General features: G+C 33.8%; 6 pseudogenes; 4 read left to right on the top strand and 2 right to left on the bottom strand.

Moving 5' to 3' along the window:
* LOC120179764 overlaps positions 1-776 on the top strand; it is an 18,202-nt pseudogene extending 17,426 nt beyond the window's left edge.
* A 16,543-nt stretch (positions 777-17,319) lies between these two features.
* On the top strand, positions 17,320-18,589 carry LOC120179757 (annotated as a pseudogene).
* Positions 18,590-20,238: 1,649 nt separating this feature from the next.
* On the bottom strand, positions 20,239-27,288 carry LOC120179771 (annotated as a pseudogene).
* A 4,478-nt stretch (positions 27,289-31,766) lies between these two features.
* Positions 31,767-33,173, bottom strand: LOC120179765 (annotated as a pseudogene).
* Positions 33,174-40,617: 7,444 nt separating this feature from the next.
* On the top strand, positions 40,618-42,160 carry LOC120179753 (annotated as a pseudogene).
* A 26,846-nt stretch (positions 42,161-69,006) lies between these two features.
* Positions 69,007-70,477, top strand: LOC120179755 (annotated as a pseudogene).
* The last annotated feature ends 1,612 nt before the right edge of the window (positions 70,478-72,089 follow it).

The raw sequence follows: 72,089 nt of genomic DNA, 5'->3' as shown, positions 1-72,089 counted from the left end.
ATCAGATCCAAATTACAAACTTAGTTTAAAAGGGATATGGATTGCATAGGGGGATCATAAGGGCTTTATGAAAGTTCTTTATCATGGCTTAGTGTTGGTTATGCGTGTGAGGTGGAAGATAGAGTTGCATAATGCACTGAATTTCTGTTTTATTGTGATACTTTGTATTGTTTGAAAACAAACAATAAAATCCTGAAGTTCTTCCATGTTCAGGTATCATTGCTTTTAAAAGAGAGTTTCATTGATTCATTCCCTAGTCGTGATCGACCATTTATGAAGGTGAGTCCCTCAATTCCCTTAACTAAATATCTAGGTATTTGCCTCAACTCATTTCAGAATAATTTTGGTATACTGGACATTGTTTTCCATCTACTTTTGTTTCTGTCAGGATGATTTTTTCCATATTCGTTATGAATGGTGCTAATGTTAAATAGCAGATTTTGAAACATATATACCGACAGTTTTGCCCTTTTCATCCCAGCTGTTTGTGGACACACAACTCTTCACTGTACATACAGATCTTGTTCTCTCGTTTATCCAGAAGGATAGGAGAGACCACAATCATCCAAAGATGGCCTGTTACAGTGTTGTAACTTGGACATAATTTCAGCAATGACTGTATAATGTCAATTTATGTTATAAATATCCGCCCCCCAAAAAAGAATGTTTTAGGTTTCTGGAAGCAAATATTTATTTTTCCTTCAACCCAATTCTCCCCATGTCATTTTCTACCTGGCACCGTGAAATTGAAATGTGATAACAATTTAATGAGATTTTGATCCAATTGTAGCAACGGACATAGTTCATCAAACAGGAGTAGAAGTTTAACTTATGCAGGTCAAATCATTTACTTTTTATTCCTTTTTCTTCACTATTTGGGTCATCGAATTCAAGGATATAGTTCTTGGCTATGTCCCGTGAAACAAAGGTGGTGCATGGCTCTGATTTTGGATAGAGGGACTGGTTGACAACCCACCATTGCCCTCCCAAATCAAATATAAGCGTACTTGAACATAATTATTTTAGTAGAGTAACTGCAATCCAAATTCCTTGTCAGTTCGAGAGATTAAGACAAGTGAATCAGCCTGCGTACAAGAAGAAAACACAGGGAATAGGTAAAGCTCAAGGCTTTTCCTTTCGCTGACCAAACGTTTGTTCAGCAGAAAGGAACAGTGTCTATAAAGCAAGCAGCAGAGTCGGTTTTAATGGTGCACAATCTAATATCGGTCCAATATTCTATAGAAACCTTCTGGTCCCGTCATTGATTAACAATTCTGATGGAAGTGAAACCAAGTTTTGTTAGTCTTGAAATGGCATCACTGAGTCAAGCAGTCGAGTCTAAATAGAGGTTGACGTGTTACCCTTAACCTATTGACACACACCTTGTGCTACTACCCTTGCCTGGTCTGATGGTAGGGTCATGGAAATTAATGGAGTAAACGGGGGAAGGATTAATGGAGTTTGAACATTGAAATTAATTAGGAATAGTGATCTTTGATTGATTGTTGAGTAATTAATAATGGGAATAGTCTTTTATTCAAGCGGTGGATCAGACTTTTCAAGCTTTTGTAATTATGGTGGCAGAGAGTAATGAATGAGAAAACAAGCAAAATCTTGGTATTTTGCCAGGACCAGTAAAAAAAAACTTTGCTGGGGTTTTGAAAACATGAATGGCGGGATTGTCTCAGGAAAGACGGTTAATATACGGTTAATATACGGTATTATCGAATATATTAAAAGATATTTAATAAATTTGGTTTAGCGCTACTGAAAATATTGACTAATAATAATGTAGTAGGTCTAAGTCATGAAGAAATATTAAAAAATTGTGCAACTGGCAAACTTAACTTGTCGGTTCGTGTCGATCCAAATTAAAAATGTGTCGATCCAAAACGATATAACAGTAAAACTATGACAAAACCGGTATTGAAATGATAAAACCTGTAAAGCGCTACCGGATACATTTAAAGTGTCGGTACTTTAATATAAGGATCGACACTTCATGAATTTAAAAGAGAAACAGTTTTAAATCTATAAAGTGTCGATACTTTTAAAAAAATGTATCGATCCAAAACGATATACCAGGTAAAAATATGATAAAACCGGTATCAAAATGATAAAACCGGTAAAACGTTGCCGGATATATTGAAAGTGTCGATACTTTATATAAGGATCGACACTTTGTGAATTTAAAAGAGAAGCAGTTTTAGCGCCTATAATGTGTCGATACTTTAAAAAAATATATCGATCCACAACGATATAACAGGTAAAAATATGATAAAACCGGTATCAAAATGATAAAACCGGTAAAACGATACCGGATATATTGAAAGTGTCGATACTTTCGTAAGTACGTGTAATAAATTATCGACACTTTCAAAGAAATAGATAATTATCCTTTCGAAAGTATCGACACCTGACATAAAAGTATCGACACTTTTGTATTTGTATCGATTAAATATAAATAACATATCCGATGAAAATATAAAGGCCATATCTAAATATCTCTGAAAATCGATAGAACGGACGAGTTTTTGAAATCGAAGCGTAATTGTTGCTGTATTTCGGAAGGCGTTTCTAAAGCGATGTTTGTTTGTTTGTTGATGCAGTCGAATCGAAAAGTATGTTGTCAAAACCCTAGTTTTTATTATTACAATAATCGCGAATAGGGTTTTTATGTGTTGTTTGGGGTTTTGAAGTAAAGAAGCATTTGGGACTGATTGTAGGTAGAAAGTGATATTGAAGGTAAAATATAAATGTCGATACTTTTATTAAATAGTATAGGTAGAAAATGATATTATAGGTTGTATAAATGTGCCGACACATTTTGTAGTGGCCATTCAAATTCTTTTGAAGAAAACCGTTTTACCACAAGAGTAGTTATCTATATTTGTATATTGAATAAAGTGTATGTAACAAAATAATTTGATTTGCGTAAACTATATATGAAGGAAAAATTGAGTCAATGGGTTGGAAAATAGTTGGTGGCGCAGATGACTTTGAAATTGAGGCTGAGACTCGAAAGCAACCAAAGAGTGGATATATGTACTTCTAGTAAGTATCAATGTCTTTTTGTTATTATTGTTGAAATTGTAATTGGATTAAAGTATCGATAAACTTTAAATTGATTACAAATTTTAAATGTTGACAGTATGGCCGAATGCAAAAGGGTGAAGGAATATGGCACACAGAGCGGTTCGGTATGTAAAATGAAATTGACATTGAGTAGTATTTAGTGTTAATGTATTGATTAAGAAACGTTTATGTTTAATATTAGGTGACAAAAGATGTGAGGTCCAAATGGAATTCAATGAGTGATGCTGAAAAGGAACCTTACATCACACAGTCAATGAATGATAGTAAAGAATACAAAGAACGTAGGAAAGCACATGAAAATAAGGTATTCATTAAACTTGTAAATACGTTGATACAAAATATATAAGAACTATAACATTATATATTGTTAAAAAATGTAGGAAGTGTCGACAAGATGCAGTATTAAAAGGGTGAATTCATTAATTAAACACCTTAAGGAGAAGGGTCAGTTGAATGTGCTGGGAGAAATAGGTTTTGGATCGTTGGTAGGAGTAAGGAATCGACCTATTCGGAGGGAATTGTGTCGATCCTTGATGGCGCAATTTGATGTCAGACAATGTATTGCTAAGTATGGTGATTTTTCATTTCCTCTCGGGATCCCATGTGCTGCAGCCGTATTGGGGGTAGAAAATGAAGGCAAAAGTGTTGTAGAAGTCTGTAAGAGTAAGGACTGGAAAGCACTTGCCTCCAAATATGGTTTGAAGCAAAGGTGACATATGCTGAAATTGAAGAGGAAATAAAAAGTGGATCTTACGTTGGGGATGAGCTGAAGGCCAGAGTTCTATTATACCTTGTCGGTATCTTTCTTTGTCCAACGGGTCATACGTCAACGAACAAGGAACATATGAAGCTCATTTGCGATGAAGGCTTGAAGGGTGAATTCAATTGGGCTGAATATATCCATTCGAGATTGATTGAATCAATAATCACCTTTAAAAAGGGCAGCCAGAGATACCTCAAAGGGTGCATAGCAATCTTAGAGGTAAATGAGTTGAAGAATTTTTTTGTGTTTTTATATAAAAATATAAATTTTATTATAAATGCAGGTTGCACTGTTCGATTTTTGGTCGGGCTGTGAGGCAGTGCCGGCTTATGAAAGAACCGGAGTGGCACGCATCCGTGTATGGGGGAAGGAAGAGGTGGTTAGAGTGATGGTGAAGTTGAAGTTGGATAGAGCGAAGAAGCAAGAAAGGGTAATAAATGTAATTAAATAATATTAAGAATATAATCAATGTCTTAATATTGTAATTTAATTTTGAAGGTTATTGGCAAGGATGTAGAGGAGGCAGAGGAGAAGAAAGGAGAGATGGTTGTATTGGGGGATGACGGTGAGTGGGACGACGGTGAGGGAAAACATAGTAACTTCGACATTTTGATGTCTGAATTGGCTGATATCAAAAAATCCAATTTGATATCATGCAAAGACAATCAAGAGTCGAAGAGAAACTTGATAGAGTCGAAGAGAAACTTGAGAGAGTCGAAGATACACTTGAGAGGCATAAGGGGGTAGTGGAAGGAAAAATAGATGGAGTGGTGAAAGAAGTGGAGGTGTTGAGGGGTGAAGTGGTGAAAGAAGTTGGGGTGTTAAGGGGTGATATTAAGATGGTGACGGGTGAAAAATTTGAGGGAGTAGTGAAGGAGGTTGTGGAATTGAGAGTGAACTTACGGGGTGAAGGGGGTGGTTGATAAATACTTGGATGAAGGAGATCAATTGAAGGGTGGAATAAAAGAGATGAAGAGCTATGTAGAAAAAAAATACGATGAACTGAAAAAATATGAAGAAGAAAAGAGGGAGGATGAAGAAGAAGAGATGGAAGAAATGATGAGGAAGGAAGTCGATGTCATTTATACACCGGAGAGTGTTATAGCAGCAGATTTGGATTCGGAATGTCCTGCACCCCAGAAGAAGAAGCAGAAGGTAAGTTGAATAAAAGAAAACTTAATTTGATTTTTATTATGTTGTTGTGACAAAAATTTGTATGCAAAATTGTAGGTTGAAAAAGCGGATATTTCAAGTGGAATTGATGACATCGAAGCTGCAATTTGTGATTATTTATGGAATAGTGAGTTAGAATCGGAGTAAGTGAAATATATTGCTTTGTGAGTTATATTTAAATATTTCATGACAACATATTAATCCTAATGATTCATACAGACATTCTGTAATCTCAATGGGAAATCAATTCGCTAGTGTATACGACGTTGCAACGTTGAAGCCTACGGAATGGGTTGGACGTGTGGTAAGTAGAAAGTAGAAAATGTTAAAACCTATTGAATATGTTCTGATTGTGTAATTAATTTTGTTAGGTTATTGATTTGCTCACCTGGACAGTATGCTACGATTCTCAGAAGTCACTCCGAAGGATTGGCTACCTTCCATACCACTTAGCGGTGAGTTAAATTAATAAATAGAGATAAGTAGTGTTATAGACGGTAAATTAATAATGTTTGTTGCATAATTGCAGCAGCAGGCGTTGGATGCCAACAGGAAAGAAAGTGTTGAGAGTATTGCTACCTTCTGGGGTCCCATATTGAATAACTATGTGAAATTCACCGACTGTGAGAAGGTAAGACACCATACCAATTGCAAATGATGTTTTCGGATATAGAATGTTGAATTTTGTCAAATTGGGTGTGAAATTTGTTGCAGATCATGATCACAATAAACTACCATAATTCACATTGGTATTTGTTGGTGTTGGATATGGTAGATCGTGTTGCAACAATATATGATAGTATGTTTACAACTGAAGCAGCTAAACAGAGAGTGAAGGATGCTAAGAGATTGGTATGTATGTATGTATGAAAGGACATTATGTAAATTATAATGCATAATTTTTTTGGATCATAACTTCTTCTATTTTAATGCAGATTAAAATATTAGATTTTTATAATAAGAAACGCATTTGGGTTGAATCCTGTGGATCTCTAGGAAAGTATCCCTTGAAAAATTTCAAATTTGTGGAGCATAAGAAGAATAAGCAATTAAATGGGTATGAGATGTTATCACAAATAGAAAGCTTAATTTATACAGTATTCATCATAATTGACATGTGTGGTTTTCAAATTTTGTAACATACATGATTGCGGCATGTATGTGATGATGTGGATGGAATCGATCGGTTCTACAGAGGCAACTGGTGATTTTGTAAGTGGAAAGAAAAAATTCGTTTGTGGTAAAATTGTTAAAAGTTGTAGATTGAATACTGTAGTTTACAATACTTAACGTTCTGACAATTTGAATATAGGTTGTTGGAGAGTGGGATCGATCGCGAATATTAAACGATCTCGTAAGCCACAACCAAAATCAACGAAGATAGGAGATAACAAAAGCTGTCATGATACATAAGAATAACAAAAGGATGCAATGATGTAAATGTAGGGTTAATTTTGTATAAGATTTATAATTTTGTATACGATTTATAATTTTGTATGTGAATATAATTATGAATGAGATGAGAAAAGTTAGCAGTATGTTGTTGTACATGTTTCTTATACACATTAAGGGTCATGTTGATACTTACGATATATGGAGATTGTTGTCTGTATTATACCAAATGTCATCATAATTGTCATCATGTGCGAGAATGAATGGCAATTCCATATATATTGAGAGTATGTACAATAACTACAAAATTCACTTTAAAGTAAAAGGCAAATTTACAATATGGCAAACAGGGTGCAACCATAAAGTGTCGATCCATATATAAAAAGTGTCGATCCCATAAATATCGAAACCCAAAAGTATAATGTAATACGTAATTTTTCAATCTAATCGGTACAAGTATATCGGTTTTATGAGAGAATAGGTCTAAATAATGTATCGACACTTTTGTAGTTTGTGTCGATATTTTTGGTCCAGAATGAATGGCAAACAGGGTGCAACAATAAAGTGTCGATCCATATATAAAAAGTTTCGATCCGATAAACATCGAAACCCATAAGTATAATGTAATAGGTAATTTTTCAATCTAACCGGTACAAGTATACCGGTTTTATGAGAGAATAGGTCTAAATAATGTATCGACACTTTTGTAGTTTGTGTCGATATTTTTGGTCCAGAATGAATGGCAAACATGGTGCAACAATAAAGTGTCGATCCATATATAAAAAGTGTCAATCCCATAAACATCGAAACCCATAAGTACAATGTAATAGGTAATTTTTCAATCTAACCGGTACAAGTATACCGATTTTATGAGAGAATAGGTCTAAATAATGTGTCGACACTTTTGTAGTTTGTGTCGATATTTTTGGTCCAGAATGAATGGCAAACAGGGTGCAACCATAAAGTGTCGATCCATATATAAAAAATATCGATCCCATAAACATCGAAACCCAAAAGTATAATGTATTAGGTAATTTTTCAATCTAATCGGTATAAGTATACCGGTTTTATGGGAGAATTGGTATATAATATGTATCGACATTGTTTAATGTTTTGTCGATACTAATTTAAATATCAAGTGTTTTTCCACCGTTCATTATATATAGTACTCTAAATCAAATAAAGGGGATTCAGATGAAAATGGTGTAGATTGGTCTACAATTAAACGAGTTGCTAGAAATAGCCCAATTCACCTCGATGTAGAGTCGAGAGTGTTTCACAAAATGCTCACATGGTATATCCGACCTAGTGGGGGAAAACATTCAACGCTTCGAGACAGCGATTATTGGTGGATAGCAAAGTATAAATTAAATCCCACACAGCTCCAAACATTGCAAAACTCATATTTAATACAATTGTATATATGGTTACAAAGGGAGCAACAATTTCAACTACACTACCATATGGATGTGTCATCACCCATCTGTTGAAGAAGAAGGAAGTTGATTTTTCGTATGACGCCCCTGTTCGATTAACCCGCAAGATTGACATGGTATTTATTAAAAAAGCGGGATATGATTTTGTTGAAAAACTCGGTTGGAAGCGTGTCAAGGAGGTCGGATTAGATCAAGCGAGGGAGAAATGGGCCCCGTTGGCCATGAAGAAGAGCAACCAAGTGGAGACGCAATGATGGAAGAAGCTCCAGTTGCAGAGGATGTCACAATTAAGACCGTGATGGAATACATGGTCAATTTTCAGGAGCATATTGATTCCCTTGTGAGTGGAATGCGATTCGATATTTCATCATTGCAACATGAAGTCTCCATGTTGCGTGACGAATTACGTCAATGACATCAAACGAGTTAGGTAATTCATTATTTATGTTTCTAAACATTTACACATTCTGAACTGTATTTTATTTTCTTTTAACAGATGTGGACAACCAAGCGGTCAATGAAGATGAAGCTGACGATGAAGATGACGATGAAGATGACGATGATGATGATGATGATGATGATGATGATGATCCAAACAAGTATATCGTGTCTGCAATGCCGCCTTCAAGAAAACTTTTAATTTTTGATCTCAATGGTGTCCTTGCCTACATCCCAAGACTGCCTGCAGGTTTTAATTCTATTCTTTTGTATCCATTATTTTAACATATAAGCGTAGAACTTTAATCTCATTTTCTTCATGTTGTAGATGTTGTCCTCAGAACAGGATTATTTGAATTTATGCAATTTTGTGTCGACAATTTTGTTGTTACCCTTTGGTCTTCAAAGATGAGGTTAGAACATGTTTGGAGCAATTGAATTACTGTAGTCAAAATCGTTAATATACATTTGAATGTTAACATTCAAACTTGATTAGAATCTCAGGCATAACGTCGACCGTGTACTTGAGAAACTACCTTTATTTTCTGAGCATTTTCTATTCGTATGGGTAAGATGAATGTCATTACTGTTTGCTGACTTTTCGTTATCTATGATTCCTATATATTTATGTTCGACTGTTTGTGAAAAGGATCAAGCAAAATGCAAAACATACGATACTGTTACCTACTGTAAAGATCTCAATTATGTTTGGAACGCGTGTCCAGATTTTAACGAGCTAAATACACTTTTGGTCGATGATTCAGCGGAAAAAATGGTTTATAATCCGGTAAGTTGCATTTATGCAATATGTTTTTCCAGTTGAACAGGTGTTCAGACATTGATTATTTTAACAACTTATGTGTTTATATAGAAATACAATTACATATGTCCACATACCTTTGACGCTGCTTCCCATTCGAACGACAATGCTCTAGGTATGACACAAATTTATTCATGTTTATGCGAATTTAGTTTATTGTTAGTAAAATTGCACCTCATTAGTTTGATAATTGAAATTATTTATGTATGTCCTCAGAAAAAGGCGGAAACATACGAGAGTATTTGGAAAATTTGTTGAAGGTCTCTAATATTCCGGACTTCGTTAGAAATAACCCTTTTTCATCAGATTAATTTCGTTTGTCGGTACATTATTTGAACATTCTTGTGTATGTATATTTTGGTGTGATTATATTGTGTGTATATTTTCATTAATTATTTCATATTTGCTTCTCTGTATACATATACATTTGAGGATTGTTGAAATATCAATACTAGTTATTAATGTATTTTACATCTGCTTGCAAATGTATCAAAACACATTACTATATCATTGTTTTCCATGATATCCACAACAAAGTTTTCACACTTTTTAATATTGTGTCGGTACTTTATGTCTAGAATGGAAGAAAAATATGTCGATACCTTTTCAATAAGTGTCGATTGAAAAAACATCAGAACCCATAATTATAATGTAATAGATAATTTTGTAATATAATCGGTATAAATATACCGATTTTATGAGCGAATAGGTCTACAACCTATATCGACACTTTTTAATATTGTGTTGGTACTTTATGTGCAGAATGGAAGAAAAATATGTCGATACCTTGTCAAAAAGTGTCGACATTTACACATCGGAACCCATAATTATAATGTAATAGATAATTTTATAATATAACCGGCATAAATATACCGGTTTTATGAGCGAATAAGTCTACAACCTATATCGACACTTTTTAATATTGTGTCGGTACTTTATGTCCAGAATGGAAGAAAAATGTGTCGATACCTTGTCAAAAAGTGTCGACATTTACACATCGGAACCCAGAATTATAATGTAATAGATAATTTTGTAATATAACCAGTATAAATATACCGGTTTTATGAGTGAATAGGTCTACAACCTATATCGACACTTTTTAATTTTGTGTCGGTACTTTATGTCCAGAATTATAATGTACTAGATAATTTTGTAATATAACCGGTATAAGTATACCGGTTTTATTAGCGAATAGGTCTACAACCTATGTCGACACTTTTTAATATTGTGTCGGTACTTTATGTCCAGAATGGAAGAAAAATGTGTTGATACATTGTCAAAAAGTGTCGACATTTACACATCGGAACCCAGAATTATAATGTAATAGATAATTTTGTAATATAACCGGTATAAATATACCGGTTTTATGAGCGAATAGGTCTACAACCTATATCGACACTTTTTAATATTGTGTCGGTACTTTATGTCCAGAATGGAAGAAAAATGTGTCTATACCTTGTCAAAAAGTGTCGACATTTACACATCGGAACCCAGAATTATAATGTAATAGATAATTTTGTAATATAACTGGTATAAATATACCGGTTTTATGAGCGAATAGGTCTACAACCTATATCAACACTTTTTAATTTTGTGTCGGTACTTTATGTCCATAATTATAATGTACTAGACAATTTTGTAATATAACCTGTATAAGTATACCGGTTTTATTAGCGAATAGGTCTACAACCTATGTCGACACTTTTTAATATTGTGTCGGTACTTTATGTCCAGAATGGAAGAAAAATGTGTCGATACCTTGTCAAAAAGTGTCGACATTTACACATCGGAACCCAAAATTATAATGTAATAGATAATTTTGTAATATAACGGTATAAATATACCGGTTTTATGAGCGAATAGGTCTACAACCTATATCGACACTTTTTAATATTGTGTCGCTAATTTTAAGTAACGCGGTTTTTCTTCCTTCATTCAAAATATTTATATGTACATGTTTCTTATACACAATAGGAGTCATGTTGATACTTACGATATATGGAGATCGTTGTCATTCCATTCCGTCTTCGAAAAATCAGTTGATGTAGGCTGTGTGCTTGTACTCAAACTGAGCTTGACTTGAGGACATGTTAGTTTGTTATGTCCCTCACCGTTGCAGTACCCACATCGCCTAATTTTCTTCTCGACCTTGTTCTTCGGCACTTCTTTTCGCTTGCGTTGTTTTCGTTGAGGGTCACGAACGTTGTTTACTACAATGATCTGGTTGACTGAATCATTCAAACCAAACGAGTTTTCTAATTCTTCTATTAGTTTTTTCATCTCATCTCTTGCGGTTTTGAAAGACTCGTCTGTCTTTGATGCAATGTAGCATAACCTACTTGACGTTGAACGTAGAGCAGTGAACCTTGTCATTTGCATCACTTCTGGAGACACATTAAAATCAACATAATTGGGTGTAGAAGCCTTCGCATCATTAGTCCACCTACTTTGAATCAAAGTCCCGGGCAAATATGTGTAGTCCAAGTGCTTCAAAATGTGAAGTTGATGGCGACACGGAAGTCCAACGGTCTCAAATTTTTTGCAGGAGCAAATTAGAGTTTTCGTACGAGAATCAAAACTAATTTCAAACTTCCTATTTTTTTCTGCGTACTTTGAAAAAATATAATGTTGACATTCATCTGATAAGGACTTATTCTCTGCCTCAATCCGGTACAATGTCTCCCGTATAAGTTCATCTTGGAACACACGAAAAGATTCGCGGGTAAAAATCGCAGCGGCATGGCTTTCAAGGTCGACCAGTTTTGTGATCTGGAAGGGCTTCGTATGGGAACTTAAGTAATCCGCTTTCAACTCGTTCATACGCATTCTACTAATTCCATCTTCAATTGCACGAACAACATCTAAATATGTCTTCTTGTGTTTCAGTGCAATAGCTAGTGAAGCATTCATAGACTCGCACCTTTGTGTTGAGCGAATATTGGCAAAGAAATGACCGGTTAGATATGCTTGTGCCCATAAGTGTCGTGTATTTCCCTTCTCAATCACCCATGGATGCTTTTGGACGTTGAATTGTGAAACAACCGAACGCCATTGAATATCAAATTCCTTGGTTGTCCACCAGGAAGCCATGCATTTTGAGAATGCTGCTGTAAACTTTGGGTCACCAATGTTAGCTTGTGCATTGCGAGAAAGATGACAAGAACATAATCTGTGCTTAGCATAAGGGATAACAGATTTGATAGCCCTCTGCATTGCCCTATCCCCATCGGTGACAACTAAATAGGTGATTTATTCATCATGGCTTCTAAAAATTTTGTAGCACCCACTCGAAAGATTGAGACGTCTCGTCAGCGATTATGGCAGTGGCAAACACAATTGTGTTATGGTGATGATTGACACCAACAATAGGCATAATTGGTCGACCATACAAATTATCTTTGTACGTTGTGTCGAACGCAATTACATCACCGAAGCATGTGTAATCCGATCTCGATGTAGAATCCGACCAAATAAGATTATACAATGCCCCCGATTCGTCTACCGAGTATGTCATAAAAAACCCGGGATCATCATGTTTCTTATAATCAAAGTAGGCAGGCAATAAGCGCATTCACATCCCCATCGACGATTTCCTTTGCTTTACCTCTTTGAAGTGCATTGTAGAGGTCTTTATGTGTAAATCCAACATTATGATAGCCCCCTGCCTGCTGCGTTAAATAGTTCATTACTTGTGACGTGCCAACACCGACCTCTTTCAATGTTGTTGCCTCATCGATATCAGCCTTACTTAAAGCTCTATTAGAACACATAAATGGTGTCATAGCAGGTGTGCACAATGCATAATTATGTTTCTGATCAGACTTACTTATAACCCACTGATCGTTTGTATTTGTTGCTGTAACTACGACTCTAGCCTTACATCTTGTTCTTGTGACTGGCGTATGAGCACGTTGACGATCAACAGTATTAACTTTTGATACTCGAAACCCTTATTTGGAACAACAAAATTCTTGTGTCTTCACATTCCCTTCCACGTCAAGCCGTGTTGTTCCCTTACGTGCACTAAACCCATGTTCCCGTGCGAATCCCTTGTAAAAGTACCAAGCTTGATCACGTGAACAGAAGAGCTGACCAACCAATCTGTCAGATTCATCAACATTATGTACTTCATGGCATTCCTCGGTTGGCTTAACATTGTCTACATCAGTATTATCCATGGCAAAAATTTTGTTGTGCAAGTTCAGTGGTCCAGGAGTTGATGGAGATGTAAGCAAAGGTTCATTTTGAACATGTTTCAGTCGAGCTGCTTTCAATAGGATGTGGTATTGGTAGTGGTAGTTAAAGGGTGTGTACAACATTAAATTCGCAGTACATATTTAGGTATGTACAATAACTACAAGTATCGACCCAAAAAACATCAAAACTAATAATTATAATGTAATAGGTAAATTAACAATGTAACAAGTATCGACCCAAACGAGGTGCACACATAATATATTAGGTCAACATAAAGTATCGACACTTATTAAAAGTATCGATCCCGAAAACATCGAAACCAATAATTATAATGTATTAGGTAAATTTACAATGTAACCGATATAAATATACTTGTTTTATGCTAAAATAGGTCAGCATATAGTATCGACACTTGTTAAAGTTGTGTCGATACTTATGGTCTAGAATGAATGCCAAAAAAGGTGTACCCTTAAAGTGTCGATACATTTATTAAAAAAGTATCGATCCCTAAAACATCGAAACCCATAAATATAATGTTCAATGAAACCGGTATAATTATACCGGTTTTATGAGAGAATAGGTCTAAATCAGGTATCGACATTTTTTTAGTTTGTGTCGATATTTTTGTCCAGAATGAAATATTAAAACCAACGAGATGCAAGCATAAAGTGTCGATACTTACGGTCTAGAATGAATGCCAAAAAAGGTGTACCCTTAAAAAGTGTCGATACATTTATTAAAAAAATATCGATCCCTAAAACATCGAAACCCATAAGTATAGTGTAATAGGTAAATGGTCAATGAAACCGGTATAATTATACCGGTTTTATGAGAAAATATGTCTAAATCATGTATCGACACTTTTTTAGTTTGTGTCGAAATTTTTGTCCAGAATGAAATATTAATGCCCAACGAGGTGCAAGCATAAAGTGTCGATACTTTTATAAAAAGTTTCGACACTTTATGAAATATCAAAACCGATAATTATAATGTAATAGGTAAATTTGCAATGTTACCGGTATAAATATACTGATTACTTATAAAATAGGTCAATATAAGCGCTACCTATTACATTATATAAGCGCTACCTAATATGTTATTGTACTTGAAAATATTTCCCGTTAAATACCTATTTTATTATATAAGCGCTATCTATTACATTATATAAGCGTTACCTAATATGTTATTGTACTTGATAATATTTCCCGTTAAATACCTATTTTATTATATAAGCGCTATCTATTACATTAAATAAGCGTTACCTAATATGTTATTGTACTTGATAATATTTCCGGTTAAATAATATAACATAACCGGTCTAAATTTTAACCGGTCACTTGTTTAACCGGTCACGCCGTATATTAGCCGTTTTTAGGTGTCGCACCGCAGAACTACCCATGAATGGCTATAAATATGTTGTTGTCAACTCTGGAAACGGTTACAGGTGGAGCTTCTTGTTGACCCACATTTGACATTTGAGCGGGGGAGTAGTAGCCTTTAAAGTATGTTTTATTCACGGAATATAAGATTATTAGTAGTAATAATATTATTGACGAGAATAAGATTACTGATAATATTATATTTTGTGTTTAGTTTATTTAGTAGTAATGTAAGATTATCAATTTTGGTTAAATGAATAAAAGATTATTAGAATATATATTTTACTAAATTATCCTTATTATATATTTCTAACAAGTTGAATTCTACTATAATTTTATTATAATTAATTTATATATTTTCTTTAAAAAATTTAAATTCATAAATTTTATATAATTTTTTTTACAAAATTGAAAAGATAAATAGGTTTAATGAAAGGGTAAAATTTTATTTTAACTCTTTAACTTCATATAAAATTCTAATTATGGATTTTTTTTGTAAATCTAAAATAGTATAAAGATAAATTTGTAATTTAACATTCGTAGATTTTTTTTATTCAACGACAAAAGAATGATATTTAAAAAAATTAAGGGCATTTTAGTTCAAAACGTCGGTAATCCAACAATACCTAAGAAAATAGAGGTAATCATATTCCTAATAATATACCCAAAAATATCACCGTTGTAATAAAAGATTACTGGAGGCTGGGAATGTTGGCCAACCAAATGAGAATAACATTCTATTCCCCGATAATAAGATATAACCTGAATCAAACAACCTTAAAGATAAAACAGTGGGTGGTGGTGGCTCCAGGACCATCAATGAAGGCCACTATTTCCCACTACCTCACTGGATCATATGATCCTAATATTTCAAAAGAAAAAAAATACATTTCTTATATTTTCATTAGTCACAACTTTGGGGAGCAAAGTGAAGCGATGCAAGTGGGTTCTACCAAACTATGTTGAGGAAAAAGTTTAAGACACAGTTTGTAAATATATATATATATATTGTCGTATAATTTTGAATAATATATTTTTCTATAGTTTCTAAAAGAGTACTAGATATATATATATTTTTCTTTACTTCACACAAAAATTGAATCCTTATACTTGGGGGAAAATATCTTTTGTATGTTGATAAAAAATATCAGAAAATAATCTTCTCTTATATCCAAGGAATAAATGGGGAGGTGCCGTACATCAGGTCAAGTGGGTAATCTTACGTTTTTTTAAAGGTAGTTTGCATGCTGGCAGGGAGACAGCTCTATACAGCGCCAAAGAGTCCTCTACTTACTTTGTACCAACACCTGCCAAACTTATAATACAACAGTGCCTGGGAATTAAATGCAAGTCCCCAGGGTTTCATTTAACTCCGCTAATCACAATCTCTAAATCTGTGATTTTCTAGGACCAACTATGATCCCCTCACATGATCTTTCCATGTAATACAAATCTACAGCCTGAGAAACAATAACATCATTTGAAGACTGTTCAAAATAGTTGTGTCCATTCTAACCCTCCATTGGACTCTCCATTAGCTAGCTGCTGCTTATAACTATATTGGGACATAGGAGTCATAATGAACAATATATATATATATATATATATATATATCTTATCACCAGTTCTCATTAAAGAATATTAATCCTTGGGTTTAGTAATGCAATGAGTTGATTCTGTCTTCACCCCTCACTAATCAAATAGGGAAGACGGTGCCTAACTGAGGCGGTTTGGTTTATGCAGATTGCAGACTTGGCTACTTTACAAGAGACACACAAACCAAGCCCATGTTCATTTCATCTGAGAATTAGGGAAAACAACAGACAAAACATGAATATATTATATATAAAAACATTGAGAAAAACAAAAGGTAGGATGATGGGGAAAGGGAGGAGAATTAGGGTGATTAAGCCCCAAAAGAACCCCTAGAATTAACCTTCCATTTTCCCAAAGTTGAAAAAAGATTTATACAGTAAGTGGGGGGAAACTGAAAAAGTAAAGGAGCTCTAAAAGCCCAAAACCGTACAAACTTCTGATGAGGCAGGCACCCCCAACACCAAATGTTTTAGGTTAAAATAATAATCTTTTGTGTCTAGTCTTTTTTTTTTTAACCCACTAAAGTTTAGTTTATGGGTTTAAGAAGTATTGTCAGAATGACAAGAGCTGCCACTGAGAGACAGGTTAGGCTGCAGGACCAGAAAAATACCAGAGACGTTCGGTCATAATATGAGTCACTGCTCTCTTCTCAGTTCTCCCCCTCAGGCGTCAGGTGTCAGACGGGAAGAAGAGAGAGAGAGAGAGAGAAGGTTGATGGCATTGGCAGCATTTTAATCAGAAGCATTAGTTTTATCTATGAACAGAAGATTCTGCATTGAAATGGTCCCTGAAATAAACATACCTACTCTATATACACAGTCTTCACCAGCATTCAACAGCTCAGGTTTCTTAAGTAAAAAGTAAGGCACTACCAAACCACCAAACTTACAAAAAAACCAAAGCTGTTTCAATCTTTCTCCGTCATGTTTGTTTCTCTTTCATTCGTCTGTTTGGTCTGAACAACTGCCTTTTTCTCTTATTAATTATCTCTGCTTACTTTCAACAAATTTGTCCATTGTTTCCCTCTTTGAATGATGAGCGGAAGAAACAGGTTTCCTTTTACTGCATCTCAGTATCAAGAGCTTGAACACCAAGCTCTAATCTTCAAGTATATGGTCTCAGGCATCCCCATACCACCTGATCTCCTCTTCACCATCAAGAGAAGCTGCTTGGATTCCTCACTTCCTTCAAGGCTTTTCTCTTACCAGCCTCAACATAGTAAAACTAAAACCCCAAACTCATCTCACTTTTTAAACTTTTTTCCATTTTGGGGTTTTAACAATGAGTCTCCTGTTGGGTTTTTTTTTTCAGTTGGATGGAACTGTTTCCAGATGGGATTAGGGAGAAAAGTGGACCCAGAGCCCGGAAGGTGTAGGAGAACCGATGGAAAGAAATGGAGATGCTCGAAAGAAGCCTACGCAGATTCGAAGTACTGCGAAGACACATGCATAGAGGCAAAAACCGTTCAAGAAAGCCTGTGGAAGTTAATAGTAGTGCTACGACAATGGCAAACTCTTCAACAGCAACCCAGAACATCTCATCAATCACCAAGACTCACCCTTCTTTTTCATTGTCCCAAGTCAATCATCCTTTTATGTATCCCCATGCATCGAGACCTCCTGGGGCTGGCCTGTCACCTCAAGAAAACACAACCCATTCTTTCTTGGATTCTGGCTCCTCCTCCCAGACAATCACGGATTACAGGTTCCCCATCGGAAGAACCTTGGGTTTTTTCTTTTTATTGTACTTTCTCTCTTTTTCTTTGCTTAGTTTTGTGTTTTCATGAAGAAGAAACAGTTATGTGTATGGGCTAAAAGAAGAGGAGGATGAGCATGCTTTTTTCTCTGAGGCTTCCGGGACAATGAGGAGCTTCTCTGGTTCATCTGTGGATGATTCATGGCAACTTGCACCACTAACGATGAGCACTTTTTCCTCGAAGCAGAGGAGCTTCTCTGGCTTACCGAGTGAATACTCTTACTTGCAGCTTCAAAGCCTCACCGATCACAGCACAAAACAAAGCAAACAGGACGATGATGAACATTGCTACATCAAATTCCGAATGCCCGATGAATTGGACAAAGGAGAACCCCCAAAGACAGTCCATCGTTTCTTTGATGAATGGCCACCGAAACATAGAGATTCATGGCTCGATTTGGACGATAAATCATCAAACAACTCAACAACCAGGCTCTCCATATCCATCCCTTCACATGATTTTCCCATCTTCAATTCAAGGGCTCATAATGGTATCTTTCATTTTTTTGGCTGGTTTTTGTGCTCTTAGTCGCACGTTTATCTAATTTAAGACATTTAATATTATGGTCTGAAAAACACGAAATTTTTTGTTTTTGCAGATGGCTGAATATCAAGTAGCAGGTTTATGCGTTAGAGGCCAAGGATGTTCTTGGTGGGGATCACTTCTTTCTGTGAATTCTGACTGTTTAGTAGTCTTCCCTTTGTTTCTTTCTTCCCCGTCGGCTTTTTTGTTTTTCCTTTTTTTCTTCTTCAAAATTTGGTTGAACCGGGTTGTGTTTTCTCCTTCGTTTGTTAATGAAGGATCCAATGACTTCAATGTTACCGGTTTGCTGTTATTTTCCTACTGCAAATTTGTAGTGTTCATAAATATTAAGACTGAATGAGTCCTCCAAGCATATGGTGGTGGGTAGTGCTGTTCTGAGGGTTTAACTTCAAGGCACTTAACCTGCTGCTGCTGTATTGCAATAATAACAGTCGGGGCCTATGTTCCCAGGATTTGCTATCTGTCGCTTCTGAGTACGCCCATGTATTGAAGTTTGGCAAAGCCTCTTTCCCCTCATTATTGGCTAAAACAGCTATGATATTATATCATCAAAGTTGAGAGGTGCGGTTTAAAATCAAGTGCCGTGTTTCAGCTTTTGGGAAAACATTCCACTATTAAAAAGTAGTAAGAAGCATCTTCCATTCCATACAAATGTGGGTTCAGGGATGCAGGGCCAGCCACTTTTACTATGGTTCCATCTTCATCTTTAGTGTTCCACCAAGCTTGTTTTCGTTTCCATCTCTTTCTTTTATGTACTCTGCCCTGCCTGCCTGCCTGCCTGCTTTAGTACAACAGTACGCAACGTATTGTTCCTGTAATCACCGAAAGTTTCCCACGGAATCTATCTTTTTAATTCGTATTTAAACCAAAACCGAATAAAGAAAACAAAGGTTTCACCATTTTAATTGAAAGCAGACTGAGACCACTTCGACTGGTCCACAAACTATATGTTTCATCACAAGAGACAAGGGTATTCAGGTCATGGTCACCAATTTTATAACCCTTCTGTTCCTCAGCTCCATAAATTATAGCAACACAAAATACAATATTCTTGTATGAAAAAACATAATTTTGAACCAACATTCGATTGATTTGATGAGACAAAATATTAAATTCCTTAAATAAGATTAGATGTTAAACTGCAGATCGGTGTGGAGAGTGGGTTGGTGAGATAAGTGGGATGCTTTGGTTACATAAAGACTTTGCTTTGCTCCATTAACGGCAGTAGTCGGTAACTGATGGGGTATACTTTTTATCCTCCACGCACGTACTCCCCCGTCTCACTCTCTGACTTTTTCATGTTTCTTTTTCTTTTGTCACTCGTCATCTTAAAATGGAAATGCTCCCTCAGAAACGTTGTCGCTCCACATGTAATACATAATAAATTAAATAAATAAACATATCAATTGTTTTAACAAATTAATATTTTATATAATCCCTCGTATTTTGTCACCTTTAAGTTTGTATTATTTCTACCGATCTTACAGATTCTGGATCTTTTTGCCACCATGGTCATTAGATTTTGCAATGTTTTTGCTGCTTAGCGTTCAATTAAAAAGGTCAGTTATCTAGATAAGAGAAATAATTGCATAATAGTATAATGTGCAAATCATGTCCTGGTATCCATTATTACATCCTACATAAAATGCAACTCATAGCGGTAGGTGATTCTTTCTTCCATTCAAACTCAACTTTATTTCCGAAATGTAAATCCACCTTAGTCTACATAAAGCCAAGCTTGCCATCTAGATTTGGTGTATGATTATTTGTTCTCCATGCTGTGGTTGAAGAGTCATAACTGTGTATGGGGCATGGGAGTAGGAAGGTGAGAGCTTGAATGAGAAATGTTTTAGAACCATAGTTAAAGCTACCTTGACTTCAATCATGGTAAAATTTTGCCCGATGCAGGTCCTCAGGGCCCACCCAAATGCAAAAAACGCCAATTTATCTCTCGATGCCTTTGAAACTCCTTCAGAAAATCGCTCTGGTTTGTATTCTTCAGCATCGTCACCCCAAAGTCCAGGATCATGATTCATGAGCAGGATGGGAAGTGTTATATCAACACCAGCCGGAAGAGAGATGTCTTTAATCTTGGTGTCTTTGTTAGTATACTGATATAGAGCTATGACAGGTGGATACAATCTCAGCACTTCATAAACTATCATTGTGACCTGCAGGAAAATTTACATCATTGGATATGTGATCAAAATGAAAAGGAAAAAAACAATTTAATTCTTTTGTTAACAATAACCGTTTTCTCTCCAGGGAATAACCGTTTTCTCTCTCGATAGCAGGTCTATTGATTTTGGGTTTTAGGGTTTCTTTCCCTGGTTTTGGTCATTCGAGTCTGCTGAATTTTCTGAGATGGGGTATGTTTGACTGCTCTTCGGCCATGGATTGGAGGAGTTTGTTTTCTGGTGTTGAGGAGCAATCGCTGGACTTCTTCCCTTCGGAGTGCTGTGAGGGTACTACGACGGTGGTTCCTCCGGTTGATGTTTTTGAGGAGGGGATTTCGGAGTGGCGATTCTCTCTGGTGGGGCAATTTATTGGGTTAGCTCCCAATTTTGGTTCCTTGTAGAAACTGGTGGAGATTATGTAGGGGAAATCGATGGTCAAGTTTAGTATGGATGGTTCTAACCTTTATGTTTTCTCTTTTGTTAATGGGGCTAGTCATGACTGGGTGTTTGAGAACGGCCCCTGGCATATTCAGCACAAGCCGTTGGTGCTGAGAAAGTGGGAGCCTAATCTAAAGAGGCTTGATTTTAATCTGGAAAGGATGTCAGTTTGGGTTCAACTCTTCAATGTTCCTCTTGAGTTGTTCTTCAAGAAAGGGCTGAGTTATATAGCTAGTGCCCTGGGGGTTCCATTGTACATGGACTCAATCACGGTTGCTAAGGAACGTCTAGAATTCGCTAAGGTTTGTGTTGACGTTGAGGCTGGTGCTAGGTTGCCTCGTTCGGTTGCAATCAGGTTACGAGATGGGTCTATTTGTACTGTGAAGGTGATCATTCCTTGGTTCCCTTCGTGCTGCTCTAAATGTAGAATATTTGGTCACTCGGATAAGATGTGCACTGCTGGTGGAGTTGAAGGAAGGAAGGAGTGGAGAGTTAAGGATAAGGTTCCTAAAAGTAGTGTGGGACTACCTTTGGTTGAAACTGGTCTGCAAGCTATTATAGAAAAGGAGAATGTTGGGCAGAATCATGCTGCTGACAATGATGTTACTGGGTTAGTTCTTGAGATTAATGAGAAGGCAGGGGAGTTGTCTCTTAAGAAACAGTTAATTACTGCTGTAGTTAATGATATGTCAAGGTCAGTTCAAGTGGATAATGAGAAGACTGGGGAGCTTTCTATGGAGGTTCAATCAGTTGTTGGGCAAACAATTACTAATATGGTGTTAAGTAAGGATGATGGCTGTTTAGTACAAGGGAATTCTAAGGGGGATGATGCTTTGCCTTTTGATCCTGCATCTAATCGAAGAAGCAGGGGAAAAAAGGTGAAAAGAATAAGGGGCCTGTTGGTGGCTCTTCTAACAAATTTGAAGTTCTAGGTTCTCTATTGGAAGAGGTTGAGGGAGTGGGTCGGAGGCCTAGATTAGCTTCTCAGGGTGTTGCTAACATCCTCCAGGAAATGAAAGTAAAGAAGAAGGATATCTTGATAAGACAAAGAAGCTTGGTGAAGTAGGAAGCACAAACTTTATCTCTGTTTCATGACTGTGGTCTTTTGGAATGTTAGGGGATTTAATCATCCCAAAAAACAGAAAAGTGTTATGAGTCGTATTGATAATATGCAAGCTGAGGTTATATGTTTGCTTGAAACTCGGGTTAAAGAAAATAAGGCCATTGATGTTATTGCACAGTTTGTTGGAGAATGAAATTACTGCTGGAATTACAGCTGCCTGGAAAATGGTAGAATATGGGTTATGTGGAAGAAGTAATTGCAGTTTCCAGTTCTGAAAGTGGATGATCATTCTATTTCCATTCAGGGCTGCTTGGGGGGTAAGATTGTTATTATTTCTGCTGTGTATGGAAGCAATAGTGGTGCTTCTAGAAAAAAGCTCTGGAGTCAACTTTTTGATTTTAGTACACTGATTGGCAACAATGTTTGGATGGTTGGGGGTGACTTTAATGTCATTGTTGATTCTATGGAAAGTTCTAACAATGAGAATGGGCATTTCACTCCAGAAATGGAAGACTTGAGAAATTGTATGACAAGTCTGGGCTTAGTGGATCACCCCTACTTTGGGCCTGTGTTCGCTTGGTCAAATAAACATGAAGAAGGTTTCATAGCTAGGAAACTTGATAGAGTTATGGTCAATGATCAATGGTGTGAGGCGTTTCCAAACTCTCATGTGGAGTTTCAGGCCCCTGGAGTCTCTGATCACTGCATGGCAGTAGCTTGGCACACTTATGAGAGTCTTACTTCAAGACCAAAGCCCTTTAAATTTTTTAATTTCTGGGCTTTGCACCCTGAATTTTAGGAGGTGGTAGGGTTATCTTGGACTGAGGCTGCACGGGGGGATCCTATACAAGCCCTGTTTTGTAAATTGAAGAGACTGAAGCCTATATTGAAAGCCCTTAATGAAAGATGCTACTCTGACATCTCTAAGAAAGTTGCTGATAAAAGGGAACAATTAGAGAAGCAGCAGATTGTGACTCTTACTGGAGGGAATTCAGTGATATGGAAAATGAAAAGAAACTAGGCCAAGAGCTGATTGAATTAGAAAAGGATGAAAGATTATTCTATCAGCAGAAGGCTAAGGTTGACTGGCTACTTGATGGGGATCAGTGCACTAAGTTCTTCCATTCTCAGGTAGCAGTCAAAAGGAAGAAAAACACTATTAGAGTCCTTGTTGATGAGGATGGGAATAAATTGGAATCTTTTGATTCCATGGCTGCAGAATTGGTGAACTATTTTACAAAGCAGATTGGTTCTATTGATGACAATGTGTTGGGGTGTTCTGATGAATTTTTGAAGGATATGCTGGGGTACTCCTTTCCTGCAGGTGCTAGTGAAGACTTGACTAAATCTGTTACTAATAATGAAATTAAAATGGCTATTTGGAATCAAGGTAAGGATAAAGCCCCTGGCCCTGATGGTTACACTGCTGGCTTCTTTCAATCTGCCTGGGACATAGTTGGAGCTGATTTTATAGTTGCTGTAAGGTATTTTTTTTCAACCTCTAGAATGTTGCCTGCTTTTAACTCTACTGCTGTTGCATTAGCTCCCAAGAAGCCTAACTTTTGTAAAGCAATGGACTTTAGACCCATATCTTGTTTCACTGGTTTTTACAAGACTGTTACTAAGATATTGGTGAGTAGACTGGTCAAGTACCTACCTGAGATGATTACTCTCAAACAGTCAGCCTTTGTGAGGGGAAGAAATATTGAAAGTAATACTCTCTTAGCTCAAGAGCTTGTTAGAGGGTATGGCAGGAGCTCTATTTCCCCCAGATGTGCTATAAAAGCTGATTTACAGAAAGCTTTTGACTCTTTGAGCTGGAAGTTTTTGCTTGCTATTATGAAGGGGTTGGGGCTACCTGACCAGTTTAGGAACTGGATTGTGGCATGTGTTATGGACTCCAGATTCTCTATTGTTTTGAATGGCAGCCTTGTGGGTTTCTTCAGAGGTAAAAGAGGAGTTAGACAAGGGGACCCTCTATCCTCTTACTTGTTTGTAATGGCTATGAACATCATATCTAAATTATTGAACATTGCTGCCTCAAAAAAAATATTCCAGTTTCATCATAAGTGCAAAAGAGTACATTTAACTCACTTATGTTTTGCAGACGATCTGCTTATTTTTTGCAAAGGTAGTTTGGACTCTATAATAGGAGTTAAATGTGTACTGGATAGATTCTATGAGATGTATGGGCTTAGGCTTAATGCCTATAAGATTGAAGTTTTCATTGCTGGTGTGAATGGTAATCAAAGGAGTTTGATTCAAGAGATCACTGGATTTACTATAGGCTGCCTTCCAGTTAGATACCTGGGGGTTCCCCTTGTCCCAAGGAAGTTGACTGAGAAAGGTTGTGCTAGTTTAGTGGAGAAAGTTAAAGCAAAGTTGGAGCTTTGGTCTAACAGATGGTTGAGTTATGCAGGTAGACTGCAGTTGGTGAAGGCTGTTTTGTTCAGCATTGCCAATTTCTGGTGCAGGCAACTTATTTTGCCTGCTGCTGTTATTAGGAGAGTAAACCAGCTTTGTACCAGATTCTTTTGGAAAGGAGGGGATGTCCCAGCTAAGGGAGCTCGTGTGAGCTGGGAGTTTATCTGTACTCCTAAGTTTGAGGGGGGGCTTGGTCTTAAGCATTTACAATGCCGGAACAAAGCATGTATTATGCTTTTGGTAAAGGAATTGCTTATTGCTGAGGGATCTTTATGGGTTGCTTGGGAGAGATCTTATGTTCTTAAGGGGGTGGACTTCTGGTCTATTGAGAGCAAGCCTTCTTTCAGCTGGAGTTTACGAAAGATCCTGAAAACCAGAGATGACTTGCAGCCTTTGTTCTCATGTACTATGAATTGGGGCAATGTAAATGCTCGCTGGATATGGCAGGAAATTAGGGTGAGAAGTGCGAAGGTTGATTGGCATAAGGTTATTTGGTTTCCAATGCACATACCAAAACACTCGCTAATTGCTTGGTTCGCTATTTTAGATAGGCTGCCAACTGTTGATAGACTTCCTCGTTTGAGAATTGAGGTGAATGAAAAGTGCAAATTGTGTGAAGCTGTACCTGAGACTCGTAGTCATATTTTCTTTGAATGCTCGTTCTCGAAGGCTATTTGGGAGGGAATTGCACGACTGTGTAACGTTAACAGAGCTGTGGGGACTTGGGAGGAGGAGTTGAGCTGGGCAATTTCTCGATTTAAAGGAAAATCTTTCCCTGTGTTTATCCTTAGAGTTGCTTGGTGTGCTTACATTTACTGTGTTTAGGAGGAGAGGAATCATAGACAGTTTAGGGAGATTGCTAGAGATATTGAAGATGTGATAAATCGTATTAAAGAGATAGTTAGAGTTAAAGCTGCTAGAATAGTGATTAAGAGCAATGTGATTAATTGTAATCTTTGCCTTGTTTGGGGGATTGCTACCTCCTAGAGGGTTGGTTTTGGTCTGTTTTGTGGGTTCTGTATTTGTTGTAGCAGTGTGTTTTTGTATACTTCTTCTTGGATAATAATATGAGCAATTTATAAAAAAAAAAACAGATTTGTTGTTCATATCATTGCTTCTGCTGCATCATTAAAACAGTGGAATACTCACAAACTTAAGGTGGCTTATAGCTTCAAAGTCGATCTCCTTGCCGCAAACCTGTAAGATTTCTTTCTTGCCTTTTCTTGCCACTCTGGATGCAAAGCTAAGACTATTATTGCCCATGTTAGCAAGCTCGAGGTTGTTTCTTGGCCAGCAAGGTAGAACTGTTTGCATTCCTCTATTACATCTTCGATTGTCATCCCTCCTGCTGCATTTGTGTTTTCTTGCACAGCAAGCAATAGCATGCCTAGCAAATCATCGACCCTCTCTTGTCCCATCCTCACTCCATGCTTTTCCCTCTGGATTACATTTCTCAGCATTGATGTGATTTCTTTGTTCAATTTCTTTCTCCTCTGGTTCTTTTTTGTAGGAACAAATCTGTACGTCAAAACAGACTAGAATTTGTATCACGTAATCTTTACTAATTGTCTTCCTAAGACGCCGACAACTACGAAGAGAGGAAAGAGTTTGTGTTTTGTGTCGAATAGGTGAACAGAAATGTACCTGAAACTGGAATGTACGATGATTGCATTGCTTCAAGAGTCAATGAAATTAGCTCTTTTTGATATTCAAAGATTTTCTTCCCTTCTTCATAGCTGCTTCCGAAAGCTGTCCTGGAAAGAGTATCAGCGGTAAGCTTTTGAAACTCAGGCCAGACATCAATTTCACAACTTGATTGCAAAGCAGCCATTTCCTTCCATTGCTCTATCATCAGTCCACAACTGACTGAGAACATAGGAATCATCCCCTGAAAGAACGATTCAAGGACCGGTGAGAATCCAACTGAATATTCAAGTAATAGAGCTGAGCGACATATGGTTAAAAACAAAAACAAGGCAAGGCTGTCTGAATGGAACCTTGAGTTTCTCGAGATGAAAGGCGGGGCTGATCATCCTTCTGTGATTAAACCATTGCTCGCCCTCAAGCGCCGTGATTCCTCGACTTAGAAAAAGAATAATGGGATTCAGTGGTGGCTTTTGGAAGTGACCTTGCTTATTGGCCAACACCTCTTTCATCAATTCAGGATCCTTTATGATCAGCCTTGGTCGTGTTCCAGTCCAGCAAAATGATATTTTCCCTGCATTAAAAATGGTGGAAAACAAAGTTAAACAAAATTTTTGAAAAAATTGTTTCAACACTTGAATTGGCCTACCATATTTCTGGACATTATCATCATGTGTGAAAGGGTCAACACGTGGAACAATCTGGTGACAGAGATTAATAGGCTTGGACCAAGCTTCAGTTATCTGCTTTATGAACTCTTTCATGTCCCCGACCAGCAGATTGTAAGCCCTGCCCCTGATTCCTTGCTGCTTTAATAGCCTTTGCTGCCATTTGGGTTTGAACCAGATGGAATTAGAAAGTTTTGCAACCCCATAGAGGAGGATGAACATCAATGAAGTGGTTACTAAAACAAAGCAATCCATCCAAAAAGAACAAGTTGAGCCAAGTTCTATGTTTATCTGATGAGACTTGTTGAAATCTTGTATGATGTATAATGTTGTAAACTGGAGGAATATATATATATATATATATATATATATATATATACATAGCTTATGCGTGGCGTTATCTGGTTTTATATATTTATCCTCGAATTCAGTTCAAAGTCCATTTCTTGTAGAAGAGCAAAAGAAAGCAAGAGTGTCAAACATTTATTTACTTTTATATTCTCACTAAATATATTGATTGCGAGACCTTGAGTCTTTGACCTTCTAAATTGGAGAAGAAGGCGAGAAAAGTTTATTCCTCTATTCTTTATTGATTTGTGTTGGTATTTGAGCAATTATGCTTATGCGTGGAGACCAAGTTGTCCAAGGCCGAATATTTTACTACAGGCAAAGATTAGAATAAAGAAATTATTACAAGTTCTATCTCAAAGCATAAATAGGCCATAGCCCAACATGATATGGCTCGTTCAATTACCATCTGTGCTCATTCGTCCTTATTGGATCCCAAATTTGATTAGTTAGAATAGGATTAGATTAAACTTGTTCTATTATTTTAATATATTAGATAATGGGTTAAAGTACAACAAAGGTCATCAAAGTATATACACAAAGGATCATTTTAGTCACTTAACTTATAAAAATTATTAAATAATTATTAAATTTATCAAATTGTTACAAAGTAGTCAATGCAATGTTTATGGTAATTGTAAAAGTTTAACAAATTTAATGATTATTTTGTAAAAGTTCGATAAAATGTGATGACTATTTTGTAACTCTTAAAAGTTCAATGACCAAAGCAATCATTTAAACATAGTTCATTGCTTTTGGTATAATTTACCCTAAATAATATATAATTTTTCAAATGCAAAAGTACCGTTTTTTCAACTTTTGGTTTGAGTTAATAATTACTTTTAAAACATATATATTTTACTAAAACTAAGGTGCTTAAAATTATTTTTACGTTTAAAACAGATTTTTGAATCAAAATTAATTGAATAAACATTCCGAAACAAAGAGAAAACACACGAGCATTAGCATTCGTACAATCATTATTCAATGTTGCATATTGTCAACTTTTATAAAATAGGGTTAACTACTCTAATGGTCACTAATGTTTGGGTATGTTTTCATTTTCACTACTGATGTTTTAAAAGTTACAAATCGATCACTAACGTTATCGTTTGTTACAAATTGATCACTCGCCGTTAACAGGCGTGACGGAAAACACATGTGGCCTGTTAACAGCAGTTAACAGGCTTGAATGAATGGTATAATTACACAAATAATCCATGTTATTTATATATTCTTTCAATTTGTTTCTAGTTTTAATAAATTGAAATATATTTATTTTTAATTCTTATAAATAATGATATATTTTTAAAAAAGGAAATCAAAAAATTAAAATTAGTTATAAAAAATTAACCTTTTTTAATGTTAGGGTAAACTAATAAAAACAAAAAAAATTAACATTTTTTCTTCCCCAATTTTTTTTAAATAAATACTAATATTAAAATCTTGTTTGTGAAGAAAAAAATTTCACTCGGTGCATAAAATTTTTAAAAATTAATTTTATTAAGTCTTTCATTTTCTGAACAGTCTTATAATTTAATTTTTCATTAAATCTTTTAAATTAAAATTTTATCACAACATAAATTATAAATTTAATTGTTATTATTATTATTGATATGAAGAAAAATTAATAAGCACATTGTTGAAAACATTTTGATATTTTGATATAACAAATAAATATGTTAAATAAATTTTAAGATTTTATATTCGATTCAAATTTTATATTCGATCCAATTTTTCGAATATTACAAATATCACTCCAAGTTTTCAAATATCAATTTTTACTCCTTACTAAATGAAAATTTGAGATTTATACTTAAAATATTTTTGAAACAATTTTTACAAAGTATTTCGAACCATAATCAAGTCAAAATTGAGTTTTAAATAGGATAGTACCGATACTGCCTTAACAGTATCGATACCCCCCAAACATCGAATGCAAAAGAGGTACCGATACCCTACACGGTATCGATACCCTTATATATAGTAGTATCGATACCATAGCCAATGGTATCGATACTACCCCTTAGTTTTTGACTCCGAGAAATAACAGAATGCAAATTGTGTACCCATACCATGATCGGTATCAATACTACTTTACATAGTAGTATCGATACCCCCTGGCCAGTATCGATATCGTTGGTTTGCAACGGTCGAAATATTTGAATTTTATATAGGTAGTATCGATACTCCTATAAAGGAGTATTGATACCCATATGCTCCCAGTAGACTTTCAAGTGGATTTCACACAACAACGACTCTATTGACTCCATGATCATTCCCAACGTCTAGAATTGATCTGAGGTGTATTTAAACAAGTCTTGAAGCCATTGGTGATTAAGAATTGAGAAAACAAACAAGAGAGAAAGCTTTAAACATCAAGTTTGAGCAATTCAAGCCAACATCTATTCAATATTCATTTTACTTTCAAGAACACAATTTGTGCTCAATTGTATTCATTTTTTAGTGTTCTTTCTTTGTTCTAGAATTGTGCAAACATTTTACCTTGTGAGGTTTTTCTGTAAGTTTGCAAAGTTTATAATTTTCTCTTTGAGAAGAGAGTGTTTCAAGAATTTGTGGTATAATTCTTGAGGGAGTTGTAAGGTTACTCTTTGTCCTCAAAAGAAAGGCAAATTAGTGAATTTGTGGAAAATCCTTAGTGTGGATAGCTAAGGTAGTGGACGTAGACTTTGGTTAAGAAAGTCGAACCACTCTAAATCGCTATGCAAAATTATTTCTATTTTCTGTCAAAGCTTCTACCAAAATTTTAATTGCCAATTCACCCCCTCTTTGCTATTTCATCATATCGATTAACTCAACACACATAGGTCGTGAAATTATTTAGGGAATGGACCGAATTGCATCCGGAGTGACTCATGATGATATCATCGGTGAATATTCCGAGAGCTTTGTAGATTGGGTAACTAATGGAGATTTTCTTCTTCCGATAATCGTCAAGTTGAACTAGTTCATTATAGATTCGTGATAGAATTCATTTCAACCACAAGAAGAAATAAATTGAATCCATCGGAAGGATAGATTCGAGATAATAAAAATAAATTGTTCGAAGGTCTGGCTTCTGCCCGAGGAAAAGCAAATTTTCAGCCCGTGTTATATCCGATGATACGACCACATTTGCTTTTATCATGATGACTTCATTAGGTGGTGTAAATTGGTGCCTATATTGGAATTTTATATTTTCATATCACTTCAAGTAATATTAAATTAAAATTTTGGATAAAATTTTACTTGGAAATTAAGTTTTTTTTTCTTGAATCATGGATGAGGGAGGGGCTTCAACAATTTACTTGGTGCCGATGATATCATCACGAGACACTTCGGATACAGTTCGGTCCATTCCCTAAACAATTTCACGATCTGTGTGCTTATTAATTTTTCACCACGTTAATTTTTCATCATATCAATAATAATATTATTAATTTTTGTTTTATATCATCACGTTAATTAAAACTAGGATCAAATCAATTTAATAAGATTTTCAATTTGGACGGGAAACAACCCTAAATCTAAAAATTGAAAATCTTGTCAAATTTCAAAATTCAAAGCAACCAAACTAAAGAGAATTGAGGATTAATTAGTGGACATCAACTGAAAATGGAGAACGAAAAAGAGAACTTACAATGATTTAGGAACTATTTGTAATCATTCAAAAGCTGGGGAGCGAGCAGAGAGGGTTTAAAGTGAGGGATTTTTTCCACCTCATTTATTTGATTCTTTTAGATTTAGGGATACAAAATTATTATTAAAAGATTTATGTTGTGATAAAATTTAATTTAAAAGATTTAATGATAAATTAAATTATAAGACTATTCAGAAAATGAAAGACTTAATAAAATTAATTTTAAAAAAATTTATGCATCGAGTGAAAAACAATTTCATAAACAAGATTTTAATATTAGTATTTATTTAAAAAAAATTAAAAAAAAATGGGGAAGAAAAATGTTAATTTTATTAAAAAACGTTAATTTTTTATTACTTTACCCTAACATTAAAAAAGTTATTTTTTATAACTAATTTTAAATTTTTGATTTTCTTTTTTTAAAAATTTATCATTATTTATAAGAATTAAAATAAATATTTTAATTTATTAAAACTAAGATCAAATTGTTAATTATATAAGTATACCATTCATGTAAGCCTGTTAATTTCTGTTAACAGGGCGCGTGTGTTTTCCGTCACGCCTATTAACGACGAGTGATCAATTTGTAACAAACGATAACGTTAGTGACCGATTTGTATCTTTTGAAACATCAGTAGTGAAAACGAAAAACTACCTAAACATTAGTGACCATTGGAATAGTTTACTCTATAAAAATCAACTTTATCGGGAATAACTCTCACTACAAAAGAAATGACAGCCTTTTATAGAAATAGGCTACCTCATACTTCACCAATCACACACAGCTCAGAGGCCCCACACAATAAAAAATATCAAAACAACTCTCAACAGACAATACATGTCACCTCATGAACAAAAAGAGTAACTTTATGCAACAACCCATGCATACATCATGCTTATGGTATGATATTACATATCGTTCCAAAAGCTTCCATTATTCAAGTAACAAGATTTTCTCTGTAGTTAATCTATGGTGACGCTGTTGGCACCACATAATCAACAACAATGGCACCATTCATATTGTCCCTGACATTTTGCTTTTGTAAGTTGACATACTCTTCCTTTCCAACTACTGCCTCAATTTCTTCAACTCCATCAAAAACATTAACCGATGCGAGTGAAACCCCTTAGCTCTTGCTGAGAAATTCTCCCCGTAAGTTATCTGTCGAACACCAAAGATCCCTTTGATTTCCACTAGAATCTCACCTTGCACTTCATTCTGAACCTTCTATTTGAATTTCAACAAGGTCACTTTGATGGCAGAACCGGGGGAGGGGAAAGCGGTGTCGGTTCATTATCAGCTACCCAATCAACAGCCATGATATCATCACAAATAGGAACGACATGTTCCTTGACTACACGTTGGTGATCAGGATGTACGCTGTGTGCGTTCAAATCCTCTTTGGACTTATATCGGCTATGGAGCATGTGGGTGAAATTGGAGATCGGAGATTTGATGCGAATGACAGGACCGACAGTGAGGTGCAGGACGGGATCAAGGGAGACCAAGCCATTGAGGTTGTTAAGCATCACGTTGACCTTCCCTGGTCTGCGTCATCTTTGACCTTAAAAAGAACCACATGCCCAACTATGGGCATGAAGATCCAGGATTCCGAGGTTTTGCAAGACAAGTGACGGGTCTTGTAAGGTTTTGAAAGAAGAGAAAGTGAGAGAAGATAGAGAGGAAAATAGAGAGAGAGAGAGAGAGAGAGAGAGAGAGAGCTTTCAATCACAACACCAAAACGAACTATTAGTAGAGTAGCAGTTGGATAAAAGCTAACAAAACATCTATGTACCTGCAAAATTGAGATCATATTGGGAAGAATTTCCATAAAAATATAGCTCAAAGCTTACAATCAATCACAATTTCAACAACTCCAAATTCAAACAAACCCTTTTAAAATTGTTAGAATCTAAAAATAATAATCACCACGGGCACAGCACAAACCCAGTATTTGGAAATGCATAAAAAGCAGAAACTAATAATCAGATCCCAATCGATGCAACCAAAATAATCCTAACGAGCTCCATGTAAACAAAGAGAAAACTGATTACAGAGCTAACTTAAGAAGAAGTTGAAGCCTACACCAATCAGACAAAAAAAACTAATAAACAGATATACAGTTTGAGAATAGAGAAGAAATGAGCTAGTCGACTAACACTGAATGACCGGAGAGAAACAATTGCGGTTTGTTATGGAATAGGAAGTGTGGGAGATGGGAAGGTAATTATTTCGTTGACCAAAGTAGGTGAAGAGAAACAGCCAATAGGCACATGACTCAGTTGGGACGGGCTTATGGGTTTATGGGCTAGCTGATCAAATGGCGTATTCATTGGGCTGGCCAGGCCTTACTTTTTATAGACAATATGGGCCTCTGCTCCGCCAAATGCAGAGATACATCACATAATCCAGGGTTTTTTTTTTGTAAAGTCGATATAGATAGCAGCAAAATATCTGCCATCGAAATATATGATCGCTTCAGCTCATATTAGTGATTAGAGATTGGAGTGTTAAAATGGCCTATGAACACAAGATACGTACAACATGAGTTTCCTTTTAGATTTCGTCTGACATGGACCCGAAATTTATATGGACCATATTTGGATTGACTAGGTCCACTTCCTTCTTGGCTCCTTTTTATTAGTAAGTGGTGTAAAGGGTGCGTTTGGTTCACGGAATGTAAGATTATTGGTGGAAATAAAAGATTATCAGTGGGCATAAAAGATTACCAGGGAATAGGATTACTGAGAATGTTGTATTTTGTGTTTGTTTGGTTTAGCAGGAATGTAAGATTACCGTGTTTGGTTAAAGGAATAAAAGATTATTGGAATGTATATTTGACCAAATTGTCTTTATTATATATTTTTATAATATTACAAATGGTAAAATATTTATATATTTTCTTTAAAAAATTAAATTCATAATATTTATATAATTTTTTTTACAAAATTAAAAATATAAAAAAGGTTTAATAAAAGGGTAAAAAAAAATTTAACACATGAACTTCATATAAAATTTTAATTTTAGATTTTTTTTTGTAAATTTATAATTTAACCTTCGTAGAATTTTTATTATTCAATGACAGAAGAAGGATATTTTTGAAAAAATAAATATTTAAGGGTATTTTAGTCCAAAACGCCGGTAATGTTACAATACCTAAGGGAAGGGAGGTAATAACATTCCCAGTAATATACCCCAAAAAATCTACTATTGGTAATAAAACATTACCGGGAATGAAATTCCCGACCAACCAAATATGGGAATATGAGATTCACATCCCATGAGAATCCCACAATCTTTGAACCAAACACCCCTAAGAGTTTGTGAGGAATCAATGTCGTAGCCACAACCAAATTCTAAACTCCAAATCAGCTTATTTTTACTTCTCAAAATAAACGTTTGTATAATTTTTTTATAATTTATCGTCCACTAAAATGAAATTTTCTTCTCTATAGTTATATTTTTTTCCTTTAAGATTCTATTTATAAGTTTGTGTTTGTTTCTACGGAGCGTGATAATATGCATGTGCAATATGTAGGATGACATTACATTATTCAGGTCATGAAGCATCTTGGCTAGAGGTGGGCATACGGGCTACCCGCCCGTTTAGCCCGCGGGTTTTGACGGTGCGGATTTAAACGGAGCGGATTAAAAAGCATTCATAAACGGTTTTGAATTTTAAGACCCACGACCCGTCCATTTAACCCGCGGGCTAAACGGGCTTACTCGCGGCCCATTTAATAAAAATAATTTTAAATGTTTTAAATGCAATAAAAATAATGTTTTAACTTACTACACCTTTAAAAATGATCGAGCAACTTGAAAAGGAAGGTAGCACCGTCAAAATAATAAATAATATTTAATTTTTATTTTAAATAACCGGAAATGATTATAAAATAATATTTTTTAAAATTTTTAATCATTAATACATATATATATATAATGATATAATTACTTAAACTCAAATTAAAAAAAACAATTTTCACTTATATCACCAAATTGAAATACAAATAAAACAATAACCACATTACACTTTTATAAAACACGATTATTCAAGACTATAATATGAAGACACAGAAGTGTCTGAATTCTGAAAGCAGAAATTCAAACATAAAAATTCAACAAAGTCAAATATTATACAAATCTAACAAGAAAGTTGTCAAGTGGTCCTAATAATTGTATTTTATAAATACTTTGGAGAAAGACTAAAACATAATATGAAAATATATAAAATACTTACAATATAAGAATAAATTTGAAAGATACAGTTATACTAAAATTAATAAAATATAAGTCATTAATTTGTTAAAATATATTTATTTTGTAAAAGTCTTTAAAAGTTGAAAAGTATGTTTTCAATTTTTCTTTTACTTTTCTTTCTTATTTTAATCCAAATATTACGTGTCATGTGATATTTTTAGAATATCACCTGACTTTTTATAATTAAAGAACAAAATTGATAACATACTTCATGAAAAAAATAAAGGTCAAAATTAAATAAAAAAATCTTTAAATACCAAAATGATAATGATGTATATTTAAATGAAAAAAATATCAAGCAGCGGTAAAATTATGACTAACGTCCTAATAAATTTAAAAACTACAATAGTTATAAGTAACATCATATTTATAGGTAATTTATTTTATTTTTCTATAAAATTCTTTAAGTTTATTTTATCTAAAATTTTATTAATTTTAAATTAAGCGGGCTTTAGCGTGTTTCGCGGGTAGCCCGCGGTTATACCCATTAAACCCGTGGGTTTAACGGTCCGAGCTAAAAAGTCCGTAATTTAAACGATTTTTAATTTTTGAGCCCCGAAACCCGCACGAATCGCGGGTTAAACGGGTAGCCCGCGGGCCTTAACCCGTATACCCAGCTCTAATCTTGGCAGCTACTGCTCCCATCTGGGCCGGGACTCATCGTCACCCACTTGCTCTCTTACGTCACCTACACTTTCCTTTTTTAAAATTTATTTCCTCTCGGCAACGAATGAATCCCCACGTGGGAATCCACTCGCATTCAAATGCATACTTGTACTTTCACCGCTGTTCATTCATTCATTCCCCTACTCCTCTACATCAGACCATAAAATGATAAAATGAGATAAAATATCTTAAGTTATTCGAATTCCATTTTATTAAAATTTGATAAATATTTGATCTAAATGGGTTTGACTCTAGCTCGAATCGAGTTTTTAATAAAGCTAACCGAGTTACTTGATATTCGATTGAAAAATATTTGTGAGTAATTTGAAAAGGGTAAACTACTTAAATGATCACCAAACTATAGATTTAATATCAAAATGATCACCATTTTCAAATATGCGTCAATATGACTACTGAACTATTTAAGTGATATCATTTAAGCCATCTATCATTAAAATTTAATGAAAGGGTGATGTGACAATTAATAAAAAATTATATAATTATACATTTGATCATCAATACTTATATATTATATTAATATAGTCATAATTTAAATTTAATTTTATAAATGAACTCTTCAATCATGAGATGACATGTGACACTAATGACATTGTCATGATGTCTGTCATTAGTGTTATATGTCACCATCTAATTGAAAGAATTTTTTTATTAATTTTAATTAAATTAATTAAATTTATTTTATATCCAATCACACATTAACACATGTCACCTTTGATTAGAAAAAAAATAATACATAATAGATTGAACTTGGGTTATTTAAAATGGAAATAAAGTGCCCAAACAATTGAGCGAACTCCTTTATTTGGCTTTGATAGCTACACCAACATTTATTTATCTCATAATGTTATTAGTGATGCAAAAATAAAGAAGTAAAATATTCAAATGATATTTAACTTTAATATTTTTATATTTTAAAAAAATCATTAATAATATATTTTTAAAACAAAATTCAATTTTTAATAATTTAAACAAAATTTATGGAAGAAATCAGTAATAAAAAGGAAAATATTTTTAAAAAATTAAAAAATTATAATTTATATTTTAAAATAATTAAATTTAATGTAAAATTTAGAATTAAAAAATTAATTTCTATTTTTTAAATAAATATATTTAATAAAAAATAAAAATAAATTTAAACAAAATTTATGGACGAAGTCATCTAATATATGAAAAACATTTTATTTTATATTTAATACAAGATTTGAAATCAAACAATAATTTTTATTTTAAATCTTGCATTAAATTCAATTATTTAAAAATATAAATTATAATTTTTTTAAAAATTATAAAAATATTTTTATTTATATTACATGACTTCTTCTTAAATTTATTTAAAAATATAAAAAAATAATGAATTTGGTTTTTCAAAATAAAATGTTAAACTTATTTTGATTTGTTTTAAAAATATAAAAGTATTGAAAGTTAAATATCATATGAATATGCTTATTTCTTTTTTTTATATAGTTAATAATATTATGAGATAAATAAATGTTAGTGTAATTATCAAATCAATGTAGTAGTTGCTTCAATGGTTGGATACCTATTCCCACCCTAACTACTAAGTTAAAACTCCCCTAATTGCAAGGTATAATCTTTTATTTTCTTTCCAATCAAGATGACATGTGTCATTGTAAGATTAAGTAGAAAAAAATTAATTAAATTTAAATTATGACTAAATTAATAAAATATGCAAGTATTGAGGATCAAAAGTGTAAATATACAAATATATGTTAACTATCACGTCATCCCTCCCTTAGATTCTAACGAAAAGTGGCTTAAATGATATCACTTAAATAGTTTAATAGTCATATTGATGCAAAATTTAAATGGTGGTTATTTTGATACCAACCCCAATTGGACAGTGTTCAAGTAGTTACCCATTCATAATATATATATATATATATATATATATATATATATATATATATATATATATATATATATATATATATATATATATATATATAACACTAATTATGAGTAAATTAGCATTTAGTACTTAAACTATCAGTTTAGTCTATTTTATTACTTAAACTTTCAAAATTTTCAAAATCACACCTAAAGTTAAGTTTTTATTTCATTTAGTACCCGCTCAAAATTTAACATTTCAAAATTAAAAGTTAGGTATTAAAACGGATCAAAATTAATAGTTTAGGTACTAAACACGTTATGTTTTTAACGACGGGGTACTAAAATAAAATAAAAGCCAAACGTTAGGTATGATTTTGAAAAAAAATGCAAGTTTAGGTACTAAAATGGACCAAAACTAATAGTTTAGGTACTAAATGCGTAGTTTACTCACTAATATTAATATTTACGTGTTGATTTTTTTAAATGCGACGTGAGATTTTCATGTACTTAAAGAGGTTCGAGTTTGAGTTTTAACTTCAATTGAGATAGATTTAAGACCTTTTTTTATTTCAAGCCTTTTTAAGATTTTTCAAACTTCAATTCATGGTTTTGAGTTTAAGTTGAACTTAAAAGTTTTAGATTCACAAGTTTCCAAGTCGAGTCGAGCTTAATTTTAAAGTTTTCGAGTCGAATAGAGTTCAACAACACTCAAATTCGACTCGACTCGTTTACAATCCTATTAAATTAATCTCAACAATAATATATTTTCTCAAACTTATTTTACCGCGGCACCTATTATTTATTTTCATTTTTTGTCTAGATCCGCGTGTACATATATTTACTTTCCATAGTAATTGAATAGTGTTCCGTCAAACAACAAAATTAATAGTAACTTTAGTATGAGGACATGTGTTGTATTTAAAAAAATAATAGGTATGGTTCAATGATGGGAATTAATTAATAATAAGAGTAATGGACAATGGATGGTTTATTACTTTAATAGTGTGGACTGGAACTGTAACAATTTGCTTCCCATATGTCTATTTGTGACATATAATTAATCCTTTTCTTGTAATCACTTTTTAGTCAATGTTATTAGGAAGTAATTAGTAATTAAAAGGAATTCTAAGTCACTACACGGAAAGATGGGTCATCGAAATGCTCAGCCATTAGCTGCCTGAGGCCTGCAAATATAATTAATTATCATCTTAAATATATCATATTTAAATTTAATTATCTACATATTATTTATTTTATTCTTATGTTTGTATGGATGATATGTATCTTTCTCATAGATAATTACTTTATTTATTATATAAATAAAAAATATATTATATTTAGAGAAATATCATAATAAATTGATTTTATGAGAAAAAGAAAGTATAAATATAATCGGTTTAAATAAATTATTTTTATATGAGATTAGTCCCCGATCATCCTATTAATAATAGGAACGGTCCATGCTTCCAAAATTTTGTCATTTTTGGTGTTCATATTGTTGACTTTATATTATTATTAGTATTATTATTTAATTAAATTATTTAAGTTTATTAATTAAATCATAAAGTGTTAATTTTTACTGGTTAATTGTTATACTAAAAAGGAAAAGAAAAACTAAATGTTTTAATTTGATCTAAGTATAAATTTTATAATTACATAAACTGAATAAGTTTAATATTATTGTTATCACTTTATGTTTAAGAATTGATCAAGCTTACCATCTAAATTGAAAGATGAATCTATAATACATTTATGATATTATTTAATAGTTTATTACGCATGCTTATACAAAAAAAAAAGTGTAATATATTCTATGATATTATTTAATAGTTTATAATTGTAGACTTAATAATTAAAAAATGAATCAATAATACATTTATGTTCAATTGATTAAGGTATTATATTAAATATTTTACAATGTAATAATATTAAATATTTAGCGGTCCTGTAAGTATAAATGGGCATAAATACAATGAAAAGATTAAATATCTTCCGTCATTGTTTAAATCAAAATATTAACATCTAAAATATAGATACACTGTTTTCGAATATAACAAAATCATCAAACATACCGAACCACTATGGAACATGTCATATTCAATTGTACAACTCACAAGATGTCAAACCTACTTGAAAACTTTGCTAGCTTGTATAAGTTTCTCAAAATGAACTGCGTGTGTTTTCAGTGCTTATGAACATCCAAACTACCAATATTTATAGTGTAATTTTGCCATAAACGACCATAACTTGTGACCGTTGCATCAATATGGAAATGTCCCACGAACACCCGTGATTCATGCACGAACAAACTTTAACAGTTCTACCAAAACCGTTAGACACTATTATTGTTTGACTCCAATAGCTTAATCTATAATTAAATCATAAAAAATATTTTTTTTTATATTTTACAAAAATAATAATAATAATAATAGTAATGCTGGTTCACAAAACAACATTTCGATTTGAGGGTTCTTTTTTGGAAAAATAATAATACCAAAATGTTAATTTGGAAATACTAAAAATATCACAAAAATAGTCAACGTCAGACTGTAGTTTATAACAAATGATGCCAAAATGATAAACAAAGCTGTTTAAGGTTGTGGGGACCATTTCAATTCATAGATGTTAATTTTCATCATAGTTTAAATGCCACGTGGCGAGTAATAAACACCCTCCGGATCTGAGCAAAACGCAGAGAACAGCAATCCTATCCCCCACTGAGTCCAAAAATAACAAAAAATAAAAATAAAAATAATAAAAAAGAAACAGGTGGATATATATTTATACTTATATTTATATATGTGGGAGAATATATGGAACTATCTGTAATATTTAGACAAACCAAAGGGTTCCGAGAGCGTGACCGTCAAATCTACATATTCTCTTCATATTCTCTCTCTCTCTCTCTCTCTCTCATAATTCAGATTTTTTTTTCGGTTCTGAAGATTCAGTTTAATCGGCGATTCCAACTGTTCTCGGGAATCCCTCGTTCTCCTTCACCTGAATAAAATGCTCCAGATTTTCAAGGTACGCATATAAAATAGTTTTTACATGATTGCCATGTATATGAATGGAAATTATGTCTTTCTTCTTCACTGTCTTTGTTTCCCTTGTGTAGTTAAATGAATGGTTTTCTTTTCTTGTAGCTAGTGGGTTTCCCCCTTCTTACAAGGTTTGGATCTCATCAGCTTTTTGGTTTTGTGTCATATTTTTTATGGGGCTGAAAATCTGGAAATTTGGAGATTTTATGATTTTTTTTCCGCTTAGAAATAAGAACCTTTTCAAGGTATCTATCTCATTGTTTTCACAGAATTTGAACCAAATTTAATTTTTCTTTGTGTTGAATGTAATTTAATTTTATAAAAGATATGTACATTTTTTGTTTGTGTTTTTAGATTTCAGATTTTCATTTTGTTGTAAAAAGATTTGTACATGTAATGCTGTCTCTCTGTAACGATAGAGTATTGTATCATTCACGACTCATGTGACTGAGGAGTTCCCCCCCCCCCTTTCGGTCTCAGAGATTCTTCTTTGAAACCGAGTGCTGTAGAAGGGTATTTTCCGAGAAAAATAAAAAAGGATCCCCTTTATGGAACTGGGATCTGCATTTCACACTTTCATCATAAATAATATTAATAATAGCAACTGTAATAGTAAAAGAAACATTCTTCTGTCAAAGTTAGATTTGGTGGAGGTCATGATTTCTACTGCTGGCCTTTGTCTCATGCGCAAAATGCCTTTGTCTGAGACTCTTTGCTTTACTGAACCATGTTAGGAGTTTTTTTTTGGATTCAGGATTGGTTTTGATATGACACAACTCTGATTCAATAAGGAGAAAGGAAACAATGGAAGGTGACACATTCTCAGGGATTGACAATGGAACTCAGTTAGATACAAAGGTGTTGCAGGTATTTCAAAAGAGCTTTGTTCAGGTCCAGGATATCTTGGACCAGAATAGGTTGCTCATCAATGAGATAAACCAGAACCATGAGTCCAAGGTCCCAGACAACTTGAGCAGAAATGTTGGTCTAATCAAGGAGCTCAACAACAACATAAGAGAGTTGTGGACCTCTATGCTTATCTTTCAACCTCCTTTTTCAAATCCATGGATACATCATCCGAGGAGGATTTGAGTGGTGATATGAGATCAGATAGCAAAGCTGGTCACAAAAGAAACAGGCCTGTTTGATTTAGTTGAAAGGAGAAAAAAGAAAAAAAATGGGGTCTTTTTGTTAGTAATTCTTTTGTAACTATCTCCCCTTTGCATCATAATTTGATGAACTATCTTTAGTTCTCAATCTTACTGTAACTCTTTGTAACCATGGATCTGATTGAAATGAAGTAAGCATATGGGGGTGTCATAAATTTCTGAATTTGCTGCTGTCTTTGAAATGGATAAATGAAAAGGTGATTACTTCTAACGCTAAACCATCTCTTTCTTTTTTTCATCTTATAAATGTCAATTATTTGGTTGCTTTTACAAGGAACTGATCTTTATGTCTGTCATGCACTTGTTAAGTTTTCCACTGATAAGGAAAAGAGAGGTGTTTAAGAGGCTTAACCTTTTCCTCATTGTCAAAAAAGGCTGATATCTGCAATAACGAGTCTTTTACATACATTTTCTGTCTCAGATTCTTTACCATGAAGGTTCATTATCTACTTTTGGATGGAAAACAGACTCTCCCCATTATAGCCCTTTTTTTCAACTTTCCAAACTCAACCAAAACTCCAAAGCTTTTCTTTTTATTCCCTCCATGATCTGATCTTTGCCGAGAAAATCACTGTTGGCATTGCCTTTTGTTTAATATATGCTTTGTGGAGAACTGAATCAGGTTATTAATCAAATACCACAAACAGCTTTGAAGATGCTCTTGAAGGCAAATCGGCTTTTTTGATTTTATCTTTTCTGGCAATTAATCAAATACCACAAACAGGAACAGAATCTGATATATCAGATAAGGGATGATAAGCTTTTGACTTAATTTTTGTTTTTTTTTAAGGAGAAAAATAATGGTTGTAAGTTGATCTCTTTTGAGTAATTAAAGGAATAATATGAAAGTATTTGTAATGAGGGTAGTTTAAAACAAAGAGACGGAGTTGCAAAGAAACAGACAGATGTGTGTAAAACACAACAGTGACACCCAGCAACATGACAAGGCCCCCCAAGTTTTTTTTTTTTGGGGGGGGGGGGGATCTGACTGAACTTCTTCTGTTCTGCATTCTTATCCCATCGCTTCATTCATAGGTTCTTTTCTCTTTTGACTATCCCACATTTAGATGCGAACTTGAACCCAAATATAAAACTATAAAAATTCTTTAAATTTATTAAAAGTATAGATACGAATAGAACTGTCCAAACAAACTATAACATGGATCAAACTATTAGAAGACTACCGATTAAATTAAAGTTGAGTATCATGAGTCGAACGCAAATCACATATCTAAATCTAATATGAAGGTTCAAAGTAGAGAATATTAACAAGTTAACAAATGAACGTCATCTTGATCAGTCGAGATGAAATCAAATCTAACTCTAAGAAAATTAAAGAAAAAGAACGATCAAACTGTTGCGGAATACGGCTATCAGATAGAGCAAAATCGCAACTGATAATTTGAGAAAATAAAAAATTAAGATAAAGAAGACACAAATTTTACGTGGAAAACTCTTAAATAATATAGGGTAAAAATCACGGGCAAAAATAGAAGAATTTCACTATGAGAAAATAAGAATTACAAATTCTCTCGATCTAATAAGGAGAAAACAATAAATATTATCTCTTGATAAAAAAAGAGAAAACAACTCTTAAGAAAACTCTCTAAATTCTGTAGTATTGGGAGAAAGCTAGAATGATTTGGGATGGTTTTGAAGCTATATGAGTTAGGGTATTTATAGTTGAAGCTTAAGGACTAATCTTGTAAATACCCTAAAGTATAGAGACTAAATTAGCAATTTTCCCATGTCACTTTTCAACCAAATAATACTGCCAAATTGGACCACCAAAAGTTGGCAAGTTGGCCACTATTATTGTTCAAAGTTGTCCACTTGACTTTTCAACAATCTCCCACTTGAAGATTTGATTGGAACAATCATATCTTCACACCATTCTTTTTACCTTATACCATTCATGTTGCTTATGTCTCTGACAGGCCACAAGAGGATCGACACCAAGTAAATTTATCAACATTGATCGCATTCGTCATGAAATCTGCTATGTTGTCTTTGGTATGGATTTTCTGTATATCTATCGTCCCTTCTTCCACCTTTTCACAAATGAAGTGGTACTGAGCTCGTATGTGTTTTGTTCTTGAATGAAATATTGTATTCCTTGCTAGATACAAGACACTTTGACTATCATAAACATAGAGACATACTCTTGATTGTGCCCAAGCTCCTCCAATAGTATCTTCAACCATATCTTCTTTACTGGCTTGTGTAGCTGCTATATATTCTGCCTCTGTTGTGGACGTAGCAATAACTAACTGCATTTTGAAACCCAGCTTACAGCTCCACCAGCAACTTTGAACACATATCTTGTAGTAGATTTGTTTTATCCAAATCCCCTGCATAGTCAAAATCAACATACCAATTGATAAGTAAGTTTGATCCTCCGTAACATAATGCAATATTTGTGGTCCCTTTGATGTATCTCAAGATCCTCTTTAATGTATTCCAATGCTCTTTGTCTGGATTCACCATTGATAACCGTCGTTTTGCTATCAAAATAATTCATGACTTCTTAATAAATAAAAAGGAAAAGGTAGTATAGAGAAGCAGGGTCGATCCACAGGGATTGTGGTATTTTTGATTTAATAAAACTCTTTCTTGATTTTAGAAGAAAATATAATTCTAGATGAAGTTGAAAATATATAAAATAAAAGAAAGAAAAAAAAAAAAAATATAATAAAATAATAGTAATAAATATAAAATGGGGATTTTTAAAAGTTGTTTTTAAAATAAAAAATAAGAATTAAATAAAAGAAAAATAATTAAATAAACAAATTAAAGAGATTGAGATAAATAGAAACTTATTGTGAAAGTAGCCTCAGACTTCAGCTTCGCCTCAAATTCCTCGGATCATTGAAACATATTTTTACTTCAAGATTCACGTCGGTTACTACAAGATTCAAGATTCACGTCGGTTACTGCAAGAACAATTCTTCGCTGCCAATTCGGATTGCGGTGTTTCAACAATAACTGATTCCGATATCAGTTTCCTCTTAGCAAACAATTTTGCTAAGTCTGTTCTCGGGAAGTTGAATATGCTTCAATAAGCAAATCCTTCTTCAAACGTTAACCATAACAATATCCGAACCAATGTCGAAATCGTTTTGATTTGAAAAGTAAGCTCAGAAAACAGAGAGAAAATCCGAAACGATTTAAGTACCTTACAATTCTCACGTTTGGAATTGAGTCTTTGCTTTAGTCTTCTGCTTGAAAGAAAATTAGCTAAGCATAACCAAAGTCATACTTAGCATAATAGAAAAGTATGCGAGAGAAAAAGAAGATTTTATTCTCAAATGAGAGAGATATGTTTCTAGGCTCCCTTAGAGGGTATTTATAGCCTTTAAATTCCTAAAAACAAGCTAAAGCATATTAAATCCTAATTAAAACACTTAAAACTATTTAAACTAAAATACCTAAAAAAATATAATATTCTAAATCCTAATTAAAATACTAAAACCTATTTAAACTAAAATACCTAAAATAAAGATAAAATATAAAAATAATATCCTAAACTTAATTAAATACTAAAACCTATTTAAACTAAAATACAAAGATAAATATAATGTTTAAAATATTATCCTAAACTTGAGTTTAATCCAAATCCGAATTCCAGCCAACTTTGATTCCAAAAATAAAAAATCTACAGAATTGTGTCCTTTTTGTGCAATTTCTAAAATCTTACGTCCTGTACAGAAAATGAATTAAAATGAACAAATAAGCCACAAAAATCCATGATTAAGAGTAATTTAAAAGTAAAATATTAACTAAAAGAAGCACTTATCAAATTCCCCCTCACTTATTCATTGCTTATCCTCAAGCATTCCTCAATTAACATATCAAATTCATAAGTTGTCATCTTCAATTTCAATTTATTCCTCAAACTTCCAATCGAACTAAGTCCATGATATTTGATGAATTCAAGTAACAATCAAACAAAGGTACAACCAAGAAAATTTAAAGTAAGCAAGATATCACAATTAATTGTCAATTTCAATGAAACATAACTCAATACCTCACAAAGATTCACACATGTCCGCTCAAAGTGTTTGGGGTAAATGAAATTGCTCAAACCGAAACTAACCAAAATATTACCATAGGATTAGAATCCAATCAAGTCTCCACTACGAAAAATGAACATAATGCAATAAACAAGGTGTAACGGGGCTTAGGTTAGGGTAGGGAAAAGGCTGAAAAGAAAGGTTTAAAATACCGAAACAATAGATCAAAATAATTAAGAACAATCCACGAATTAACATGAAGCGTAATGAAGAACAAAACAAGGAAAAAGAATAGATGAAAGACAATTGAAGTGATCTATTTTTCCTTTTTTTTTTGTTTTTTCGAACACATGGTCCTTTTCTTCTTCTTTTTTTAGAGATTTTTTTGCTTAACAACAATGATACAAGATCTCAAGTCTCAGTAAGGGTGTGAAAAGAGAGGAAAAAATAAAAAGAAAGGCTTCGGGTTTAATTATGAGGTATAAAACAAAGAAAGAGAAATATGCTCAAACATGGTTCACTAGTGGATATATAAACGGGTAGGCTTTTTGGTAAAAGTGGGTTTATCCTAGGTGTCCCTATCATATTAAAACATTACGTTCAACATGTAGTCTCGATATTCATTGTGATTACAAGTTCTAGAATATCCTAATTAGTTCGGCACACACAAGTCAAACAGTGAGTAATAAAGAAAATGTATGCTCGTTAGGCTCAAATCTCACAAGAAAAGTTTATATGCATTGAGTCAAGTTCATCTCTATCGAAAAAAGCATGAAATATGAATACTCAACAAAAAAATCACCAGCTACATCAATCACCAATTATGCAAATTAAATTTGATCAAAAACATGGTCATAATCCAAAAGGAAGCAAGAGTATAAAGTGAAATTCAAGACTAGTAACCACGATTCCAACATATCAACATCAGAATAACTCAATTTCAAACAATTAAACAAGTCAAGAAAAAATTTGACACATGTTTATCCTTCCCCCCTCACTTATTCTGTTTTGTCCCAAAAAGTATATCAAATTTAAAAACAAGAGAGGGAAAAAGCATACTCCCCAATCTAGTGGCGACCAAAGCCACGTCGAGTAGAGCTGTTGTAGAGTTGAATGTCCGATATTGCACTATTTTGTTCGAACGTTTTTGCACAGTTTGAACCAAATCTGTTTTTTTCCTGCACTATTTTTTTATGCACTATATTATTCGAATCTGCTGTGTATTTTTCTACATTGTTTGAACCAAATCAATTTTTTCTGCACTGTTCTGTTTGAATTTTTCTGCACAGTTCGAACCAATTCAGTTTTTCTACACTGTTTTTTCGTTAAATATTCGATTGGAATTCAGATATGTTCAAAGAAAAAATAAAATAAAATAAATCAAAATAAATAAATAGAATGAAATAAAGTTCACTAAAAATAAAATGAAAATAAAACAAAAATAAAATGAAAATAAAAACAAAAATATAACGAAATGAGTTGCCTCCCATCAAGCGTTTTTGTTTAACGTCGTTAGCTCGATGACCTGATTTTTCAAAGCGTGGGTTCCTCTAAATTGATTTCTTCGATTAGACCAACCGAAGCATTTTCTTAATATGGCTTCAATCTTTGACCATTTACTTTAAATCGTACTCATGAGTTATCTTCAATTTCAACATCACCGTGAGGAAATACTTGAGTAACTGTAAACGGTCTGAGCCATTTTGATTTGAGTTTTCCTGTAAAAAGTTTAAATTTGGAGTTAAATAATAAAACCTTTTGACCGACAGAAAAAGTTTTAAAAGAAATTCTACTATCGTGAAATTCTTTTGTTTTTTCTTTAAATATCCGAGCATTATCATAGACATTTCTTCAGATTTCCTCAAGTTCTTGAATGTGTAATTTCCGAGCTTCACCAATTGCATCCATATCAATGTTACATTGTTTAACAACCTAATATGCCCGATGTTCTAACTCGACCGGTAAATGGCATGGTTTACTGAAAACAAGTCAGTATGGTGACATCCCAATAAAACCTTTATAAGCAGTTCAATATGCTCAAAGTGCATCAGTTAATTTTAAACTCCAATCCTTTCGGTCCAGTTTAACAATTTTCTCAAAAATTGTTTTAATTTTTCGATTTGATACTTCTGCCTGTCCATTTGTTTGTGGATGGTAAGCGGTAGCAATTCTTTGAGTTACTCCAAATTTCTTCATTAGTGACTCGATTACTCGGTTGATGAAATGTGTTCCTCTGTCGCTTATTATAGCCCGTGGCGTGCCAAACCTAAAAAAATATTTTTCAAAAAATTAAATGTTGTTTTAGCATCATTATTCTGAGTGGCTTTAGCTTTCACCCATTTAGAAACATAATCCACAGTTAAAATAATATAAGTATTTCCAAATGACGAAGTAAAAGGACCCATATAGTCAATTCTCCAAACATAAAAAATTTCATAAACTTGTATAGAATTAAACAGTATTTCATTCATACGGCTTTCACAAGTTTTACGAAATTGATAAGAATCCCGAAAGATGTTAGGACAATAGAATCTGCATTCAAGAATTTTATGAGCTGTACGTTTTGGCTCAAAATGACTACAGCAATAGTAAGAATGACAAAATTGTAAAATTGAGTTTACCTAACTTTCGGCAATACATCGTCGAATTACCTGATCCGAGCAGTGCTTCTATAAATAAGGATCGTCCCAAATATAGTATCGGGATTCTCGCTTAATTTGAATGATTTCAGCTCTCGGCAAATCTAATGGTAACTTACTTGTGGCCAAATAATTAACCATGTCTGCAAACCATGGAGTTATGCTTTGCGCCACCATCAGTTTTTCTTTAGGAAATTCTTCTCTAAGTGGTGGTTCGGATGTGGAAAGGAGAATTCAACTCAAGTGATTTGCTACCAGATTTTTGCATCCCTTTTTGTCTTTGATTTCCAAGTTAAATTCCTGTAAAAGCAGGATCCACCGGATAAGCCTCAGTTTTGCTTCCTTTTTGCTCATCAAATACCTTATAGCTGCATGATAAGAAAAAACAGTAATTTTAGTACCAAACAAATATGATCTAAATTTTTCTAAAGCAAAAATTATAGTAAAAAAGTTCTTTTTCTGTAGTCGAATAATTTTTCTGAGCCGAGTCCAAAGTTCGGGATGCGTAGGCTATGACATGTGAGTCTTTCCTTATTTTTTGGCCGAGAACGGCTCCAACGCTAGTGTCCGATCCATCACACATAAGTTCAAAAGGATGATTCCAATATGGCAACTGAACAATTGGAGCTGAAATAAGCTTTTCCTTTAATGAATCGAAAGACTCCTTGCATTTTGAATTAAAGTCAAAGTCTTGATCCTTTTGAAGTAGATTGCATAAAGGTTTTGCTATCTTTGAAAAGTCCTTAATAAACCTGTGGTAAAATCCTGCATGGCCAAGAAAAGAACGAATTTCCCTCACAGTTATGGGGTAAGGAAGTGAGTGTATAACATCTGTTTTAGCTTTATCAACCACAATCCCTTTTGAGAAAACAATATGACCTAAAATCAACCCTTTATCAACCATAAAATGACATTTTTCATAGTTCAAAACAAGGTTATATTCTAAGCATCTTTTAAGCACATTAGTTAAATTATCAAGACATTCATTAAAAGAGTTACCATAAACCGTGAAGCCATTAATAAAGACTTCGATGCCCTTCTCCACATAGCCAGAAAATATACTTAACATGCATCTTTGGAAGGTGGTCGGTGCGTTACAAAGACAAAGGGCATTCGCCTATATGCAAATGTGCTGAAGGGATAAGTAAAAATCTTTTTTTCTTGATCCTCTGGTGCCACTGGGATTTCTAAAAACCTGAAAAAACTATCAAGGCAACAATAATGAGTTTTCCCAGCTAATCTTTCAATCATTTGATCTATAAAAAGAAGAGGAAAATGATCTTTTCGAGTAAGAGAGTTCAACTTCCTGTAATCAATACAAACTCGCTATCTATTTTGAACTCTTATTGGCACTAACTCCTCTTCTTGATTTTCAACCAATGTGATTCTCATTTTCTTGGGAACCATATGAATCAGACTTACTCAATTACTATACGAAATTTGATAGATTACGTCAGCATCAAGGAATTTTTGAATTTCTTTCTTTACTACTTCCATCATCGGTGGATTTAACCGGCGATGTCCTTCACGTGATGGTTTTGCTTATTCTTCGACTTTGATCTTGTGCATGCAAGTCGAGGGACTTAATCCTTTAATGTCGGTAATGGTCCATCCTATGGCTTCTTTGTGAGAGCACAATACCGCTACCAAAGATTCCTCTTCTCATTCGGATAATTTACTTGAGATGATCACTAGAAAAGTTTCATTTTCGCCCAAAAAGACATATTTCAAATGCTCTGGTAATTACTTCAATTCTACCTCAAGTGCCTGCAAAACAGAAGGTAAAATTTTAGTTTTAGAGGAAGATAAAGATAAATCAGAATCGATTGAATTAATATTTTCAAACTCCCTTTCTTCCTCTTCGTGGCAAAGTTCAGGATCCTTAAAAAGATCATAAGAAAAAATAGATTCAATAAATTTATCAATTAAAGGATCTATAACATCAACATCATTAATTCTTTTAACATGATCAGGGCATTTCATTGCTTTGTAAACATCAAATTCAACGATCTCACCATCAAATTCCATTGTTAGTATACCACTTCTAACATCAATCTTTGTATGGCTGTGCTTAGGAAGGGTCGGCCTAAGAGTACCTCGGAATAAGAATCTGACCTATCACATTCCATGTCAATGACATAGAAATCTGCAGGAAAAATAATACATAGACATTCACTAAGACATTTTCCATTACTCCCACTGGATAGATCACAGTTCGATCAACCAACTGTATGGTTATTCATGTTTCCTTCAAAGGCTCGTTAGTAATCATTTTATATATAGAAAATGGAATAATATTAATTGAAGCTCCTAAATCACACATTGCACGTTTAATTTTAAAATCACCTATTTTGCAAGGTATATTTAATATACCTTGATCCTTTATCTTTAGTGGGAGCTTTCGTTGAAAAATTACAGAGACATGTTCTCCCAAATTTACCTTTTCGTGCCCCATTAATTTCCTCTTTGTTATGCTAAGTTCTTTTAAGAATCGAGCATACCTTGGTACTTGTCGAATTACTTCAAGAAGAGGTATGTTGACTTGAAATTTTTGGAACACCTCTAAGATCTCATTTTTCTTCAGCTCTTTTGTCACGCTTCATCAACCTTGATGGGAAGGGTGGTCACGTGATTTCATGAGAAGAAAGAGAAGGATATAAGTCAGATGTACCTTGTAATTCTGAAGGTGGCGTGTCCTCTTGTTCTTCATGATGTGCGAATTTTTCTGCTGGAACTTCAGGAGAGATAACTTGTAACACCCCCAACCCGTACCTGACCCGGATACGAGTCTGAGGTGTCACATTGATTTTTCAAACTTTGACTCTTGACAAAATTCAAAGAAATTTAAAACTTTCATTAAAGTAAAAACGATTTAGTTACATAAATTAACCACAATAACCGAAATCAATCAGAGCATATTTAACTCAACCAATTAGTACATGCCAACTATATTCAAAATAACCAAAGTCATTTATATCCTCTATTTTCTGATCTGAAATTTTTATAAGGGAGATGTTGACATGTCTTGCTCCTCTTAACCTTCCTTCTAGATTTCCGGAACCTACGTGTGAAACATTCACACGCTAAGTCGATGACTTAGTAAGGCATAAATAAACTAATTATAGTATATCATAACTAATTCCTATTATACACATTTCATGTAATCATGATAACTATAAAATGCTTCCAAACATAAACGCATATATATATATATATACATATTGTTTCACAAGAAACACACACATATCATCATGTAATTCTGATAATATATATCCTAACCCAAAACATATAAAGAGTATGTAATACATTTATCATTATCTCTTTAATATTCTTATTTTCGTTCTTTATCTTTTAGTCAGATGTCCTTGTACCTATTCTTCTTAACCAAGCTATATACATATCAACATCATATTACATATATCATTTCCCATCATAAAGATTACAAACAAAACACATAATATCATACAAGGTTCTTTTATATCATCTTCTTTATTAGCCCATGTACACATGTGAGAACTATAGATATGTGAGTCTATAGAGGTTGTGCACTAATGCTGTTACCACAACTCGTATAAATGCATCTAAGTGCCACGTAGAATTGCACCTAAGTGCCGAGTAGAAATGCACCGAAGTGCCATATAAGATGTCCCTAAGGACCACGTAGAAAATTCCTTTAGATCCATATACATATTCCAAGGACCAAGTATGTGTCTCAAAAGACCTCATAGATGTTCCAAAGGATACAAATATGCCCCGAAGGACCACGTGGACCCTCGACTCTTGGCATGCCAATTATACCCCTAGCTCTCATGACACATAACATGACATTATCATTTATGTCATTTCACATGTTCACATATTCATATTACCTAGGCACGAAGTCTCGTAGTTTTTGCACATAGCTCATTATCACATTTTCATATAATCACATAGTCACATATCTCATGTTCTTGTATTCATATAACATATAATCACATAGATTACTTTCACATCGCATAGTTCATAGTTATGATTTCATATATATTTACCTAATTATCAAGCTAATTTACATATACATGTTCTCATATAATTTCTATCATTTCTCCCACAATCACATTTATTCATGTATAATATTTCATCTAAACCTTATAGTAATGTCATATATCATATCACCGAATAACTTCAACTGAATATATCTTTTGTTCATTTCAATGCTTAAATCATATAACACATAAGTTTTCCTTATGTCATTTATGCTACTTATTCATATAATCTTATTTTATCTCATAGGTAAATGCTACCTAACTTATCTCATTTTCCATTTATACCAGTTTAATCTATTTATTTAGTTAAATTTTTACATAACTCCTATACCATAATTCTCTGTAAGTATACTTCTTCTCTATAACACTTATATTATAGTTTGGCATCATCATTTATACTCCATTCCCTTCACTAATATATTATTCTCATATTAATCTATAGTCTAATCTTATTTAACTCATCACCCTTGTCATGTAGTCATATAAATCTATTATATTGATTCTTATAATTGATCATATTTACTATGTCACATTTATGGTCACCTATCATATAAACTCTTTCACATTCCCATGAAATCATATAGATCATTTCTTTTAATTCCTATAACTTATCCTACTACATACATTCACATAAATCATTTAATACATACTATAATATATATCACATATACCCAAATCAAACATATGCATATGATCATACATTCATGCCTTCTAATATAAGAAATATACTTGTCACAAGTCTTCTTTCCATTAAACATCATAACTAACTTGTATGCACTCACCTGGCCTCACTAGTCAATTACAATCTCTTATCTTTCCCCCTTGATCGATCTTACTTGTCAATGATTTCGGAACTTGATTAGGCTCTGAATCTACATAATTATACATTTTAAGACAATTATTAGATACCTACACCTTGCAATTTGATACTAGCAACTTAAACGAACTTAATAAACCCATATTCACATTTTTCCTTAAGGGTGTATCGATGCACTATAGGTGCATCGATATACAAAATAGATTCGAATTCTCATGCATCGATGCACCTCCAAAATTTATCTTGGTTCATCGGTGCACACTCAAACTGCATCGATGCATTCCGGGCATTCGATGTTTCTTTTTTTAAGAGTGCATCAGTACATATTGAATGTTTACCGATGCATCATGCCCATAAATTGTATTCAAGCCCGAAAATCATTAACTCTACACTCAATTCTTCTATTTTAAACCCTTATCATGTCATTAAGCTCAACTACCACTTTATAAACCAACTTATATCCATATAAGCTATCTTTATCTTTCATATCTCTTCATGATTCTTAAACTTAAGAATCATTCCCAATTTTCCATGTTATCCAAACTTTGATTTAACACTTATAACTTCTTATTCACACCTATGAAAGTCAAATTCCATCTCTACATTCATTTATTAACTCTTTTTCAGAAATTCTCTTTGAAACCCATTTTCTTTAATCTTTCGTAACTCCTTTATGTTTTGATTTTTAAGATAACTTAAGCTTCCTTAAGCTTAGCTATTATCTAATGATCAAAACCCAACCTTTAATTCCATAAATAATCAAGAATTCATAAAACTCACATTTTCTCTTGAAACTCACGGTTGGAGAAGAAGAAGAAAGAAAGAAAGCTCTGGAGAATTCTTTCATTTGCCACGTGCTTATTACCCTTTATAAAGGGAAATAAAATCTTTCCTGAGAAATGACCATAATACCCTTATTACTTCCAAACTTTGTTATTAAATCCAAGACCAACACTTTTCATTAAAATCCCTAAACTTCCAATCTTTCTGAGATTGGTCACTAAATTACCAAAAATTCCATTTTGGTCATTGACCCGAATTTTGGGATGTTACATAACTTTTCCACTTCGGACTGTGATAACACTAACATTTTTTCTCATATTTAACTCTGTTTAAAAATGTAGTCTTCCTTGTGATTCCAATTTTCCCGTAGTTTGAGCTAGTCGGCTTACTTGGTTATCTAACTCTTGAAGATGTGTTTCGGTTTGGATTTGGGATTTTTCCTGGGATGCAATGAACTTTTCTTGTGAAATTGCTAACCTCCCTATGAGTTCCTCTAATGATGGTTTTTGCGTTTTCTGTTGAGGAGGATAAGTTGATATTTGATTTGTCACATAGCTGAAGTTTAGGTGGTCTTGCCATCATCCTTTTTGTATTAGTGGGCAAAAATCCTTCGGATGGTCTAGCTTTGTGCATATCCCACATGCTCTTGTTGCTCCATATTTTTCTACAGTAAATGAATTAACTACTTCAAATAATTTATCTAACTTATTTTCAAGGGAAAAATATACTTATCTCGTGAACTCGTCAGTTAGGTTCACTTGAAAACTGTTGAGAGTTGGCTGCCATTGTTGAAATCAATTCCATTGCTGTTGTTGGGGTCATGTTGACTAATGCTCTTCCACTGGAGGCATCCACAATTTTTATCTCCATTTATAAAAGGACTTCATAAAAGGATTGAAGTAACATTTGCTCACTTAATCCATGTTGCGGACAACGTGCACAAAGCTTTTTAAATCGCTCCCAATAGTCATAAAGACTTTCTTCGCTCTTTTACTGAATAGAAAGAATGCTCCTTCGTAATTCACTTGCTTTAACCGCTGGAAAGAACCTGTTAAGAAAAATTTGATTAATGTCAGCCCATGAATTAACTGAATTTGGAGGTAAATAAAATAACCAATCTTTAGCCAAGTCGGCTAAAGAGAAAGAGAAAGCTCTCAATTTAATTTGATCATCGGTAACTCCTTGTGGTTTCATGTTAGTGCAAACTATGTTGAATTACAACAAGTGTTTGTGCGGATCTTCACTGGGAAAGCCATGGAAGGTGGGAAGAAGATTAATGAGTCCAGTCTTTAATTGAAACGGAGTCCCGCCACTAGGAAAATTAATGCATAATGGCATCTTAGTGACAGGTGCTGTGACTAGTTCTCGAATCGTTTGTTTTTCTGCCATCAGAATGTTGTATGTGCCTGCTTCGATCTCCAGATCTAGATCTATTAATGCACATGGGATTTTTCTGTTCATAAATCAAAAACTAGAAAAATAAATCAGTACTTGTCGTTAATCCCCGACAACGACGTCAATTTAATAACCGTCGCTTTGCTATCAAAATAATTATTGGCTTTTTAATAAATAAAAAAGAAAAGGTAGTACAGAGAAGTAGGGTCGATCCACAGGGACTGTGATGTTTCTGATTTAATAAAACTCTTTTTTGATTTTAGAAGAAGATAGAATTCCAGATGAAGTTGAAAAGATATATTAAAATAAAATAAAAAAAAAGAAAAAAATAATATAATAATAAATATTAATAGTAATAAATATAAAAGGGGGATTTTTAAAAGTTATTTTTAAAATGAAAAATAAGAATTAAATAAAAGAAAAATAATTAAATGAACAAATTAAAGAGATCGAGATAAAGGGAAACTTATTGTGAAAGTAGCCTAGACTTCAGTTTCGCCTCAAATTCTTTGGATCATCGAAATAGATTTTTACTTCAAGATTCACGTCAGTTACTGCAAGAACAATTCTTCGCTGCCAACTCAGATTGCGTCGTTTCAGCAATAACTGATTCCGAACTCAGTTTCCTCTTAGCAAACAATTTTGCTAAGTGTGTTCTCGGTAAGTTGAATATGCTTCAATAAGCAGATCCTTCTTCAAACGTTAACCATAACAATATTCGAACTAATGTCGAAATCATTTTGATTTGAAAAGTAAGCTCAGAAAACAAATAGAAAATTCGAAGCGATTTAAGTACCTTACAATTCTCACATTTGGAATTGATCCTTCGCTTTAGTCTTCGACTTGAAAGAAAATTAGCTAAGCATAACCAAAGTCATACTTAGCATAATAGAAAAGTATGCGAAAAATAGAGAGAAAGCTAGAGAGAAAAAGAATATTTTATTCTCAAATGAGAGAGATATGTTTCTAGGCTCACCCTTAGAGGGTATTTATAGCCTTCAAATTCCTAATAACAAGCTAAAACATCTTAAATCCTAATTAAAACACTTAAAAACTATTTAAACTAAAATACCTAAAAAATATAATATTCTAAATCCTAATTAAAATACTAAAACCTATTTAAACTAAAATACCTAAAATAAAGATAAAATATAAAAATAATATCCTAAAACTTAATTAAAATACTAAAACCTATTTAAACTAAAATACAAAGATAAAATATAATGTTTAAAATATTATCCTAAACTTGAGTTTAATCCAAATCCAAATTCCAGTCAGCATTGATTCTGAAAATAAAAAATCTACAAAATTGTGTCCTTTTTGTGCAATTTCTAGAATCTTACGTCCTGTACAGAAAATGAATTAAAATGAACAAATAAGCCACACAAATTAATGATTAAAGAGTAATTTAAAATTAAAATATTAACTAAAATAAGCATTTATCAGCCATGTACAGGCTAATCACTCCCACTGCTTGTGCAATGTCTGGTCTTGTGCATATCATAGCGAACATTAAACTTCTCACTGCCGATGTATACGGTACTCGAGACATCTCCATCATCTCTTTTTCACTGCTAGGACTCATATTGGAGCATAATTTGAAGTTAATATGAAGAGGGGTAGAAATTGGCTTACAATCTTGCATGTTGAATTGTGACAAGATCTTATTCAAGTAATTCTTTTATGAAATCCAAATCTTCATATTACTTCCGTCTCGGTGAATTTGCATCCCTAGAATCTTGTTCGCTGATCCCAAGTCCTTCATTTCAAATTCCCTAGCCAGTTGTGCCTTCAATTCTTCAATATGATCTTTGTTGGGTCCTGCAACCAACATGTCATCCGCATACAACAGTAATATAACAAATTTGTTATCACCAAACCTCTTAAAATAAGCACAAGAGTCTGAATTAAGTCTGTTGTATCCAAGGCACATAATGAAGGAATCAAATCTCTTATACCAACATCTTGGCGTCTACTTTAGACTGTACAGAGATTTGTTCAACCAGCAAACCAAGTTCTTCTTTTCTTTTTCTTCAAAACCTTCATGCTGGAGCATATAAATCTCTTCTTCAAGATTTCCATAAAGAAAAGTTGTTTTAGCATCTAGCTGCTCTAGATGTAAATTCAATGTAGCACACATTGCCAATACTACTCGAACTGTTATTAGTCGAACCACAGGAGAAAAGATTTCATTGAAATCAATACCTTCTTTTTGAGCATATCTTTTGACCACCAGTCTTGCACGATACCTCTCAACTTGATTGTTACCATTTCGCTTGATTTTGAAGACCCATTTGTTACCAATTGGATTCCTTCCTTGTGGTAGTGGCACAAGGTCTCAAGTATTATTTTTATGAATGACTTCAATTTCTTCTTGCATCACCATCATCCAAAGTGAAGTATCTGAGCTGTTTATTACCTCCAGGAATGTTGATGGCTCACCGTCCTCTATTAAAAGGCAATATGCAATATTTCCTTCTATAACATAATCTAAGTGCGAATTGGGACTTCTTTTCACACGATCTGATTGATGAGTTGTTGGAGCTTTAGAACTCTCTGATTCTTGTTCATCACGTGTTGGTTCTGCTTCAGAAGAATCTCATTGTTCAAACTCCTTTTCCACATGTATCTGTGTAGTCTCTAACTTTTCAATGTTACCATCTTCTTCTTTTCTTTGTAGTTTATCTTCTACAAAGATAACATCCCTGCTGATGATCACTTTACGGGCAGTGGGATCCCACAAGAGATGATCCCATATCATTCTAATTGTCTTATTCTCCTCGATGCTTGACAATTCTTCATCTGCTAATGCTAGATGAAAGTTTTCCATAACATTCTCGTCCATTTTGATCTATTTGTTGTCATCTTTGAAATCTATCGGTCTTTCACTGATAGTTGCTAGACAACCGTCTTTCCTTAGGATAACCTTCATCTTCAATTTCCACAATGAGAAATTTCTCCCATTGAACTTTTCAATATCAAATTTCGTTGTCATAGCTTCTATTACGGATAGCTCCCACTATTTCACTATCGTGAATAGTTCTCTAGAACCTTCAAAGAATGGGTAATAACTTCTTAATTTCTTATGTTGGAGGATCCATCTTTTGGTGGCAACCACAAAGACAATAAGTATATATTACACACACAAATCTAGCTCTGATACCAATTGTTGCGGAATACAGCTATCGGATAGAACAAAACGTCAACTGATAATTTGAGAAAATAAAAAAATGAAGATAAAGAAGACACAAATTTTACGTGGAAAATCCCTAAATAATATAAGGTAAAAACCACGGGAAAAGATAGAAGAATTTCACTATGAGAAATAGGAATTACAACTTCTCTCGATCTAACAATGAGAAAACAATAACAATTATCTCTTGATAAAAAAGAAAACAACTCCTAAGAAAACTCTATAAATTCTCTAGTATTGGGAGAAAGCTAGAATGATTTGGGATGATTTTGAAGCTAAATGGGTTATGATATTTATAATTGAAGCTTAAGGACTAATCTTGTAAATATCCTAAAGTACATGGACTAAATTAATAATTTTCCCATGCCACTTTAAATATAAAAAATTATTAATTATTTAATCAAGTAGTGGTCTAACTAAAGAATGATAAGTAAGTATTCTCAAATTTTTAGTCTATTTACAATTTAGGTCATTGTAAGTTTAAATATTAGACAAATTAGAAGTTGTCTTTTGAATTTTGAGTTTTTTATTATACATTTAAGGTGAATACAAGGTAATATATTTACAAATACCTTCAACTATTTGACAATGAACGCTCATACCCCTACATATGCATTGCTTGAACTTGGAACCTCAAGGATAACAACAATCCCCTTAATCACTAAGGTTGCTTGTTCATATTGAATTTCGAGTTTAAATACCTAATAAATATTTATATTTTTCTTAAATAGTCTAATATTTCGGCCCCTGTCAATATTTAATTTTGGCTTTGTCCCTGCATAGAAACAAAGTTATTAAAAAAATAAAAAATAAATAAAAATACGATATAAATAAGAAAAAACTAGGATTAATATCCACTATGGATCATTAACCAAATATTAATATCATCGTCAGTTAACAAAAATAAGAAAAAAGAGGCAAACAACTCTTGAGAAAAAACTAGGGTGAAAACCCTAAAAGAAAATGTATTCATTTTTTTAATAATGAATAAATGTTTTTGATGACTTAAGTTGATGATTCCCTCATCGCTATTTTCTCTGGATTGAGCCTAATTTCCTATTTTAAAGAGAGAAAATGAAAGTCCCGCGTGGTAACTGATAACGGTTTAGAAAAGAAGATCAAATGCTACGGTTGCCTACCCACAGAACAACTCCGAGAATTCCCTTTAAATTCCACTGGATTAAGAAAAACACTATTACCAAATGATGTAAAATATAAAATAACGATTTGAAGTTGTTTAAGATTAAATAGTTATGGTGGGTAGCTCTAATCTACAAAACTAAAGCCAACACAACATGTGAGAATGAGAATCTACTTCTTCCACACATTCCCCGCAATTAGTTTGGAAAAGGAAGAAAACAATAAGACCTTCAATGGGGTTATCCACGTCATCATCATTACTTGGATAATTTCCAACTTAATAGAGTTGGTTTAGATATAATTAATCCATACTTGAAAAAACACAAGATAATATATATTTAGAATCTTTTTTAAACATCGATAATGTACACTAATCTTACAGATGTAAGTGCTTGAACATAAATCCTTTAAGAACAACAACATTTTTTTTCATAACTGAATCCACTCAATAAATTTTAATGCATAATGTAATTCAGTTAATTAATAAATTTTAATGTTTATAATATAAGGAGAAGCAATAAATTTGTTGCGGTGCACTTACAACCAAACATAGCAAAAACAGTAACATATCATCTTGATGAGGAAGATGATAAAGTTCCCTCTCTACCAGACACCACAAAGATTCACCTTTTTCTTTGGCTTTATAGCAACCCCAGTAGAAGCTTGCCTAGTCTTTTGCATCTTCTGAAACAAACATCTACACCAGGATTCTCCCCAATTGCAATAAGCTCAGTCCCAACAGAATTTAAAATGGAAAATCTGTTACTAGAAGAACATTAGACTTCTTTTCCAAACTATCCGGGGACATAGAAAAAATAATAATAATAATCTCCTTTCCTTGATCAGAATCCACTCCTTTCAAACCAGCAGAAGAAGATTCAACATTAATCTTGTACGCCTTTACAAAATTTACCTTAACATTTGTTGTACCAACTATATCTACTTTATCAACCTGTACAAGAGCCACTCTGTCACCAACAGCATGAGCCGTATTAGGCTTTATCAAGGAAAAGATGTAACACACATCTCTCGTATACCTTTATGTATACGAGCTACAGATGTCACATCACTTTTAAAACAATTTCTCATTTAAAACTCCGTGCAATTTTATTTCATTTAATAAACCATTATAATTTACTTATAATTAAACATGCATTAAACTTACATATACAAATAAAAAGAGATGTTCACAATTCACAGTTTTACAGTAGTTTCATTCAAAAGTTTTTCAGAGCATTTTTACTAATCCTATTACATGCCAACTAAAATATATCAAAATTAGATATGTATGACATACTGTTACTGATGAGGTGACTCTGACTTGATGTCTGATGATCTCCTTACTCAGCTTGTATTCAACCTACACGTGAAATAAACACAAGTTAAGTATTACTTAGTGAGGCATACTTAATCATAAGAAACTTATAAACATAAATATAGGGTAACAATTCTAATATCGAGCAACTATTTACACTTTATTATAAACCTTATAACTTTGCACCATTAGTGCTAATATGATAATTTACCAACTTTATATTCATGTTCATTTATTAGAATGCACAAGTAGTGCATATACGGTAATTTATCAACTCATGATAAATTCCGTGGTTTTGCACACCTAGTGCCTATACGACTATTCATGAACTCATGATGAATTCCGTGGATTTGCACACATAGTGCATGTACGGCTATTCATCAACTTATGACGAATTCCGTGGATTTGCACACATAATGCATGTACGGTTATTCATCAACTGATGATGAATTTGATGGATTTGCACACATAGTTCCTATACGGCTATTCATCAACTCATGATTAATTCTGTGGATTTGCACACATAGTGCCTGTACAACTATTCATCAACTCATGATAAATTATGTGGATTTGCACATATAGTGCCTATAGTACACTTAGTACTGATATACCATTGTAACATATGTTTTTAACACAATTTATTTATAATTCCTAATGAATATGATAAATGCACTCACTTGGTTTTCCCCGATATGTATCCAAAACGTAAGGCTGATTACTCTAGTACTTTGCCTTTGTACTTAATTTTGCTTGTCTCGGGAGCTTGGTTTCAATCTTTGAGCTATGGGGAGAGCTTTTCCACGGTAAGAAGAAGAAGATAGAGATATAGCTTATATCTCATTTTCCCTTTTTCCTTATTTAAATACCTTATTAAAATAATTATTAAATTTATTTCCTCTTTAAAGGACTAAAATGCACTCTCTATTCATATATGGTTGCAATCTAGTCTAAAATACTATTCCTTTACCCATATTTTATCATTTAATCACTTGAATCCTCTATTTTTAAATCTTTTCAATAAGTCCTTAATTCGACATTTGGGGCATTACAATTCTCTCCCCTTAAGAAAATTCGTCCTCGAATTTAAAGAATTACTTGAACCAAAGAGATGTGGAAACTGTTTTTTCATAGCCTCCTCTCTCTCGTAGGTAGCCTCTTCCAACTTATGATTCTGCCAAAGTACGTTAACCAACAAAATTCTTTTGTTACGCAATTCTTTGGTTTCCTTAGCCAAGATCCGTACCGGTTCTTCCTCATAAGTCAAATTTGGTCGGATCTCTATTTATTCAGGAGTGATAACATGCGAGGGATCTGATCTGTACCTCATAAGAATCGATACATGAAAAACATTGTGGATCTTGTACATGTCCAGAGGCAAAGCTAACTGATAAGCTACGGGTCCAACCCTTTTTAATATCTCATACGGTCCAATAAACCTCAGACTCAGTTTTCGTTTTCGCCCAAAATGTAATACTTTCTTTTCAAATCTGCATAGGACTTCTGTCGATCTGAGGCTATATTTAGATTGCTCTGGATAATCTTCACTTTATCCTCTATATATCTCATCAAATTTTGGGCCAAACAAATCCATATCTTTCAATTCAAACCAATTTAATGGTGTTCTGCTTTTTCTGCCATATAGAGCTTTATACGGGTTCATCTTAATACTTGATTGATAACTATTGTTATACACAAATTCTTCTAAAGGAAAATACCTTTCCCATTATCCCTTAAATTCAATCACACATGCCCTAAGTATATCCTCCAGTAACTTAATAGCTCGCTTTGACTACCCATCTGTCTGCGGATGAAAAACTATACTAAAGTTCAATCGAGTACCCAATGCCTCATGCAAGGACTTCTAGAATCTTGAAGTAAACCTTGGGTCTCGATTGGACATTATCGATATCGGTACTCCGTGCAGTTTAATTATCTCTTTTATATACAACTTTGTATACTTATCCATTGAGTAGTCTACTCGAACTAGAATAAAATGAGCCGTCTTGGTCAATCTATCTACTATTACCCAAATCGAGTCCTTTTTACCTGGTGATAACGGTAACCCCAAAACAAAGTCCATTATGACTCGCTCCCACTTCCACTCAGGAATAAATATAGGCTGTAGTAACCTAGATGGCACCTGATGTTCAGTTTTCACTTGCTGATATGTCAAACATTAGTCAACAAACTTTGTGACAGCTCTTTTCATGCCAAGCCACCAGTAATGACTTTTTAAATCCTCATACATTTTATTTATATCTGGGAGCATCGTCAAAGGGCTATAATGTGCTTAACCAAGAATATATTTCCTCAATTCATCATCCTTAGGAATGCAAAGTCTTCCTCTGTAGTATAAACATCCATTATCCTTTGTTTTGAATTCTTTGGCCTTTTTTTTCCTGGCTTGCGCCAACCTCATCAAGCATTTCTCATCTCGACCTTGCAACTCTTTAACTCGATCCAAAAATATCGATCTTAACTTTAATTCAGCGATTAAAGCACCATTTTCCTTTAAAGACAAATGTGCATCTAAAGCCCTTAAAGCTGCAAAGTTTTTCGATTGAGCGCATCTGCTACCACATTAGCCTTTTCCGGATGATAGTCAATAACCAAATCATAATCCTTTAGGAGCTCAATTCATCTTCTATGCCTTAAGTTCAGCTCTTTCTGAGCCAACAAATATTTTAGACTTTTATGATCCGTGTAAACATGGCAATGCTCACCGTACAGATAATGGCGCCAAATTTTCAAAGCAAACACTACGGTTGCCAATTCCAAATCATGTGTTGGGTAATTTCTCTCATGATTCTTCAGCTGTCTTGAGGCATAATCCACAAATTTCCCCTCTTGCATCAGCACACGTCCCAATCCATTATGGGATGCATTACTGAAAATGACATAATCCTTACCTGACTCAGGTTACACAAGAACGAGAGTCTCCGTTACTATTCTCTTGAGCATATCAAGACTTTCCTGGCATCTTTCCGTCCAAACAAAAGGCACATCTTTCCGCAATAACTTAGTTAGCGGCAGAGCTAACATTGAAAAAATCTTCACAAATCGCCTATAATAACCATTAAGCCCCAAGAAACTCTGAACTTCAGTAATATTCTTTGGGGGTTGCCAATCCAATATGGTTTGAATCTTTTTGGGATCTACTCTTATGTCTTATGCAAAGACTATATGACCAATGCATTGACTTGGAATATACCATAATATCATCTATAAATACTACCATGAACTGATCCAAGTACGGTTGAAATACTCTATTGATTAAGTCCATAAATGTTGCAGGAGCATTTGTTAATCCAAACGACATTACCACAAATTCATAGTGTCCGTACCGAGTCCGAAAAGCCGTCTTGGAAATATCCTCCTTTTTTTTTATCTTTAATTGATGGTACCCTGACCTCAGATCTATCTTATAGAATACTGTTGCGCCTTTCAAATGATCAAACAGGTCATCGATCCTCGGAAGAAGATACTTTTTCTTTATTGTTACCTTATTTAGTTGACGATAGTCAATACATAATCACATAGACCCGTCCTTATTTTTCACAAATAGCACATGCGCTCCCCAAGGAGAAAAACTGGGTCGAATGAATCCTTTATCAAGCAGCTCCTGCATTATGCTTTTAGTTCCCTTAAATCCGTTGGAGCTATTCTATACGAAGCCATAGAAAAAGATTTGGTACCCGGGTAAACCTCAATTCTGAATTCTACTTCTCGATCTGGAGGCAAACACGGTAACTCTTCCGAAAAACCTCTGGAAACTCCCTAACTGTGGGGATATCTGGAATCTCACTTTCGGAACTCTAGTTCTATTACATTAGCTAGAAAAGCTACGCATAATTTTTGCACCATTCTCTTTGCGGTCAAAGCTAATATCACATTGGACAGGGATTTTGCCTTCTTACCTACACTATAAATTCGGAGCCTTCCGTATCCTTTAAGAATAATCGTTTCTGAAGACAATCTACCCATCCATGGTGTGGAGATAACCAATCCATGCCCCAAATGATTTTAAACTCATCAAAGGGCAACTCCATCAAGTTTGCCAAAAACACAACCCCTTGAATCTTAATTGGACATTTTCTACACACCCATGCTACTCTTGCACTATGACCCATAGGGTTCACCGCTATCATTTCACTAGAAATTAGCTATAAAGGAATTCCTCTAGTTCTAACCAACTTGGTACTAATATATGAGTGCGTAGAACCAGGATCAACTAGAACAAAAACATGCTCATCAAAAAGGTGAAATGTACCTGTTATGATTTCCGGATCATCCCTATCATTATTGGTCTTTATATTATAAATTCGGGCCACTCCCCGAGTCTCTTGTCTCTGGCTAGACTCATATTGACCACATGATCTTCCTCTTCCTCTACTTCTACTTGGTGCGGCTACCGATATCTTGGTTTGTGTTGATCTATCCCCGGACTTTTACGAATAATTTTGAGCATAGTGACCCCTTTCTCCACAAATAAAACAAGCGCCAAAAAACACTCTACAAGTTCCCAAGTGAAATCTGTAACAGATCTGACATTGATTACTTCTTTCTCCAAAAGCTCTACCTGAGCTAGCAGCAACAGATTGAGATTGTTTAGTCTTCTGGGAAGCTGCAGCAGAATTAGCTCTATTTGTATATTGGGAACATGAACCCTTGCCTCTCTTAGCATGGTGTGAAAATGAAGACATTCTAACCCTTTTATTCGTATGCATACTCTGCTCCACTACTAGAGTTTCCTCTTGAGCTCTTTCAATAGCCTTATCTCTGTTAATAACTTCTTCCAACATCATCTCTTTCAACTTTGGCCTCAGTCCCTCAATAAACCAATCCCGTCGAGCTTTGCATTAGGGACTACCTCAGTAGCATAATAGCTAAGCTTGTTGTATTCAACCTCATATTCATGCACCGCTCGGTTGCCTTGTTTTAAGTTGAGAAACTTCAACAACATTGATATCATGAACTGCTCCCTGATATACTTGTTTTTGAACTCCTCTTGGAAGAACTTTCAGTTCACTTGCTCAGGCGACACATACATCTTCGTGTTTGTCTACCTTACCCGAGCCGATCCTCTGAGTAACGATACAACTCCACCTAGTTTTTCATGATCGAAGCATTGCAAACTTTCCAACATCATCATGACATCATTCAACCATAAGTCCTCGTCCATAGGATCTTCACCTTCTTCTCCCCTAAACTTAGGAGCTCCTAGACTTCTTAACTCCTTCAGAATTAGCATTCGCGGTACTAGAGGAGCAGGGGTAGGCGATGGAGGTTGGAACCTGGTTAAGATAGCGTCGAGAGCTTGCATAAAACCTCTAAACTCCGGAGCAGACATACCCTGAGGTGTCGGTGCACTAGCATTCTCAGAAGAAATCGGATGTTCACTATTTTCTTCATAGTTTCACTATCCGATCTATCTCTACTCTTTTGTCTAGCCGCTCCTCTAGAATTCGTAGAATCCGACAGCTGTTGCGACATACATAAAGATAATACTTAAGTTAGTAAGGAGAGACATCTTATCATATTCATTCTATACCCTATCAGTAAACTTGACATCTTAGTGACATGTAAACTCTTTTTTTTACATTAAAATTTACACTTGATTCGGCTGAGAATCGGCTAAACCTGTAGCTTTGATACTAATAAATGTAACACCCATCTCCCGTATACCTTTATGTATACGAGCTACAGATGTCACATCACTTTTAAAACAATTTCCCATTTGAAACTCCGTATAATTTTGTTTCATTTAATAAACCATTGTAATTTACTTATAATTAAACATGCATTAAACTTACATATACAAATAAAAAGAGATGTTCCACAATTTACAATTTTACAGTAGTTTAATTCAAAAGCTTTTCAAAGCATTTTTACTAAACCTATTACATGACAACTAAAATATATCAAAAGAAGACATGTATATCATAATGTTACTGATTAGGCGACACTGACTTGATGTTTGATGATCTCCTTACTCAGCTTGTATTCAACCTACGCGTGAAATAAACACACATTAAGTATTACTTAGTGAGGCATACTTAATCATAAGCAACTTATAAACATAAATATAGGGTAACAATTCTAATATTGAGCAACTCTTTACACTTTATTATAAACCTTATAACTTTGTACCATTAGTGCTAATATGGTAATTTACCAACTTTCTATTCATGTTCATTTATTAGAATACACAAGTAGTGCCTATACGGTAATTTATCAACTCATGATAAATTTCGTGGTTTTGCACACCTAGTGCTTGTAAGACTATTCATCAACTCATGGTGAATTCCGTGGATTTGCACGAATAGTGCATGTACGACTATTCATCAACTCATGATGAATTCCGTGGATTTGCACACATAGTGCCTGTACGACTATTCATCAACTCGTGATAAATTTCGTGGATTTGCACACATAGTGCATGTAGTACACTTAGTACTGATAACCATTGTAACATATGTTTTTAACACAATTTATTTATAATTCCTAATGAATATGTTAATGCACTCACCTGGCTTTCCCCGCTATGTATCCAAAATGTAAGGCTGATTACTCCGGTACTTTGTCTTTGCCCTTAGTTTTGCATTTCCCCTTTTTCCTTATTTAAATACCTTATTAAAATAATTATTAAATTTATTTCCTCTTTAAAGGACTAAAATGCCCTCTCTATTCATCTATGGTTGCAATCTAGTCTAAAACACTATTCCAATCATTTACCCATTTTTTATCATTTAATCACTTAAATCCTCTATTTTTAAATCTTTTCAATAAAGTCCTTAATTCGACATTTGGGGAATTACAAAAAAAGCAACACTGAAAGCTAAATAGTTTACAGGACAGATAACGAAGCTAAGGATACAACCTTAGCTTGGGCACAGAGGAGCTCAAGTATAAGGTTTGGCTTTCAGAATTTCCAATTCCACTCATGAAATTATTATCTCATATACTAATGTATTGGCTAGTAATAACAGGAAACTAATTTAGTGTTTTCAAAGAAATCTTAATCGGAGAGAAGACATCACATCGTTAGCGTCAGACATGGTTATGGCCTAATTTAACGTTGGTTTCCATTGCATGAACCAGGCACCGCATTGCAAAAGGTCGGGAGTCTTTGAATATATACTATCTTATAGTCACTTTTGATTTAATTTTTTTAAGTGAAGTCAGAGCCTATAATCTTGTTATTGTGATTAGAGTAAATTAGGTTAATAGGGTTGCTTATAAATGAACCTCTGTAATATTCTATCTGAATTAACTAGTAGATAGATTATATACCGATAGAAAATATAAATTCGAATCTAAAAATATTTTTCAAAACACAAAAACTGAAAATTTTGAATTTAAATTTAAGAATATTTCTCATATATGTTTAAAAAGTTATTTGTTTAATATGGATTCAAAAAGTGATTCGAATCCTAAAAACGCTTTTAAAAAACAATGGTGAATGGGTCTAAGCTAAAGGAACATGTCCAAATAAGGTGTGAAAGATGTGGACCCATTAATGGGTGAATGGATCCCTTTTCCAGGCCTTGATCTGTGGTCACCACCAAGAACGATTGATCATTACTTTGATGAAATAAGTATTCATTCAAAGCCCAATCTATGGAGTCCAAAAACCCTAGTCAGGTATCAATATATGCATTTCGCTAGGGGTTGTACAACTTCTTCCGTCTTTTTCAGGTTTTTCATCTCTCTCCAACTTCACTTTTCAACTCAACTCATGGCGGCTGCTCAAATCAGCAAAAAGTGAATGGTATCGTCGCTTATACCGCCTTTGTTTCATTGACTATTCCATTTTTTCCCATCATGTCTTTAACTAGTTTTCGCCTTTTTCTACTGCGTTCAGTTCGTTGCTGATGGAGTCTTTTTCGCGGAACTCAATGAGGTTTTGACCAGAGAGTTGGCTGAGGATGGATACTCTGGAGTTGAAGTAAGAGTTACTCCTATGCGCACCGAGATCATCATAAGAGCCACCCGCACCCAAAACGTTCTCGATATATTTACATAAAAATCATGCATCCTCTACTAGGTTTAATTAATTTTTCGGAACAATGTCAAACTTTTTAATTCTTAATGTCTAATTGCAATATTGAATCAATTATTATGTGAAATCGATGGATTTGAAAATTTTGAATGATGATTTGCTACTGCTTGTGTATATTCGATTGAATGTTTCCATTGCTAATCCACACTTTTTAACTGTATATTTACTAATCTATAAAGCATATAGGTTAATTCTATACTGATCTTTTGTCTGATGATGTTGTACAGTAACATTTTGGAGGGTATACAAATGTTCTTAATTTAATAATTTAATTATTTAGATTTTGGTGTAATCCTTTGATTTAATCTGATATAATTTTTGTTTGGGCATTTAAGCTGATATATGGGATGGTTTGTACAGGGCCTGCTATGGTGTGCTGAGATTTGTCATGGAGAGTGGTGCCAAGGGATGCGAGGTTTATATAATTCCTTTTTTCTTCTTTATTTGATATCTTTTAAAAATTTATAATACGTGCTTCATTTTGCAATAGGTTATTATTAGTGGAAAGCTAAGAGCACAGCGAGCCAAATCCATGAAATTCAAGGATGGATACATGATCTCATCCGGCCATCCAGTCAATGAATATATCAATTCTGCTGTCAGACACGTTCTTTTGAGACAGGTTTGCAATTGATTTGTTTAGTCTTTACTCTGATGTGGCCTTTTCAAACTTCGATTTTTTTTTATCAATTTACTAATCGACAAATCTCTTTCATAACACAGGGTGTCCTTGGTATCAAGGTCAAGATCATGCTTGACTGGGATTCCAAGGCCAAGTAGGCTCCTACAACTCCCTTGCCTGATCTTGTCACAATCCACCCGCCCAAGGAGGTGTCATGGTTGGAGAAGAAAAACGACGAGGAAGCATCGAAGAACATTTGGGAAATGAGGATCGAGGGTTAGGGATTGAAGACAGAAATTGGGAATTAAATCACGTGATATGCAAGAGGTCACTTACCGCAACAGTGGAGCAGGCCAAGTAAAATAGAGGTATGAAGGAGCAGCCCAAACCCGAAGGCCCAATACCTGAAGAAGAAAGGAAAGAGAAGAATCATTCTGTTATTTAGTTGTTATATAGCTTGACAGTTGGCATGAAATGTATGGAAAATGTAACTAAATAATTATCAGCTTGGGTTGTAAAAATTCTTTATGTAATGAATGATAAAATTTCTTCTCTATCAGCTCTCTTTCTTCTAAATTTCTTCTCTCGAATCTTTTCTTTTTCTCTCAATCCATAAAATTGGTATCAGTACCTCTATTCTTGACAAGATAGTGGGCATGAAAAGAAGAATCAGACCATGGCTGAAGCTGATCTATCAGGCCTGCAAAAACAGATGGAATAATTAACAGTATTAGTAAAGCAAGGTCAGGACGAGACTAATCCACCTAAATGGTGTAAAACACAAGAAAACAAAATCACTGCACTGGAGTCAAGGATGTCTACTAATCATGGCTATGTTGAAGAGTTGTTAAAAATCCTAACAGGAAGAACGGGTGAAGAAGAACAGTCTGTTGGGGAACAAGTACAAACTCCTAATACTTCTAAAAATGGTGAGAAGAGTCATGTTTTGGTGACTGTTGCGAATGACAAGTCTAGATTTACTTATAAAATGGATGAACTTGAGATATTAAAGACTAAACCTGATGCTTGTTTAGCCCTTAAGAACAGTTCTAGGCATGAGAATCAAATGGGTGAAAACAGTGAATCTAGACCTATTATGTTAGGTCAGGAAGCTGAGAAAAAGGGCTCGGGGGTTCATTTAGCAGTTCAGGGACTATGTGGCACAGACCTAAAATAGAACTGTCATTCTTTGAAGGGGTTAATCCTAGGGGATGGATTAAAAAAGGCCTGAAATATTTCTCTATTTGTAGTGTTCCTGTTGAACAAAGAGTAGATGTAACTACTATGTATTTGACAGGCAAGGCGAAAATATGGTTTGATGGTTATATAATGCAAAAGCACCATATAACATGGCATGAATTTGAAGCTGATCTTTGTCATAGATTCAGTGACATATCTTTTTCTGATATTGTAGAAGAGTTTACTAAATTGACTCAAAAGGGGTCAGTGAAGGATTATCAAGAAAAATTTGAGGAGTTACAGCCTCATATGTTATTATAGAATCATACTTTGATTGAGGAGTTTTTTGTATCACTTTTTATTAGTGGACTAAGAGATGACATTAAGCATAGGGTCAAGGCTTTAGATCCTAAAAACTTGTCTGAAGCATGTAAACATGCCAAACTCTATGAACTGTCTGTGGAGTTTGAAAATAAAAGATTAAGGCCTTCTTTTAAAAGCCCACCCTACCCAAACCCTATATCTATATCTAAGACAACTACACTGCCAGTGCATACAAAGCCTACCTCCATACCAAATCCAAAACAAAATCTTATGGATTACAGAAGGCAAAATAATATCTGTTTCAAATGTGGTGAGAAATATCTGCCAGGTCATCAGTGTAAAAACAGGCAGTTGAATATGATTACTGAACAGGTTGGCACTTATCCATTGGAAGTTTGTCCTATTGATACAGACAAATATCTGCAACCAGAAGATGAAAACCTAGAAATTTCTATGAATGTTATTACTGGTTGCATTGGCCATAATACATTGAGAATACAGGGTACTATTCAAGGAATACCATTGAATATATCCTAATTGATGGTGGTAGTACACATAGTTTCTTGACCCTAAAATGGGCTGATA

Source organism: Hibiscus syriacus, unplaced genomic scaffold (assembly GCF_006381635.1).
Source record: "Hibiscus syriacus cultivar Baekdansim isolate YM2019G1 unplaced genomic scaffold, ASM638163v2 tig00112452_pilon, whole genome shotgun sequence".
Lineage (NCBI taxonomy): Eukaryota > Viridiplantae > Streptophyta > Magnoliopsida > Malvales > Malvaceae > Hibiscus > Hibiscus syriacus.
The sequence above is the reverse complement of the archived record's forward strand: the minus strand, read 5'-3'. Positions and strand labels throughout refer to the sequence as shown.